At 49.2% G+C, this 71328-nt stretch overlaps 1 protein-coding gene across 1 annotated transcript; it reads left to right on the top strand.

Annotated features, from left to right (window-relative positions):
- Window positions 1-20743: 20743 nt before the first annotated feature.
- TGM3 (transglutaminase 3) lies at window positions 20744-59742 on the top strand. The gene is made up of 13 exons (XM_036093147.2): window positions 20744-20842; window positions 31527-31700; window positions 32087-32329; window positions 32944-33062; window positions 34433-34561; window positions 37295-37472; window positions 37567-37702; window positions 46095-46198; window positions 48599-48844; window positions 52135-52443; window positions 54523-54680; window positions 58635-58768; window positions 59144-59742. Exons 1-13 carry the CDS (start codon window positions 20836-20838, stop codon window positions 59289-59291), a joined length of 2085 nt encoding a protein of 694 aa, XP_035949040.2. The 5' UTR covers window positions 20744-20835; the 3' UTR covers window positions 59292-59742.
- Window positions 59743-71328: the final 11586 nt, after the last annotated feature.

The following is a 71328-nucleotide window of genomic DNA, read 5'->3' as shown; positions in this document are numbered from 1 at the left end:
GGCAGTGAACTGTAGCCAAATTTCTAATCATCTCATCAAGAAACCAAAGTAGAAGGGTTAATTTATGAGCCATCAACCACAAGTGTAAAATAATGTCAGTTTGGCAAAGAAAGTGGAAACACACACACACACATACACACACAGCACAGGGCACTGAAATCCCAGTTTATGGGATAGGTGTCTCAACAGAGAAAAGAATGCTTATTTATTCTCCAAGAATTTCAAGATAAAAGAGAGAAATCTTACAAGTTTAGAACTCCGGGCGTTTACTACCTAGTCTAAAAGGAGGAATGACAGAGTTATTGGTGAGAGAAGATATGGTTTCTACAAATCCAGAAGTATTTGGAGAAATGTACAAATCGTTTTCTTTCAGGAAGGATTCAGGCACTACTGGGCAACCTGTGCCCAGAAGGGCAAATGTCTTCTTATCAGGATTTTTCCAGAAATCACACCTCCAAATTGAAAGGGACCTTAAGTTGACCGTCTAGTGTAATGCCCTTGACCCTGGCTGATCTGCCAACTGTCTCCAAAACATTCCTGTCACGATCATCAAGCCTCCATTCGTCCCTCAGTGATGGACAAATCCACCATCCCTTGACGTACTGTTTCTCTTTACCTGAGTTCTGGAAAGTGTTGTCCTTATGTTGAACTTCAACCTGCCAACCAGGTACTTCTACATCAGAGCCCATTCCAAACAAAGCCAATCCCTCTTTCAATGTGACAGCCCATCTGTTCTGAAGACCATAATCATGATGCTTCTGTCTCACACAGCTTAAAGTCTCTAAGCTAAATATCTCCAGTTAGAGAGTAGTCACTTAAAACATTCCAAGAAGAACTGGGTTCCCAGACCCATTATCACCTTGGCCATCGTCCTGGCAAAATTTCAACATTGACAGCTGGATACTAGAGATAGCCTGAATTCAGAGGATACTTCCTCTAGGATAATTACTTGACCTCTACCTCTGACCTCAGAAAAATGCCCTCTAAGCAGGGAGACAGTACAGGATGGAAAGGATGATCTCTGATTTCAGAGCTGGAAGCTTTAGAGCTAGTGGGGTCCATAGCCCAGGACTGTTCTGGGTTGCCAAGGCAAAGGGCAGCACCATGTCAATAGCTCAGCACTGTATCAAGGCTTGGCCTTGGCTGAAGCCAGTGGCTGTGGGCCCAGCAGAGGGGTGGGACCGCATTCTCCAGAAGATCCCTCAGGGGCAGGTGGACCCTCCCTCCCTGCAGCTCAGGCAGCAGGCTTATCAGGCCACTCTTGCCACCGCAAGTTACTTGTCATTTATATTCTGCCCGCCACACAGCCTGCCTATCTCTGGCCTTGGGTCTCTCATACACAGGTTCTATAATCTCAAGTGAGAAAATGTGCCCAGTAAATGTCCAGAGATTAAAGGGGTGAGACCATAGAGCAGGGACATTGAGAGGCAATCAGGTGTCAGCCATGCTTTGGCCTTTGACATGAAGCTCCTTTCCATGGAACATTCACAGAACTCTAGAGCTAAAAGAAACATCACAAACCCAACTTCCTCCTTCTTGTAGATGAGGGAACAGGTCCAGAGAGGGGAAGTGATACCCACCCAAGGGCAAATAGTGATGCAGAGGCAGAGGCTGGACCCAAAACCCACCTCCTAGAACCTAGAGCAGCCACTCTTGTTTTCTAGGATCGACCATGAAGGCTCCCTTGTAGGAGGGCACTTGATGTGAGTGCTTCCCTTCCTTCACCCATTTTGCACAGATGGAATGCAGGCTCACAAGCACTATGTTCTGATTTCCCACCTCAAAGAGCTTAGGTATCATACTGCACAGAAATCATGGGCTCACAAAGAGAGTGGGCACACCATGTTGGACCCAATGACTGGGAGACCAGTAAAATACAGGTTTCTTGGGTATTTGGTAGGAAAATAAAGAGTCTCCTCAGGTAAGTTGTTGCACATTATAGCTCCCTCTTGGAGATTCATGCACACAGAATATTGAAGACTCTAAAAGTCCTACAGACATTTATTTAATTTTATTTAAACCAACTATCAAATGAGATAACAGACATCAAGTATCTAGTACACTGTTTGAGACATAATAGGCCTGTAAGAAATACCAGTTCCTTTGCTCTGTCATTCTTGACACTCTTCTTCTGCCTCTTTCCCCCATGCCCCCCAAACCAGAGCCAGCCACTGGTAGGGCGGAGAATGTAGCAGAGGGGTATGTCGAGTCCAGATCTTCCTCACATGACCCTGACCATGTTCTCTTAGTTTCATGGAAGAACTACACCCCAAAAGGACCAAGGTGAAGGGGCTAAGGGGGAGGTGGCAGAGAATCTTGCCCTTCTTTGCCAAACAAGGTGTTTGTGCCAGGCAGCTAGATGCTGTCAGTAAAAGGAGAAGATGAAAGAATGCTTTCAAACTGTTCCAGAATGAACACCCACTGTCATAAATGGGCTACCTAAAATAGCAAACTCTTCCCAAGCCCCAACTTGAGGGCAGAGCCTTGGCTTGTTTGCCTGGGCAAGAAACTGAAACAAAAGTCATGATCTGAGTGATGGCAAGCACAAAGAGCAGGGTTCGGGGTGGCTTCTAGGAGCTTTGGCACCAGGACATTCATTGTGGGATCTGCCCTTGGAAAGAAGCCACCACTTGACAAACACAAATCAAGCACCAGGTTTGTGCCAGACACGGGGCTTGATTGTGGAGGAGGAAACCAGGATTCTGCCAGGGAGGCAAGAACGGGTGATGGGGCTTGGCTCTATGGAGACTGAACAAGCTGGTTGTATCAAATGCATTGGAATCTCTTTGGACTGATCTTGTTTCTGTACAGCTCTTTTCTTCCTCCCTGCCCACTGTTGGGCAGTGTTCAGAGAAGGACCACGGGCCTTAGAGACATAAGTAGCTTCCAGTCTTACTTTGTCTTTGCTAGTTTCATGACATTGGGTGTGTGATTTGATCCTTCTGGGTATGAGTTTCCTCATGTGTAGGATAAGCAATCATCCCTGCTTCTTAGGGTAGTTGGGAAGACCAAATGAGCTAATCTAGATGTATCCTGAAGTGGGGCATATGTAACTCTGACATGGAGACAAACATCTTTAAATTCTAAGAGTTATATGTTGGTTTAGATGTACATTAGAAAAGTAACTAACATACCAAACCTTTTTAGAGATGTTATTGATTGGTACAAGGCTAAAGTAGGTATGTAAGGCAAAGAAAAAAAAGAAAAGAGAGTTAATTAAAAAAAATATATTAAGTAAATGATGGTATAGCTGGTGTGTAGATAGAGCAACACCCATGAACATGTTATGTGAATGGCTGAAGCATGGGAAACTCGATACAGGACCAAATATGGCGGTTGGCACGTGGCAAGCACTGAGGGTCATTTCATCCTTTCTTTTTCGGGAGTGGAAGGGAAAGAGACTAGGAAAGGAAGGGGAGAAATGAGGGGGGAAGCAAACCTACTTACTTACCTGCCTACTTGACTTGTAAGCCTACTTCAGCCCTACTCTTCTCTGCTCCAAGTTTCCCTTTACATACCAATTGCTTCCCTTACCTGTGTTTCCTCCCAGACCCAGCTCTCAGCTCTCCCATCAGGACATTCTTTTTGCCTTAAACCTTTGGATATCTTCAGGTATCAGAAGCTCTAACCACCTATGCTCAGTCCTCATCTCTAACACACTCCAAAACGTCTCCCAGAGCTTTTCGGGAGATAAACATTGTAACAGACATGAGAGAAACAGAGACAGAGACAGAGAGACCGAGAGTGCATGAGAGTTACTTATGGAGGAGAGAAGAACAACTTAGGAGGGGCAGGTTGTGGGGAGAGTAGAGTCTGATCATGACTTTTGAGTCTTTGGGACAGTACTGAGTTGTCTTCCTAAATGGGCTTTCTCTCCCTCCGTCTCTCTCTCTCTCTTTCAGGAGTGGAAGCCCAGAAAGGGGAAGTGACTTGCCCAAGAAAACAGTAAGTACCTGACACTAAATATCTTGATTCTTAGTCCTGTTTCCTTGCTTTCTGCCATACTGCGGAATCTGGACTTTACAGTCCTGGAAGAACCAAAGTTTGCCTTTAAAAATGGGTTCTGCTATTAAAGACAAAACAAAACCAAAAGGTGTGGGACTGAATACCTCTAAAATCCAGACTCTCGAAGGTCAAGGGCCCAGTTGTTCCATGACACAAGTGGACTGGCACAGAGGAAGAATCACCTGCCTGGGAGTAGAGCTCTCATCACATGGAGCCAGAGGGGAGAGGGTCGTGGCTCAAACGTCACAGGTTCTACTGTTCCTACTGAGATTTAGTAGAATATTCCTCATCTCTAAGAGCCAGACTTATTTGGACTTTCCAGACCTTTACATTCCAGAGAGGTGAACAAAGGCATTCTCAGAACTTATCCCCACTCTTCTGGTTATCTTGACTCTTTTCCGGGAGAGAGCATTCTAGCATCATTTGTAAGTCACTCTGCCATTGCAAAGTTACTAACTTCCTTGCTATGAAGGCCCATGCTATGCCAGGACAAGCCTTATAGGTTTTTTTATAGGTGCATGAAACCAAGATCTAAATCTGCTGCATGGGTTCTTCCTAATTGTCCTTGAGCATTCAAGAAGTCCCAGTGTTGCATAAGTTTGATGAAGACCAAAAACTGCCAATCAAATCCAGCTCACACTGTGAAATAATTCATTAGTAAGTCGTCTAGTGCTGAACCCATTTTTACTTAGCTGTTCGATGTAACAAGATCAGATCAGAGTGGAAAGTGGACCGTTGGCACTGCTCATTCCTAGCTGCCTCTTTTGAAAAAACACGAGCTAGCTTGATGATGAAGCATGATGCTCAGGTGGGCCTGGCAGGTGGCTCATAAGGAAGAGTTGATCCAGTGTGCCACTCCCCAGCCTTTTCTTGGCTGAGAATGCCTTTCTTCTGATTTTTGTTTCTTCATATCTACCTTTGAAGCCAGGGCCCAAATGTTCTCTCTTCCATAAATCTTTTCTTGAGCCCTTACTCCACTGTGGTTATTCACCTCCTACAGAAGGTGAACTTATGGAACCCTAGCCCCTACTTCAATCGGGTGTATTCTGCTCTCACCTCCTCTGTTAAATTATCAGCTCTTAAAGGCAGGAACTCTATTTTATTAATACTTTCTTCAAAAAATAAAAACTTCTTTTTCTTTCTTGCTACCTAGTTTATGCATATTCATTATAGAAACCAGACAATACAGCAAAGCAAAATCGAGAATACAAACCATTTGCATTTTATTGAATGACATACTAGGTTTTTAAAATTCCTGCATTCGTTATAAAGATGCATCAAAATTGGATCATCTCGTACATAGTTTTTGAATCTACTTTATATTTCTATAAATCATTAACATCTGTGGTTATCTGGTCATTTTTTTAAAGATTGTATTTATATATTTGACAGAGAGACAGCACAAGCAGGGGGAGAGGGAGAAGCAGACTCCTCGCTGAGCAGGGAGCCTGACATGGGGCTCGATCCCAGGACCCCGGGATCATGACCTGAGCTGAAGGCAGACGCTTAACCGACTGAGCCACCCAGGCGCCCCTGATCATTTTTTTAAATGGAAATTTGTTTCTCTGATTTTAAAGATGTGTGATATGATTTATAATATGATTTATAAAAATTGAGAAAATATAGAATTTTATAAAGTATCAGGGTCATTTTTTAATAACACCACAGAGACGACTGTTTATGTTGAAGCACAGTCTTCTGTATCCTAGACATACTAGATTTTTTCTGTGAGAGCAAGGATGTATGTATGTATCCCGTTCGTATACGGTTGTTTATGTTCATTCATGCACATAATTTTGGTTTTTACTGAACATATCATGGACATCCTTCAATGTCAAATACATAAATATCCACATCATCCTTTCTAACATCTGCATGTATGGCTCTGCCACGATTTAATAAGCTTCCTGTTACCGAACACATTTTTTCTAAAATATTTCCTTTTATTAACAAATGTCATCAACTGTTGTTTTATATGTATTTGTATATGTACCCTTTTCCAGGTTTTGGTAGGCATTGCCCTCCATAAAACATGTTCATTTTTTAATCTCCCAAAATGTCAAAAGAGAGCCCCGCGCACAATGGACGTAATAAATGTTGGGGGGGGGAATGAATGAATAGAATCCAGAAGCGATTGTTTGCCCCTCCCTCAGATCTTTTTTCTTTTCTTTTGAGACCTCAGAGGAAGATCTACTGATTCTTCAGTCCCGCTGGGAAGGACCCAGATTAAAGGCAGGGCGTGCATGAACCAGCCACCTCAATTCTCTTACCTCAGTGGTGGTGGCCTCAGAGATGGGTCCTGAGAGGGGGTGCCTGGTTCCCAGTCTGCCTGTAGGGGAGCCTCAGGGCTGGAGCCAGAGCGGGCTCCCTGCACCAGCGGACTCCCAGCTTGGCCTGTGCCTTCCCACTGACCACACTCCCCTGAACAGCCCTGCACCCCCTTCCCAAGCCTTTAGGCTTCTTCATAGATCACATTTACACTCAAGCGGCTTATGCTCTGTCATATGGCAAGCCAGCATGGGTGTGATCCAAAACTACATTTTTCTGAAACCCACTTATTATTAGCCCTAACATGAAGTGGGGAGAGAGTACGGAATTTGGGATCCAGAGTCTCCCATTTGAGTCTGGCTTCTTCTAAGATGCTGTGGTCCCCCCGGGCACTCACTTGCTCCCCTGTAACATGGCTGCTTCCTAGGAGCTGGGTAAGGATCAGGGGAGAGGGTGACCATCAGAGCAAATTTTGTGGCTGTTGTACGAGTGTTTAGAGATGTTAATAATATTTGCCGCTATTGATAACACGAACAAACCCTCCCCACTCTTGCAGGCCACCCCGTAGGCCTTTCTACGGTGGGTCTCTCCGCGGAAAGGAAGGGACGGACTGAGCCTGCGCAGAGGAAAGCAGGTGCAGAGGGCCAGAAAGGCCACGCACTAGTCCCAGGTGATTCGGACTTCGGGGTCCTCATCGGTAAAAGTGGACAAGGTGGACAACTTGACCCTTAAATGCTCTTCTGGCTCTGAGACGCAGGTCAGTCAGTAATTTTGTGACCTTGGGCAGGTCTTTTCTCTGAGGGCCTGTTTCCTCATCTCTAAAATGACCGGTCAGGCTGGATGATCTCTCAGATCGTTTCCTTTTTTGGGATTTTGCACAACCCCGGTGACCTGCTCTCTGACCGCCCTGTCCTCCAGCATGCTCTCCGTGCCTCTGGTCCGATGCAAACCACCACGTGGCCTTCCCGGTCAGGGCCTGCGAGCCCACACAGGATGGGCTGTGGCTTCTCCTCTCCCCGCTGTCTGGCTTCTCTGAGGCTGGCTCGCAGACAAAGCCGAGCCACAGCTGGGCAGAGGAAACCACGCATCCCTCGGGAGGCCCCGACACATGGCAAGCCGGGGCTGCCCACCTCTCTACCTTCCCCACGCCTTCCTTCTGTTTCCCGGTGCAGCGGGGGCCTCTGTGGTCCCCTCCCACTGTCCTTGGGCGCCGAGCGCTCCCGATAAACTCATTTGCAGACTTCCTGGGCAGAGCTGTGTGCTGTCCTCCAAGTCACTTTCCTCCCACCTGGAATGTCTCCCTGTGATCTTGACCTTCAGGGTATGCCCCAAAGGCATCCTCCTCGGCAAATAACTCTTATCTCCACAATGGTATAAATCATTCCTTCTGAACTCTCTCCATCAGCAGTATGCACACCTTTTTACTTCTTATCAGTTTCTCTCTTTTAAAAAACAAGTCCCATTGTTCCCCATCTATCTTCTGGGGGTGGGGGGGCTGGGCGTCCCTTGGCACTGACCCTGCACATCATGCAAGCAGGCATTTGATGAAATGAGCACAACAGGAGTTAGAAGGACTTTTACAGATCTCTTTCCTCAAGGTTTGGTTTGGGCGGGATTGGAAAATTTGGGCATAAACTTATTAAAGTGGAAGCTTTGATATTAGTCCTGGAAATGGGCTTGCCTTCCTGTTCAGCCCTGGGTTATTAATGCCATCATCACCAAGATCAGGGATAGTCTCCTGAATGCAAGACCCCGGTTTCACTGAACTGGAGAATTTGTCAGAGACAGGGTGGTAGAGATGAGGCCTCAGCTGCCAAGCAGACCTGAATTCAGACCCTGGTGCTGCGACTGGTTAACTGTGGAAGCTTGGTAAGTTCTGTAGCTTCTCCCAGCCTCCGGTTTCTGATCTATGCAATGGAATAGGAATATCTCCTTGTTGTCAGGAGGCTTAAACGGAAACTGCTACGAAACTCTTAGCACAGAGCCTGGCATGAGGAAATGGCAGCCAGCCATGTGGGCTGGCCGCCTCCCCTCCCAAGGAAGCATCACGGACACGTCTAGATGGTGTGTTGTTAGTGTCTGATGAATGGCACAGAGCATGTCCGAGAGGCGCCGAGGTAGGGGGGAGTCGATGCGTCTTGTCATTTACAAAGGGCTTTCCGTAGGTCATCTCACGATTCTTCAGACTGCTCTAAAGGGTGAGGGGTGCGGGAATCATTACATTTTTCAAAGGAGAAGCCTTAGGTTCAGAGAGTTTAAGTGATTTGCCCAGGGTCGGTGTGCTTATAAAAATACACGCTCACGCTCGTGATCAGTGAAAATGTGTCTCTGAGACTGACACCTAGATTTGCTTGTTTCATTGCAAACCCTCTTTCCACAATACACTGGCAGGATGGGGAGGGAGGGAGGGACTTGCTTGGGGCCTTGGTAATCAAGGGACCTCAAGCCAGAAGGAACGGGGAAGGTGTTGCCGGCAAGGGCATTTTAGTGTAGAGGCAGGGACAAGCAGGTCGGGTTCTAAGAAAAAGGATTCGATGTGTTTTGCTGAGGAGGAGAAAACAACGGAATTAAGGCTGAATATACACTGAAGGGCCCTGAATGCCAGACTAGGGAATTTGGGCTGCAGGAGCCCGTGAAGAGCCACTGAAGATTTCAGAGGAGGCGAGTAACGTGATCTCACCAAGATGGGGAGCGATCTCTAAATCAGGACTCATCAGGAATGGTTGAAGAAACGGGCGTTGAACCTGGAAAAGAGAAAACTTCTTGCGGGGTGTGGGGGAGGTGTTTGCCAGACTTGCCCCCATGCTGGGGGAGAACATGGTCATGGCTGGGTAAAGGGAGAACGGACTTATTTTTTACGTGGGCTCAATGAGGGGTTGCAGGGGAAGCAATGAGGATCACCGGGTAGATGCTCTAGGAGGACAAATTCTCAGTTCAAATGAGGAAGAACTTTCTGGTCCTTTCAACGCACTTGAACCCCAGTTTACTGAGAGCTCACGGCATGCCGCAGGCACAGGGATGCACTGATGGATGCCAGTGATGGATGCAGACAGTTCCTGCCCTCATACAGTTCCTATGAAATGGGGGGAAGATACTCCTTGAACAGAAGAAGCACCCCAGAAATGACTGGTACAGCCAGACCTGGCTAGTGCGAGGCTGGGCTCTTTGAGAGTGGCAAGTTCTCCACCACTGGAGTTTTCAAGAGAAATTTGTCAGGAAAGGGGATCCTTGGGCTTGGAGAAAGTCTGGGTCGATGACATCTCACAAGATTCTGTGCCTCTCCACAGGTTGCAAATCTCCAGCTGCCCTAAATCCCTTAACTGAAGGGAGGAAAAAGGCAAACGATTAATTAACATTGCCTGTTTTATTTTCATTTTGTTTTTATTTTTTTATTTAAATTCAATTAGCTAAGGTACAGTACATCATTAGTTTTTGATATAATGTTTAATGACTCATTAGTTGAATATAACACCCAGTGCTCATAATATCACATGCCCTCTTTAATTCCCATCACCCAGCGTTGCCTTTTTTAAAAAGCCCATATTTGGGGGCGTCTGAGTGGCACAGTCAGTTGAGCGTCTGACTCTTGGTTTTGGCTCAGGTCATGATCTCAGGGTCGTGGGATCAAGCCCTATGTCTGGCTCCATGCTTAGCAGGTAGTCTGCTTGAGATTCTCTCCCTCACCCTCTGCCCCTCCCCCCTCAAATAAATAAATAAATCTTAAAAAAAAAAATAAAGCCCATATGTGCATGTTCCATCTTAACTGGAGTCCAAGGTGTAGAGTGTGGCCAAGCAGGAATTTCACCCTCTTGTAGCTGGGTGACTCCACCTATGAACTGAAAGTCATTTAGCTAAAATTGTGACATAAGCATGCAAATTACTGGGCCTGTGGCTACAGCCATGGTGCAATCCTCCAGCAGCTAACATTAGGCCAACTCAAGGCAGACTCTGGGGTGGCACAGGCAGGGCCCTGACGCTGGTCAGTCAGCAGGTTGCAAGGGAGCTGGCCAGGGCAGCAGGGAGAGGAGGAAGGAAGCCCAGCCCTGACATCTTTGCAACACCACGTTATCTCCAGAGGAGTGTCATACTCAGGATTTCATGGCATTGAGCCTTGCTACAGCCCTGGGAGGTGTGTAGATAGGCCAGTGAGGGAACTGAGGCTCAGAGAAGTAAAAGAATTCCATCAAGGTCCCACGGTGGGCATGCCACAGAGCCCGGCTTTCCATCGGTCTTCTGAGTCCAACCTGGGCTTCTTTCTACCACACCAGGGTTAAGACTGATCAGCCATAGACCTTTGCAAAGGAAGACCAAGTGGGCAGGCACCACTGTCCACGCTTGTGGGTCCCAGGGCAAAATCTGCACCACTCAGCACCGGAAGGTTCTATAAGGGTAATAAGAAGACTAATAATGCCCACACTAATGGATTGCACTGGGCTATGCCAGGCAGACACTGTGCTAAGCACTTTCCATTGATTGTCTATTTTGATTCTTGCTGCACCTTAACCTCAACTTTACAGATGAGGAAATGGAGGCTCTGAGAAGTGAGATGACTTGGCAGAACCAGAATATGGACCCACATCTATGTGACCTCCATGGCACCGCCTCCCTGTCACCTCTGCAAGTGGCCTCGCCAGGTCATTGAAAGTGTTGGGGAAGAAAAATGTCCTCTGCCCCTCGAGGTTCTTCTGGCTGGTCTATGAATTAAATTGATATGAGACAGATTAAGAGGAGAAAATCAAATTTAATTACATCCATGCAGAAAACCGACATAAATGTGAGAGATTCCAAAGACAGTCAGGCAAAATGAGGTATCTATGTCATTCTGGGCTAAGGACTAAAGGGTCTGGGGCTTCAGAGGGAAGGAAGGCCAGGCACGGGAAGAACAGGAAGGGTAAAGGTTTGGTGAGCAGATCTTGGCTGGGCCATCCAGGAACGACAGGACAAAGGGAGGACTTAGATCAGATGGGCCTTGCCGGCCTCCTCCCTGTCCACCAAACTTGGTTCATGTCATACTGCCATTATCTATGGTGACAGCTCCCTTCCTGGAGCAGGTCCTCTCTAAAAAAATATTGTAGCCAGTTGGGGAAGTGGGGAAGTCGACATTTCTTCCTGAGTCTTGTGGGCCTTGGTTGTTTTCAGTTCAAAATGATTCACATGCCAAAGTAACACATCTTAGGGCAACTCGTTCTGAACCTCCAGGGTTCCCGCCTCTGAAACTTCCCTGGAAGTTTCACATCTTAAAAGCTGAGCCTGTGACTGTGGAGAGAGAAAACGGGCTAGTCACTGAGTGGCGAGGGAGCCGCCACGGGAGGGAAGACAAGGATTATATGAGGACAAACAGGAAAGAACAAGTGGAAACACATGTCCCCGCGGCTCCTTAGAGCAGCTCCCAGTCCCAGGAGCAGGGCCATCCGGCATCACCTGGCCCAGGGGATGTGCGCTCTAAACGCGACCTGTTGAAAAGGAGCGCTTATTAATAAGGGCAAGACACAGATTGAAAAGGCACCCAGAGTGGACACTTAGAGACAGGAAATGGAACAGATGGAGACCCGTGCTCTCCAGCCAACTTTCTGATTCATGAATACAGAAAAGTCTTAATAAGAAAAGGAGTGTTTGGTTTTGTCGTTGTTGTTGGGTTGTAGTGTGAATGTAGGGTGCTTTTGTTTGTTCACTTGCTTGTTCGTTTTAAAGGAGGGATAGGTGAAAGCAAAGTCGCCTGCTCCGTGATCTTAGGAAAAGCTGTCTACTTTGTGATGCTGACCGTTTCTGGTGCCTGGGAACTGGCCCTGGAAAGCCTCACGTTAAGGTTACCTGTAAGGCTTGTCTCCAGTGGTCTTGAGAGCAGTGATCCGGGTCTGCTTTGGCGTGGTTCGCGTGAACCCAGGAGGATTTTTCTTTTATTTTGATAGCAGCATGGGTGGTTAGCTGTACCTCATAAGGTCTGTCCCAGTGAGGCAACAGCACATGTTTGCTTCTAAAGACCTTGATGCATGCCTAGTCTCCCGGTCGGAAGGGATGGCAAGGCTCGTCTATCAGTGTGTGCCATGCTTCTTTTACCTGTTGGTGATATGCTTCTAGTATACTAGTTAGTTCCCCCAGATAGCTAGTCATGGCATTAAATTGTTCACTTCAGTCCCTGTAATGTTCACTTAACCCACAGAAGTTTGAGAGATGCCCATTCGGTAGGCATTGGGTACCCAAATGCTACTTCAAAAGGAGTTGATCCATGTCCCCTCTTTGGAGTATTCTGGATCTTTATAAGAGCCAAGGACAATGCTTCTGGACATTTAAGTCTGGTTTCTTGATAGATGTTTCCTGAAGTCCTTTCTCTGTCTAGATTGTCATGTTCCACTTACCCTGATGATCGAGGATGATACAGGGTATGAAATCTTAATGAGTACCCCAGAGTCTTTGCAAGCAAGTGGTTTATCTCTGCTGTAAAATGAGTTCCTTGATCTGATTCAGTCCCTAAAGGGATGCCAAAATGAGAAACAATCTCAATTATTAATTTCTTTACCACTGTTGTGGCACGAGCTGGTCTAGTCAGATGGCATCAGTCCATCTGCTAAATGTGAAGAGAATAACCGAACAGTGAGAATAGCCCAAGGCTGGGGGCAAATGTACAAAATCCATCAGAAGTACCGCAAAGGGCAGCACGGGCCTAGGAGGACTTCCTGGGGCATATCGATTTCTTCCAGAAATTTGGTGAGATTCACAAGTAGTACACAGGAAAATCATTTGGTCAGGAATTTTGTGGATGCCAAGGCAAAACCAATTGGATTTTAGTTCCTTAACTATCCCCTACCAGCCCATATGTCCCATTTGGTGGAAGAAAAGTACAAGCCAAAGGGTTAAACAAAAAGCGGGGGGAGGGCTATAGGAAGTCCATTTGGCCTGATAAATATATAATCCATCTAATGATTGTTTGGCACCCATTTGTATGCTACTGTCTTTTTCAGATTGTGGGGCATCTGCCTGCAAGTTAATCATATCTGTCAAGGACAAAGGCAGGTTTGCAAATTGGGTGGAGAGAAGATAAGGGGGTCCATTTGGGGCTGCATATTTAGCAGCTCTGTTAGTCCTATCCCTTCCTAAAGATGTAGCATCCGTTTCCTTAATTTGGGAACAATGAACAAATGAACCACAGTGACTTTAGAAGGGAGGTGAATAGCTTGTAATAGGCCAACAGTTATATGCCCATTAGCAACTGGAGTACCAGCAAAGGTGTGCCAATAGCATGGCAGCCTCCAAAAGCATGTTTGCAGGCTGCGTGAATAGTGACAGTTTTCCCTCCTGCCAACGTGCAAGCTCTAGTAAGAGCTAGGCGTTCAGCCGCGTGGGCTGATTTTAATGGGCAAAGAATATGCCTCCACTGTTCACGTGGGGAAACTATCGCATACCCAGTTATTATGTTTCTCCAGAAATACCATTTCTAGGAGCCATCACAAAATAGAAGTCAGTCTGGGTGTTTCAGGGGATGTCTGAGAGATCCTCTTGTGGCTTTGAGGCCATTTCTATACTCGTAAGGCAATCATGGGGAATAGAGTGGGCTCTCCATCATCGGGGGGCAGTAAGGTAGCTGGATTTCAAGTGTGACAACCATCTAAGATGATGGAAGGGTTAGTCAAGGGCTTGTTCACAAGGGGTCTGTCACTGTGTAGAGAGGTGCTGGGTTTTATGAACTTTTAAGAGAGCAGACACCGCATGGGGATCACAGAGATGGATGTGGAAACCTAATGTAAGTGCATTGGATTTGTCAATCACATTGGCAGAAGCCACTACTGCATGCAAGCGTGGGACCGTCCCTGATGCCGCAAGGTCTAACTGGCACGAGAAATATGCCATAAGATATATCTGAGAGGCACAGGATTGTCCTAAAATGCCAGTAGGAATCCCACGATTTTTATGGCAGTATAAGTGAAAAGATTTGTTAAAAGTTGGCAAGCCAAGAGCTGGGGGTGCTGACAGGTTGGTTCCAAGGCTTTGAAAGACGTCCATGTCTCCGAGGGCCAGGGTATATGGTATCTAGGAGAAGGGCATACAGACGTTTAGCAAGGGTTGCAAAATTAGGGATCCACGGGCAGCAATAGCCAGCTGCCCCTAAAAATTTATGTAACTGCTTTCTCGTTTTGGGAAAAGAGATGGACAAAATTGACTCAAGGCATTTTAGGGTGAGCTTTCAAATGCCCCAAGATTATCTCATGTCCTAAGTAGGTAATAGTTGTTTGCACCCATTGAAGTTGGGACCGGACACCCTCTGGCCTGGTTCAGCTAGTGCCTTTAGCAGAATGAGGGTCTGTAAGAGCTTAGTTTGATCACAAAGTGATCAAACAGAATGAACAAGCATGGAGCCTTGGGTAAAGGCTATAGAATCCAAGTCTGCTTTAAGTACTTGGAAAATACTGAAGGAGACTCACAATATTCCTGAAGTATGCGAGTCCGTGTTAATTGTTTCCCTCTGAATGTAGATGCAAAAAGAAATTTGTGAGTCAGGGTGCAATGGGATAGAAAAGGAAGCTGAGCAGAGATCAATTACTATAAACCAGGCTGCCTCAGCAGGAATCGAACTAAGAATAATAGCCAGATCTGGGACTACAGGATGCAGAGGAAGAACAAAGGTTTATGGCCCTTAGGTCTTGCACAAATCGATCTGATTCCAGTCTCAGTCAAATTTACCTTCTTTCTTTACTGGCAAGATTGGAGTGTTCCAGGGTGAAGAAGTAAGGAAAAGTACACCCTGTTACAAGAGAAAGTCTATTATGGATTCAACTCCTCACTCGGCCGGGCTGGACAGGGGATCCAAGCGGCCCCCGCTTTTCAAAAGTCTGCGTTACACCACTTGGCGTTTATGAAAGACCTACATTGCTCCCTGCTTTCGCTAACTGAAAGAAATCCCAAGAGGATGTTCGTTTTTACAGAAAAAAGGCGAGAAGCAAAAATAGCATTCAGCGTTTGTTGCGCAGTGAGCCCTTGTAGAGGCCGCACGCGCCCCCAGCGCTGAGAGCGGCCCCGCCCAGCTCCTTCCCAGGGACCTGCACAAAGCATCTCAGCATCAAGACACCATAGCTTCGAAGTGTGTCTGTGAGCATCCGTGCTTTGTCTTGATTTATTCTGTGCATCTGTTAGCAAGATGTGTCCTAAGGTATCATCAAAGCTAAAGAGAGGTTAACTTGGGGTCTGGGAACACTCAAAAATATTTTTCCACATAAACTGATAGCGATTGCTTTCTTCGTTTTCTGCCCCTTTGGCTTGCAAAAGATTTCATAGGGACGCTCTACTTATCTATGGTGGTAGAAACCCACATTGAGCTACTGATGGAATCCGTTTTTTCCTTCTCCAAGTTAATGCAATGCACACAGGCTTGGCACTCAATCCAACTCCATTTGCGTGTGTAGCCCAGGGACTAATTAGAACGTCTTTTAAACACATCCTCTTGAGGGGCGCCTGGGTGGCTCAGTCAGTTAAGTGTCTGACTTCAGCTCAGGTCATGATCTCAGGGTCCTGGGATTGAGACCCACGTTGGGCTCTGCACTCAGCGGGAAGCCTGCTTCTCCTCCTGCCCCCTCTCCCCCTGCTCATGCTCTTTCTCCCTCTCAAATAAATAAATAAAATTTAAAAAAAAAAAGACATTTTCAGAGGAATTAAAATCAGAATTAGTTTCTAGCAAAGGAAGTAGGAGATTTGGGGCTTGGTCTGAGGGAAGGGAGCTAAAAATGCCCTTTTCACTACATTTTAAAGTGGCATTAAATTTACATAACACATCTCTACCAAAAAGGCTTGCTGGTGAGCAGTTTGAAACTAGCAAGGCAAGGGGCGCCTGGGTGGCTCAGTTGGCTCAGGTCATGATCTCAGGGTCCTGGGTTCGAGCCCCACGTCGGGCTCCCTGCTCAGCAGGGAGTCTGCTTCTCCCTCCCCCTCTGCCGCTCCCCCTGCTTGGGCTTTCTCTCTCTGTGTCAAATAAATAAAATTAAAAAAAAAAAAAAGAAACTAGAAAGGCACGAATGGTGTTAAGAGAGCCTAAGATATTGGGGCAGTCTGGGATGTGGGCAATGAAACGTGCTGCCCGGAGACTCGGACAACCTGGATGGAATCGGAGGGGACGGCTGGAGGGAAATCTTCTGAGCAGATGACGGAGAAAATCACACCAGTGTCTATTAAGAAATCTTGTTCCCGGGGCGCCTGGGTGGCTCAGTTGGTTAAGCAACTGCCTTCGGCTCAGGTCATGATCCTGGAGTCCCCGGATCGAGTCCTGCATCGGGCTCCCTGCTCGGCAGGGAGTCTGCTTCTCCCTCTGACCCTCCCCTCTCTCATGCTTTCTCTCTCTCAAATAAATAAATAAAATCTTAAAAAAAAAAAAAAATCTTGTTCCCCATCCTCTATTTTAGGCTTAATGGTGGGCTCTGGGGTGTGGCTGAAGTTCAGCTGACCTGTCATTTGAGGGGAAATTGAGGAGGAGAAGAAATGAACTTTCTGAGGGTGATGCAGTTTAGGGAAATTGCTTCTTAAACTCTCCTTTTTTCTTTTTTCTTTTCTTTTTTTTTTTTTAAAGATTTTATTTATTTGACAGAGAAAGAGACAGCGAGAGAGGGAACACAAGCAGGGGGAGTGGGAGAGGGAGAAGCAGGCTTCCCGCTGAGCAGGGAGCCCGAAGCAGGACTCGATCCCAGGACCCTGGGACCACGACCTGAGCTGAAGGCAGACGCTTAATGACTGAGCCACCCAGGTGCCCCAAACTCTCCTTTTTTCTTAAGTCCAGCACAATTTTTCTTTTAATGTTCTAGGTTCTTGCAACATCTGCAATTGTCTGGAGACAGATAGGGAATGGGCTTTGCATTCTCTCAGAGTCACGCTTTTGCCTTTCCAAAGATTCAGGTTTCAAAAGCAAGAATTGTGGCTTTAAAGTCTTTTTTTTTTTTTAAGCTTTTATTTTTAAGTCATCTCTACACCCAACGTGGGGCTCGAACTCATAATGCCGAGATCAGGAGTCTTATGCTCTATCGACGGAACCAGCCGGGCGCCCCTAAAGTCTTTTTTTCCCCCCTGAGAGCTGGCACAGCTGGGCAAAGAGGAGATCTTGGAGCACCAGCCTCTTCCACTTTTAGGAAGTGCTCCTCTTGATGATGGAGACCAGAGAGAGTATCCTTGCTGGTCATAAAGTGAAGCTCTCAGAACCCAGAACAAGATGAAAGGAAAAACCTCACCCAGTTTTTTTTAATATGCACATTAACAGCTTTAGCTAAGCCTTCAGTCCCTCGGAGGCATGCGCTGTGGGGTGGGGGACTGTGTGTTGTCTTACAGAGCACCTGGACCCACGGAAGTGTCCTTGAGGTTGTCAGGTGACCTAGTGTCCCCGTAACGCATTCTGTGGCCCACTTATCCGAACAAGGGAGTCTCGGGGCTAGGTGGCAAGTGCTCTAACAGCTCATAAGTGCTCCATCTGTGCCCACCAATTTTGTGACTTTGGCTTCCAAGATGTCCCTTAGCAACAGCCTTTACCTCATGTGCATGTTGACCCACGGCACGTCTGTCTAAACAGACGCTGGTCTGGTGAGAACCATGAGCTCCCCGAGTCTGTAAGGCCGCTCCAGCTGCAGACTTAGAGGACCTACACCTGCGTTCATACCCTATAGTTCTTCCTTCTTACGACAAATGACACGAAAGACACAGACAGAGAAAAGCAGTGACTCTTTCTGAGAGGAAATGGATCCATAAAACCCAAATTTACGAGAGTCACTAAACCCAAGGAACTACTTCCACAAACATTTATTTCCTGCTCATCTCAATTTAGAGAGAGAAAAAGGACTCTCTCCACTTTGGCTCCACCAAACCCCGCAGAAAGAGAGTCCGGGCTGCTGACAGGGTAGGAATTCTTACCTCTGCTGGCGGTTCGTCCTAGGATCTCTCCTCTGCAGCATCTCTGGCCGGGGAAGTCTATTCTGCCAGTTAGGCCAACTACTGAGGAAGAAAAGTCTTCCCCTGCCCCTCAAGGTTCTTCTGGCTGGTGTGCGAATTAATTGATACGAGACAGATTAACAGGAGAAAATCAAATTTAATTACATCCATGCAGAAAACTCACATAAATGTGAGAGATTCCAAAGACAGTCAGGCAAAATGAGGTATCTATGTCATTCTGGGCTAAGGACTAAAGGGTCTGGGGCTTCAGAGGGAAGGAAGGCCAGGCACGGGAAGAACAGGAAGGGTAAAGGTTTGGTGAGCAGATCTTGGCTGGGCCATCCAGGAACGACGGGACAAAGGGAGGACTTGGATCAGACGGGCCTTGCTGGCCTCCTCCCTGTCCACCGAACCTGGTTCATGTCATACTGCCATTATCTATGGTGACAGCTCCCTTCCTGGAGCAGGTCCTCTCTAAAAAAACATTTTAGGCAGTTGGGGAAGGGGGGAGGTCAACGTTTCTTCCTGAGTCTTGTGGGCCTTGATTGTTTTCAGTTCAAAACGATCCACATGCCAAAATAGCACATCTTAGGGCAACTTGTTCTGAAAGGAATGCCCAGGGTCCAATTCTTCTCAGCTCCTAGCCAACAACAACAACAGAAGTAATAATAAACAAACCCCTCTTGGTGCCACACTCAAGAGTGTATAGCGCACTTTCAGACCCTCAGCCAAAACAATGCACACAGTTCTACGGGTTTCCACAGGACTGACCCAGCATAGGAGGGCTTTGCTCAGAGTCACGGCCAGTGCCATGGCAAGGGCCAAGACCCACAATTGGGGCCCAACACTCCGTGCCATACACCCCTCTGCCCTCCGCTCTCTTCTCGGTCATCCGCCAGAGCCAAGAGGGGGTTGCATTCTGCCTGGCATGGGCACAGTGCCACCTTACTTGGACCCTCCAGAGAACTCAGTCTTTCCCACCTCACTTGGCCAGCCGACTTTAAATAGGCTCTGGAGTCGCTCAGAAATGGGTGTGAATCTCCAAGCTGCAGAGACTCAAGTTCACCCGTTTCTCCCCACTGCAAGATAGCAATAATAGTACCTATGTCATGGGATTGCTCTCAAGATGAAAAAAGGTAATAGATGTGAAGTATTTGACCTGCCCACGGGGAGCACTAAATTGATGGTAGTTAATATTTCCATGTTTATGGTGATGGATTGATTCACTTATTCAAAAATATGTGGCTCCTGCTGTGCGCCAAGCCCTCCACTCTGCTCAGAGAAGACGCGAATAGTACACAGCCTATATATTCAAGAGCTCAGTCTAGGGATGGGGGCAGACCTAAGCAGAGGAACCAGCCCAGTGAGACACATATGGTCATCGGGGGCCCAAAGTGCACCAGGTACGAAATGCTGTGGGAGCCGAGAGAACAGACGGAGGATGCTGATTCCTCTTTTCCATCCCGCCTGTCTGTCCGGTCTCACCTTCTTCGAGGCCCAGTCTTCCCACCTTCTCCCTAGAGACCCGATCTTGTCATCATGATGCTCGGTCTTCATTCTTACTCTACCCCTGGGGGACGCCGTGAGCAATCTCTGCTCTCTCCTAACTCCTTGAAGCATTATGATGTTTTTAAACTCCTTTGTCGATCACGGGAAACCTTGGTACTTGTAAATATCCACACTAGGATTTTTTGAAAAATGTGTAAATGACAAACCAGCGAATGCAAAATGCAGACGGTCAGAGTCATCCCCCTCCCCCGATCCTTTTTAAACCCTTGCAGAACGTGGGCTCAGAGAGCGACCATGACCTACCCTCCCTCCTGCAGAGACCGTGGGGCAGAACCGGGATGAAACCGTGTCACCACAACTAGCTCTGTGGCTGTCCCGGCTGCCTCTTTAGAAAGAACAGTCTCCCCTCGGTCTGGATTTACTCCGTTACAGTCCACATCCGTGCACTTCACACTTGTACCACCTCATTTGATTGTTCCCAGCACTTAGGGAGCGGAGAAGGGTGGACACAATGACCCCCCCCCCGGTTCACTGGGGGTCTTCCAAGGCTTTGAGGTTCAGTGATGGCCCAGGGCCCTGCTTGCGTCAGAACCCACTGCTTCAAGCTCCCACCCAAGCGCTCTTTCCGCAGCACCGCAACCTCAACGAGCCGGCCGTGTAGAGCGTCTCTTAGCTCCTGTGCAAGCAGAAAACACCAACACTGTGTACGTGGAGAAAGGACCGCGCCGTTTTCTGCTCCTGGATTCTGTAGAAACATCCATTTGACCCTCCCCCCCCCCCCCCCAGAGGACTTCTTAGCCCAAGCTCTGGGCAAGGTCCTTTGAGAAAAGCATGACATCATTTCCTCATCTCTGCAATCCAGGAAGTTCATCTTCGAAAAAAAATCACAAAAGCGAACCCCTGGCATTTCTTATCTCCCTTCTTCTGCCCAAGCTGGTCTTGCACAAGCAGGATGACCTTCCATTGGGTGACAAATATGTCGTAAGGGAAACGTTTACAGGCACTACAGGAATGACCTGGTGCCTCGCCCACCTCATTAGAATTCTAATTAGGTGTGTAGGAGAGGCTGCTATAAATGGTAAGGACATCCCCAGCCATCTCCCCACACCTTCTGTCCATCTGTCCGTGCCATTCCCACAGAAGAGGCAGAGGAAGGCGAACATGACGGGTGAGTGCATGGCATCTTCCCTCCAGGTCCCTGCTGGAAGCCCAAGCTTCTCCCGGGCCAGCCTGAGAGGCCCGTGTTTGGCTTGGGACATCTGCCCCGGGGGGCTCTGAAGGCCAGATCTTAGTACTGAAGGATGGTGTATTCACGGGCGCCTCTTTCTCAGGGGCTGCCTCATCCCTCCAGCGCGATTCCGGGGGTAGGACATGTTTGGAATGTAGTCCTGAGTAATGGCCAGGTATTCCACCCAGCTGGATGTCACGTCCCTTAGACAGATGGACACGTCTGGCCTTTTCAAGCCGGCTGAGCCCTGCTTCCCCTATTTCTCAGTGCAATTGTTCCAGCTGTCAGGAACGTAGGCAAAGGAAAGCACATCTCAGCGCTACAAGGGAGAGCGAGAGTGACAGCATGTAAGTTGATTTAAAAAAAAAATCATTAGCACAGCTGGAATGCTCCTAAGTAAACCACACATCCGGAAGCACCGCAGGCTCTTTGAAAGTGACTTGATGAGCTGAAACCTCCCGTGGCAGAAGGAGCAGGTGTGCCGTGAGGCCGTCCCTTCGAGCAGCACCGGGGAAGGGGGTGAAAAAGAGCTACGGGGAGTACAGGTTCTTTGGCCCTGTGGTCACTGCTGAGGATCTGGGCTCTCGTTAGTCGGTGCCCCTGCCGGGCAGCGTGCTAATTATTGCCTGTCAGGGGTGCTCAGCCTCGTGGGTTGACTGGGACGCCAAACCCAAACAGGGCATGAGTCAAACCTGTAAAATATCGTGAATGGTCGTTAGGACCTCGGGAAGGTTTGCCAAAGAAACCCTTCAGCATGATGCAAAAGGCAAATGCTGGTTACATGGGTAATCCCAAAGCCCAGGGCAGGGTGGCTGCAAACACGAGCCCCTCCCCTGTCCCCCGTTTGCTCCTGTGAACATGCATTCGCGCCGGCTTGCTGACAAGAGCTCTGGACCCTACACACTGTAGCACGAGGGGATGTCAGCGTGACCTAGGCCATCTCCATTCCTCCAGGTGGGCAGGCTTGCCGGGGTCACATAGGAAGTTGGGAGCAGAGTCCAGATGAGGTCCCAACAGTGCCCTTTCCACTCTGTCCTGTTACCAGAGCTGAGCTCAGAGATGAGCACGTGTGACATCTGGGACGCGGGAAAACAGTACTGACCTTGGTTTCTCCTTTGAGCTCTCTTCCCAACTGCCTTTGTGTTTCTTGACATCACCATGCCCCAGGTTCCCGTTTGCAAGATGCAAGGCCTGAGTAGACAGACTCCGGGCTCCTTCTGGTATTGACCGCTCTCGCCATGAGAGGAAACCGGGGGCAGGGAGCCTGGGCCCCAGCATGTGCTCACCCCAGGGGGCGAGCGCACGGCCATCACTCCGCAGGCCCTGCAGGGACCCCCCAATAGCCCGCCCGCTGTGAGACCACCCCACAGCCGCACGCAGCGTGTCAATGCCCGTGACTCATGGAGACTCTGAGCTCTAAGAGCTCAACATCTAAATCAACCAGAGATGTCCTCAGGTCACGACAGAATGTAGACACTAGCCAGTTAGGAAAAAAATTCAATTTTTCAAAAGGCAGGGGAGAGACAGGTGGATACCTTCATTCCCTTGGATTTGTCACGTTGTCACGCATGCAGTTCCTAGCTCAGCACCAAGTCACTCAGCCAGGCAGTGCTCAGAAGAAGTTTCTTGAATAAATGAATTTTACGCATAGGACAGCCAGGGAAAGGAGGCACGGCAGGTGCAGTGGGGGACCCAGCCACCGGAGCTGGAGTCTCTGCCCTCAGTGAGCTCACAGCCTGACCGTGCTTGGAAACACCAGTTCACCGGCAAGTGACCCGCAAGGCGGACTGTCATTAGGCTGCATTGCAAATCCAAACCCAGCACTGTGGGGGCCGGCGGGAGGAGGACATTAAGCTCAGCCAGGGTTTGGGCTGGGGGAGGCCCTGGGAAGCGGATGGCATTTGGTCACGGATGGTGAGTTAGGCGTGGTCAGGAGCCTCGTGCGGTGAGGAGTGTTTCAGGCACAGGGAACAGGAAAATGAATGTGGGTGGGTTGGCAGGTGTGAGCCAGGGTCCCAGGTGCACGCCCGGCTCCTAACTTAAGGTTCTAGTTGGAATCAGCAGGGGCTCAGGTATTCCACTCCCGCTGGAGGGAGGAGCCTGGACGGTGGTGGGGACGGTGGTGGGGACGACGGTGGCAGAGGAAGGCCTGGCTGGCCATGCTCTGCACGAAGTGGTGCAGCGTCCTGGAGCCCACCCTGGAGGGGGAGCCTTGTTCCCCACCCCCAAAGGACTTGGGGGCCCTGGGTCAGAGGCAGAGTCCTCAGGGTCCACACCTGCGGGCGGCCAGGACCTCTGTTCTGGGGACTAACCCTCGGTCCCCCTGGGGCGGTGAGCTTTTCTTGCCAGCTACTTTCCCGCGCAGAGCACAGAGCTTCCCTGGGCTCGTGCCCCATCGGCCGAGGACCCGTGCCATTCTGGGCTGTGGGTCGGCCCCAACACATTTTTCCTTGGAGCTGGGACACTGGCGGCTCTTTCTGCTATAGAAGCAGCCAGGAATTCCTCCTGGGGTCCTGCCCCCCTTCTGTAAACCCAGGAGTGTGCAGGGCTCGCCTCACGAGAAGGGGGACCCTGGCTTCCTGTCTCAGCCCCCTGGACCAGAGTGACACCTAGGCTCCCTCTGCAGGCACATCGCCCCTGTGGGCTCAGGGGCTCAGGGGCTCAGGGGCTCAGCGGGTAAATGAGAATAAGCTGCCCCTTCTCTGGCTCAGCCCCCCCGCCCAGCTTCCTGTCGCCTGGGGCAGCCCCTGGTCCCTGTTCCCTGGACCCAGACCGGCCAGCAGCTGCATCCCCCTGCGGTGAGGGCTGCCCAGGGTTCCACTTTTGCTGCCTAGGATTCCCTGCGGAGGTAGAACAGCCCCAGGGTTACACGTGCGCATCCACAGATGTGCCCCTACCAGCTGAGTGACCGTGGGCAGGCTACTTAACCCCGTGTCTCAGGTTCCGCATCTCTAAAATGGGGCTGCTTTAGGGGCACCTGGGTGGCTCCGGCAGTTAAGTGTCCGACTCTTGATTTCGGCTCAGGTCATGATCTCAGGATCGTGGGATCGAGCCCTGTGTCGGGCTCCGCCCTTAGTGGGGCGTCTGCTTCAGGATCCTCTCTCTCCCTCTGCCTGTCCCCCTACTCGTGCTATCTCTCGATCTCTCCAAAATAAATAAATAAGTCTAAAATAAAATAAAATAAAATGGGGCTCTTTTGGTATCCGCTTCATAGGTGCTCAAGCCACATATTTTATTATTACTTGGAAACTTCTTTCGTGAACCTCTTCTCTCATTGCCTTGGGGTCTGAAGAAAACCCCATGAGATGAAGTCCATTTTTTAATCAAGGAGGACTTCCCAGGACCCTCTCCCCCTCTGGCCCCCTCACCAGCCCCTCTCAAGTCCCCAGTTCTTGTCTGTGTGCTGTTTCTCTTCACCTCCCATAATCTCTCCATCTGTCTCCACCTTGCTGGGCTGCACTCCACACATGGGGCAATCGTGCTCCCCAGGGCCCGCATGCCGGCCTGGGGTGTGAGGCGAAGTAGGAAATTCTTTTCCTTATCGCTTAGGAGTGGAGGGAACAAGGCCCCAGGGTTTCTCGTAGTGGCTGAGGGATGGGTTCAGAAGGCGTCTGCCTTCCCTGCTCTTAGCTTAGTTTCCTCCTCCGTGAACAGGAGCCTGTGATTCCCCCCACCTCCCTCCCAGAGCAGCCGTGTGGCTCAGGCGAGACAGTTGGCAGGAGAGGGTGCTGATGTGTGCTAAATGGTGAATAAGCCTAAGGGAGGGATTCTCAGTCCCGCCTGCCTATTAGAATCACCGGGCAAGTTTAAAACAACAGAAAAAAAAAAAAAAAAAAAAAACTCACCAATGCTGACCTATGCCTGAGACGCTAATTGAGTCAGTCTAGGAAGGGGCTCAGGCCAATAGAACACTCTGCAGGCGATTCTTATGTGCAGCCAGGGTGGAGAACCCCTGGGTCAGGAGCTTCTGACCTCTCTTTGGAAGTGAAGGGGCCACGGAGTCCTTCTTCTTTCCCCTCCCCCTGACCATGTAACATCAAGGCAGGGAGTAGGCTACGGGTGGCCCCTTCTCCATGACAGCTTCCTGGAACTGTGCCCAAGTCATTGACTCCACAGTCCCCTTGATTGGCTACCGGGTAGCAGCTAGGAGTCATGTGTGGTCAAGCAAAACTGGCTTCCAGCCTGGGCTTGGGTCCAGGCTCTGCCTGAGCATGTTATTTGGCAAGTGACGTCACCTGACTGGACTTTCAAATCTCTCATCCGAGACATGGGGATAATGACATCGTAGGGTTTTTGTCACTATTGAGGGACATAATGCAGGTAAGATGCACCGTGCCTAGTGCGTCTGAGGTTCTCAATAGCAGCCAGGAAAGAAGCTCAAACCCTCCTCTATCCTTTGCTGCTATTGGCATTATGTGTGCGATAATAATAAGGGATTTGTCCTCCCCGCCCTCACCTCTGGGGGCCCAGGCTCTAGTGATGGGATCCCGATAATAACCCTACCAGGGAGGACGTTCCGGTCTCACTGTGCCCTTCTACAGATGGAGAGAGCACCGCTCAGAGATGTGGAGAGCTCGCCTGAGGCCCCTCACCCCTTCAGAACAACAGTCCAGGGTTCATTCCTCATGACCCCAGGGGACCTTGCTAGGCTCTCACTCAGCTGCCAATGGAACCCCATCTTCCCCACCACCTGGGTGCCAAGAAACTCTACCACCACCCCTCCCCCGGCCATGCTGCACAGGGATCAAACATGTCTGAACGTGGGGGAAGGACAAAGGGAAACTCCCCAGGCTCAAGAGAGCTGAGATCTGAGAGGAAAGCCCTGTGTGCCTGGGGCCAATGCAGGGCTGGCCAGGAGCTAGGGGTCCCAGGTGCCCGGAGGGGAGCGGCGGGGAGAAGAGGGGGAATTGGGAATGGCTCACAGCCCCTCAGTGACCAGAATTCCAGACCTGGTTTCTGGGCCACGCTCTGCTTCCAAACTACTCTGTAACCTTTTGGAGGTTCAGTGTTCTTCCTATAGTATGGGAATATTGGATTACATCGCTGTTTTTCAAGCTGCCAGTTGTCACTCGTTAGATTGTAAAATCAGTTTAGTGGATTGTGACCAGCGATCAAAAAAAAAAGAAGAAGAAGAGGAAGAAGTAGAAGAGAAAATATCAGTGAAATTCTGTTATAGACCCATGTATTTAAACACTCTAATTTTTTAATGTGGTTTCTAACAAAACGCTTGAAGACACTTGGCTAGATGATTTTTAGTATACCTATCAGCCCCAAATAGCTCTAGAAACCTGTAAGATAAAAATCTGTCTAGGGAGGGGAGATGGGGACTAGGGTCTGGGCAGGTGGGGAAGACCCAGCCATTGGAGTATCAGTTATCATGCCGGCCCACCTGCCGGCACCGGATGGTGCGGTCCTCCTGGAAATAGGACACGTGCAAACCCCAGACACAAGGGGGGCAACCCCTGTCTGTGGCCGGTGATTCAGTTACAGAGCCAGGCTGATGAAGATTGAGAGACCGGGAATCTGTTCTGTGCTTCTCATGTTATCTCTGCCAAACGTGGACCACAGAATGAGTGGGTGGGAGTTACATTTCAGAAATACGGGATTGGGCTTGGTTATGAATGACAGTGAACTCGCAAATAACAATGGCTTAGAGAAACAAGACAGAAGCTTGCTTCTGTCTTAAACAATAGGTCTAGATGTGGGCCCTTCTGGGTGGGTAAGGCAGCAGCCTGACTCTGTCCAGGCTCCTGTTCTGCCATCCCCAGGGGATGGCCCTGCATGGTCTCAGATGGCCTCTGTCCACATCACACCCACACTCCAGGCAGCAGGATGGAAGAAAGAGGGAGGTAAGCAGATTCTTAATGGTTTGCCAACCATTTTTAAAAAGAGGTTTCCTCAAAAGAATTAAAAACAGGTATTCAAACGAATACTGGCATAAGCACATTCCTAGCGACACTCTTCACAAGAGCCAAAAGGTAGAAACAACCCAGATGTCTCTCAGTGGATGAATGGGTAAACAAAATAGGCTACAGCCATATAACAGAATATTATGCAGCCATAAGCAGGAATGAACTCCTGATAAATGCTGTCACATGGATGAACCTTGAAAACATTATGCTAAGTGAAAGAAACCAATCTTGAAGGCCACAGAGCTGTGTGACTCCTTCCATATGAAATGTCCAGAATAGGCAAACCCATGGGAACAGAAAGCAGGTTCGTGGTTGCCAAGGGGGAATGGGGAATGACTGCTAACGGGCATGATGAGCAGATCTGAAACCAGACCATGGTGATAGTTTCCCAACATGGTGAACGTACTACACACCACTGAATTGTACACTTTAAAATGGCTAAAATGGTAAATTGTATGTTCTGTGAATTTTAGCTCAATTAAGGGGGGAAAAAAAGAGGTTTCTGGCAGCTGTATAACTTCTGCCTACAGGCCATTGGCCGGAACTCATTCACGTGACCAGCACCCGCCCCCCCCGCGCCCCCCCCCCCGCCAGCTGCAGGGGAGCCTGGAAAATGCAGTGCCCAGTTATATAGGGCCTTTTATTACTAAGAAAGAAGGGGCGAGGGACTATCGAGATAGACGCTTAGTAGTCTCTACCACGTTGGGACTGCTGGTGGCACTGATATTCTCAGAATAGAAGAATTGGGGAAATTGCCCCAGGCCTGACCCTGGAGTTAAGCAGTAACTCAAGGAGGTGGCATGGAAACATGAGAACACTGGGATGAGAGTCCCAGAGATGTCCCACTGTGGGCAAGCCACCCTCCGGGCCTCCATGTGCTCACATCCAGAATCAGGGTGTGAGTATATCATCTGTCTCCATGGTTTCTTTCCCTCTGATGTTTTTTAAGAGTGTATGTTCGTAAGTCAATTGTAGGAGTCATGCAACTCTCCCTTCCTCCCTTCCTTCCTTCCAGACTGGAGCAGAATATAGCTCTGAGCCTCATAAATGTCCATGAGGTTGTAAACTCGAGAAGAACCTTACTTCTCCTGTCCTCCCCCTCTCCCTGCCCTTCCCTACTCTTCCCTTCCCTTATACTCAGGCAGAGGGGGCTGTAATTAATGTTCTGTCAAGGGGTGGGGGGGGGCAAAGGAAACTAGGAAATCCACGGACAGGATCATCAGATCCTTGATTTGGGGGCTGGCAAAGCCAATCCTAGGGTTCAGAGACAGGACAGTGACTGAAGGGGACAGCTGTGGAAGGGGAAAGTTCTCCGAAACCACACCAGAGGCTTTATGAGCTTGCATTCAACCTACCGGTCCACTCAGGGATGCAGGGATAGGCTGCTCCCCTTTTATCCACCTCCCACGTAGAATGAATGCCCTTTTGGAAGACGCTTCTCTTCCAGATGCTCCCTCTCTCCTCTTTGTCAGAATACAAACGGCAGCAGGGAGGATAATGTATAGTGAGGTCCCCTCACCACCTGGGTAACTTCTAGACTGAAGGTCCTACATGGGTCTCCCTTCCAGGCAGAGAACTGGGGACCACGGCAACAGGAGAGTGCCAGTAAGACCTGGGTTCAGAACCTGGCTCTGCCGGTTACTAGGTAGACCTCAAATAAGACATTTATCTCCTTGAGCATCAGTTTCCAATTTGTATAAGGATTCCAGCCGTGATGTATGCAAAGTGCTCTGTATATTGTTAACAGCAGTTGACATGCAGTAGACTGATGTCAAATGTGAGGCCTGCTTCCCCTCACCTTCCAGCTCAGAGAAGCCTTGTGTATCCCACAAGCCCTCATGGGGAGCTTGGCTCCTTTGTGCCATGGCTCATGCTTGGGGTCAGGAAATGCAGAGATGACCATCACAGTCACTCTGAGCGAGGCCTCACCTCCTGGGGCATGCACAGTGCTCCTCATCTCCTTCCGGGATCTCTGCAGCCAAGTACCTGCAGCTCAGCCTTTTCTTTGTCATGTTCCCTACAAACAAGCCATTGGTTTCTGAGATGAAAGGGAGAACCCTACTAGGGACTCAGCAAATAGTGCATAACCCCCGGTGGCGCAAAGAAGGAGGGGAGGCAGATGCAAGCTACAGACATGGAACCCCTCTTTCCTTACCCCTGTGCTTGGTAGAGGGCTATCTGGGGACATACGTTCTGCTCTCAAAAAGTTCATGGTCTAAAGTAGCGAGCTGCACCTGGAGGAGAAAAGCATGCTTCCTTTTGGGTTTGGGAGGGGGGTGAGGAATCTCTGGAGACTCATATGATCTGAAGCTACATGTTCCTCAAGGCTCTTCTTTTTTCTAAAACAAGACAGAGAGTAAAGCTCTACCAGATCGCAGCTGGCGGGGATGCGCGGTAGGTAGTAAGCAAGTTGGTAGGAAACGGGTTTAAAACGATGGGACCATTGCCCTAGAAAGACCAAGCAACTAACAAGCTAGCTCTATACAAGCCATATAGAGCTCAGTGTTTGCCCAGTTATACGGGGGTGTATAGAGTGTCTCAGATCTGGGCTGTCATTCAGTATTTATGTACAGGAACGTTCATCTTCTTTCTGCTCTCCCTTTATTCAATAGATACTTGTTGATTGCATGAATGCTTTCATTTCCCTGAGTTTGTGCAAAAGCTTATCACTTTATTCTTTCAATACTTCTCTGTTGAATGAATGAATGAATGAATGAGTGAATGGCAGATGTGAGTGAATGAATCTTTCGTACCCTGAGCGGGTGGCAAGAACACTTCCTGAACCCCCTCTCCAGCAGCAGTCTTTGGCTCACCACCCCAAACAGTCTGCATTTCTCCTGAGAGAGAATCTATGAGGAGCCTTTGCCCATCTCCCCCACTGCTTGGGTGGGAGCCCCCAGCCCCGGGCCTGCCCTAGAGCCCCACTCTCTGCCACCTCACCTTTCTCTTGCGTGCAGAGCCACTGGGCTAGCCAAACAACACACCTGCTTGCCCTGCCTCAGGAATCTTCTGGGATGCAGGCTGCTGCCTCTGCATCTAACAAAATTCTCTTCAAGACCCGACATTTTCTTTTTTTTTTTTTTAAAGATTTTATTTATTTATTTGAAAGAGAAGGAGAGAGAGAGCACACAAGCAGAGGCAGAGGGAGAGGGAGAAGCAGACTCCCCACCGAGCAGGGAGCCCGATGTGGGACTCGATCCCAGGACCCTGGGATCATGACCTGAGCCGAAGGCAGACGCTTAACGACTGAGCCACCCAGGTGCCCCGAAGACCCGACATTTTCAATGAAACTTTTTCTGATCCCTACAACTGAGAGGGATTCTTTTCTGCCTGCATCTCCTAGGCACCTTTTACTCTGGACAGTGGACTTACCCCATTACATCATTCATTCCCACTTGTCTTACCCATGGCTGAAGCTCTTTGAGGGTTAAAACCACTTTTCATACAGTTTTACACCTCCAACATTACACCTGATGTAGTGTCCTACAAATAAAAAATGCTCTGTATATGTTTATTGAATGAATGCCCCATACTCACCTTTCCTTATGGACTAAATTTTGAGCTGTAGTCATGATGGTCATTGCATGATGAGTCTCTATTTGTTCATTTATTCCTTCATCCATTTGTCTATCTGTTTGTCCTAACACAATCAAGCAATGTGCTACGCATCAAAATATGAAGATCAAGAAGGCACATTCTGATGGAGAGAGGCAGACACATATAAAAAAAAAATTGTGCCCGGCATTGGGACGTGTCACCACACTCCCATCATAAAGCCAGAAACCGGTTGGGTCTGCAGGAGAAGGATGATAGAACATCTCAAATGCAACTTGAAGGAATAACGTTTCTCAGAAGGTTGAGCTAGGCTACCCTCCTTATACATCACAGCATCCATCATAAACCCTTCTCGGTTTAGCTCCACAATCACATAAGAAGAATCTGGGACCGGGGAGGGGGAGGTTCGAGGTATTTGTCCCCAGGGTCTTATCCAAAGGTCTCATGGGGCTTTGACTGGTCCCTATATACCACTCTTGCCAGTGAGCCTCTGAAAGTCCCCTCCAGGTCAGTGACTGCCCCATCTCTTGGCCTAGAAATGCTTCTCAGTGTCATGCCACGCCCCCACCAGCCAGCAGAAGAGGCCCATCCCACACCCAGGGGGTGCACAGCTAGAGAAAGTAAAGAATATACGAATAAGCACTTGCTGGATCCTGGAGTGGGTAAAAAGCACCTGGTGTCTGGGAAGGTGCAAAGGGAAAAAGCAAGCAAGTTTTCCCTTGGTGGGTGGTGGATTTGAGAGACACAGCCTCCTCCCGGGTCAGTCTGATCCCCCCGCCCCCACCAAAGTAATGATGCTGAAGCGACAGAATGTGCTTACACAGAACTGGTTGCATGGTTCTCCTGGCTGGTTGGGTGAAGCTACGCTGAGCACGTGGCCTTGGGGCCTTAAAGCTGAGTGACAGGTGACCAAGTGGAGGGGAAGAAAGTCTCAGGGATAGTGTGCGCAGAGGTTCAGCTGCCTGGACGGGCAGCATGGGGAACAGGTTATGAAGTGCTTGTTATGCTCAGTCAAGGTCTCTGCATTTTAATGTGCTTCTTCCTAGAAGTCTGGCTCTTCCCCAACCAGCCCCACCCAAAAGCTGTCCTTTTGGTAATTGCCCCCACGCCACCATCCCTTGCCTTCCAGGACCTCAGGTCCCCCCTCTGTCTTACAGCTTTAGAACCGCAGACCATTAACTGGCAGGCGACCTCCAACCGGCAGGCACATCACACAGACAGGTTCTCCAGCCAGGAACTCATCTTGCGGAGAGGCCAATCCTTCAATTTCTCATTGGGCTTGAACCGAAGTCCTGACAGTGGAGAAAGACTGGGCTTTATCGTCTCCACAGGTATCTGCTCACCACTCCCCCCCACAAACACACACACCTGAGCAGCCCTTGGGGCTGTCCACCCAAGGGGTGGTGGTGTGACATTGGGGTCACTAGGCGCTGGGCTCCAACCCAGCCCTGCCGTTGACTTGGTGTGACCTTGGGCTAGTTCCTGCCTGTCTATAAGCCCGAGAGTCCTACTATTCAAGTCCAGAGAGATTTGGCCTACCTGGTCTCTCTGGTTGCTTCCCGTGTCATCATGTGGTACTTCTGTGGATGATGTCCCCCCAAAGCGCCCCTGCGGTTGTACCAGGATTGGATCTTTCCCCGCAGTCTGGCTGGCACTCCTTGGTTCCCATTGTCCTCTGTCTTCTTTTATTTTTTTTTTTCTCTGTCTTCTTTTACAGGGCCGTACCCCTCAGAGTCGGCCGGGACAAAGGCTGTGTTTCCACTCTCCAGTGGGACAAGTCGTGGGGGCTGGAGTGCCCAGCTCGTGTCTGAACAGGACAATATTCTGACCATCTCCATCTCTAGTCCTGCCAGTGCACCTGTAGGATGGTACACACTGAGCAGTGAGATCTCCTCCCAGGGCAGAGACTTCAGTCTGAAACTTGGGATGTTCATATTGCTCTTTAACCCCTGGTTGCCAGGTAGGCACCTAACCAACCACACTCGCGGCCATCAGCTAAGCAGTACCGATGGAAAGGAGATGATTTTTACAGGCTCAAGTTTGATTAGGGGAAGTGTGTGGGCTATGGAAAGAGCATAGAGGCTAGGAGTCAGAAGCCATAGATCTGAGTCCAGCTCTGCCACCTAACCAGCTCTGTAAGTCTGGGCAGTCTATCCTTCTGAGCTTCAAATTCCTTACCATTAAATGGAAACCCTGCTATTTCCTCTGGAGCTATTGTGGGGATCTCATGAGCTTTTACAAAGTGCATAATATGGTATAACTATAAGGGACAGTGACCACAGTACAATTCCATAGCATGGAGACAGCTTCCCACCTGAAGGAGCAAGTATTTCATTCCTAGGGTCTCACTTTCAGACCCTCAGGTCATCCCGGCTTCTTCAAGTTCATAGTTGCCACAATATGAGTTGGAAGCATTAGAGTTCAAGGCTTCATTCCTTAGTGGAGGTTGAGGGAAGGGCTGCAGGTATGGTTTGCTCCAGCCACTAAGCCGGTCCTCAGGAATGGGAGGAAGACCGGTTTCTATAGTCCTCTGTAAGATTCTAGTTCATGACATCTGATTTTTGTATCAAACAGAGGATGATGTCTTTATGAGTAACCATGCTGAGAGAGAGGAGTACGTTCAGGAGGATGCCGGCATCATCTATGTGGGGAACACGAATCGAATCGGCATGGTTGGCTGGAACTTCGGACAGGTAAAAGGGTCATAAGGAGGTTGGGGATACTGTTCCTATTACCCAAGAAGCTCTGTGGCTGGCCCTGCAGAGAGGTGGAAGTTCCCAACTCTATTTGCCTGCCCTTCTATTCATTCACTTACTCATTCAGAAGACATTTACTGACCACCTACTATGTGCCAGGCCCCAGCTGCACACTTCTGCACCCAGAAGACAGATAAGACACATTTTCCTCTTTGAGGGACTCACCCTCTAGTGGACAAAACAAATATATAACTAAATCAATACAATGGGGTTTTTATTGGTACCATGATACACAGTTGAGGATAAGGCCTAGAAGAGCCACTTGGGATAATAGTGTACTTTCTGTTATTCATTCCATGTAAGAATGCGACAGAACTTCCCTGGTAGGAGCATTTGGCCTCTCAAAGCCATAGCCTCCTGGTCCTTCGTTACTGTGACCCCCCCATCTGAATCCACAGAGCTCCTAGAAAACATTCAGGGATTCCCTCCACCTCTCCTTCTTTCCAGCATATAAATGAAGATATTAGGGTGGGTGGGGTGCCTTGGATATCCAGGAGGGGATGGGCAGAGCATGGGCCTCCAGATCCCGATCTGTAGTCAACCAGAGCAAGTCAGCTATATATTTTATATGTTGGAATTTTTGGGCCAAGTTTCATTGGAAAGAAGAAAAAAGAAAAAAAAAATGTGTAAGGGCATGCAGTGCACCTCAGGGTGAAAGGGAGGCTAATTTTGATGGCGTGGTCTGCAAAAGCCTCTCTTTCAATCAGAACTTTTCATCAGAAACCTGAAGGAGGGCAGGGGAATTAAATAGATGTCTTGGGGAAAAGCATCAAAGGCAGAAGGAACAGCACATGCAAAGACCCTAAGGCAGGAGAAAGCGGAGCCTTCTCCATTTGAGAAGCAGTGACTAAAAATAAGTCTTATTTTGGGAAAATGGCTTCAAAATCTTCTTTCAGTGGGATATTTTATCTTTATGATTAGTTTCCCAGAAGTCTAAATAATATGCTCAAGACCATGGAGTCAGATGGAAACTTTGAGATGAGCTTGGCCTGATCCCCTATTTATACAGATGGAGAAATCGAGGACCAGGCAGGCTAAGAGATTTGCTCCCAAGGCCACGAGAGTGAGGGAGTCTCCTTCAGTTTAGGGACCTCGACAGAGGGCCTGGTGGATAGCCAGGGCTCTGGCTGAATTTGCGGCTTAGAGGCTGGGCGGCTACTCCTCGGGAGCTCTCTGTCCCGGGGGGCCACAGAGTGGAAGACCCCGGGTCGTTCCTGTGGTTCTCGGCCGCTTAGCTCCTATACCCTTAATTAGCCAACACTCCATGTCATTTCTTTCACCATCACCTATGGTCCCATTTCGAACAGTTCGAACAAGGCATTCTGGACATTTGCCTCTCGATCCTGGATCACAGCCTGAATTTCCGCCGTGACCCTGCTACTGATGTGGCCCGCAGAAATGACCCCAAATACGTCGGCCGAGTGCTCAGTGCAATGGTGAGTTATAGGAAAACCATAATAACCAGTTGTTACCGTAGATTGAACTCAACTACGGGTTAGGTACATGTGTTCCTTACGTACGTCATCTCATGGAAGCCGCACAAAATGTAGTTGGTGGTTATGACCATCCCACTTCGCACACACAGAGCATGAGACTCCTCTACATTAAAGCACTTGCCTCCGACCCCCTGGTGAGTGAACAGCAGAGGCCGAGCTGGACCCGGGCCTGCCAGGCTTCAGGGCCCTGTCCACTCTATCTTGAGGCCTTTCTCAGAAGATAAGGGAACTTGCCCTTTTGGTGTCTCCCAGGCTAGGAGGATACAAAGCTGAAACTCTGCTCCATCACTGGGCCTCCTGGGGAAAAGGGTAAGTTCCCAAGTGAGCCTGAGGTATTAACCTCCTTTGCTTTGATCCCTGCCCTCCACAGCCGAGTGTTCAGATGCCAGTCTGGGCCGCAGCAGGCTGGCCCCCTCAGCACCTAGATGGGGAACCCCGAGCCGCTGAAGGGACTGGCTCACAGCACAGCGCCTCTGAGTCAAACCAGAACAAGTCCTCCAAATGCCTGCCCAGGGCCTCTTGCAGTCACTCAGTCCTTCCACATGAGACCTGCCCCCTCCCCGAACACACACGCACACACACACACGCGCGCACACGCGCACGCACGCACACGCGCGCACACACACGCACGCACACAGGCGCGTGCACGCACACACACGCACACGCACGCACACACACGCACACGCACACACAGTCACACACACACGCACACGCACGCACGCTGGGTCCGGGAGGAGTCTATCTCTCACTACTCAGTGTGTTGACAAGGCCCCCCTCAGAAAGTGTCCAAACATGGTCACCACCTGCTCAAAAGTTCTAAATTAAAAAGCGGAAAGCTGAAGCGTTCTTGAACTTTAAGCCTCTGAAACTCATGGCCCAGAAGCGTCGAACTTTTTTGTTATTGTTAATGGCCTAGGCCTTTCTCCGTCTCCTTCCTTTTAACATATCTGAGTTAACGAGCTCGCTAGGTTGCTAGACTTCAGAGCAATCTTCTGACTGCTGAATAACCAGAGGGCTTCCTGAAGAAGGGAGGCTGACACCGGCCTGGCAGGAAAGGAGTGAGGGGGAGGCCCAGAGGATGTGGGGCCACGGAGGCAGCGGGCAAGAACCAGGGAAGTGGGGCCTGGGCTGACCCTTGGAAATTGAGTGGCCTGGGAGAGGTGGGATGGAGCCGAGGCCGAGGCTGAGGAAGACTGAGCCTCATACGCCCAGGAGAGGGTGGGGGAGGCCAGCCGGCTCCAGCAGCTGCTGACTCACTCTGACCCTGGAGACAAACCAGGTTATCTCAGTGCCAAGCTGCTCAGCTGCACCTCCCTGCGCTCTCTGCCTTGAGCTAATTACGGCCTGTATGGATGGGGCTTTGAAATGCTCAGCTTTCAGCCAGAGATGACCCTGCTGATTACCACTTTGGTGGCTGGAGCACCTCTGACTCAGGAGATGGGATGGGCTACGTAATCTTCCATTGTGGAGAAGGCCCGTCTTGCCTGATTCTGTGATTATAGCCCAGGCCTTGCTGGAAGTGGGGGGAGGAGTGCACCCTTCCCGCAGAGGGGCTGGGGAAGGCTGGCCCGGCCTGTGCTGGGCAAGGATCCTTCTGTGTCCAGACTCTGTTCTCATTGGCCTCGCCACATGTGGAGCCCCACAAAGACAGGGAGCGGGGCTCAGGGCCTCTCACTGGGCGGTTGGGGTCAATCAATGCTGGTCCAAGTTTCATAAACTCTGAACACTCGGTTCCTGGAAGCCCATTTGTTTCTAACTTTCCCTATTTGGGAAGGAAGGTGAAGAACAAAGGCCCAGAGAGGTGAACTGACCTGCCCACTGTCACCCAGCTGACAAGTGGCAAAGTTGGGCTTAAAACCTGGTTTCTCCTTTCTTTCTCTTCTAACTTTTAATTGTGGCAAAGCTCAGACCTTCACAAAAATAGAGGAAACAGTAAAACGATCTCCCAGGTACCCACCACCAGCTTTTGTGGTCCCCTTCTCAAGGCCAGTCTGGTTTCAGTGCTGACCCCCTCCTTTACAGAGTATTCGATAAATCACAGACATTATATCATTTCATCTGTAAATATTACAATATGTGTCTCTAAAAGACAACGGAACTCAGGCCTCCTGATTCCTAATCTGGAGCTCTGCTCACACTGCATCCTGCCTGTGCTGCTTATACAAGAATTAGGCCTTCAGTTGAACAAATGAGTGAGTGAGTGAATGAATGAATGAATGAAAAGCAATATTCCATCTTCATGCGTTCCAAAAGGTTAGCTGCTAAAGTTCTAAAGGCACCTTTTCAGAAGACCAGTATCCCCAAATTGAGTTTCAAAACATGGACTCCCAAGTCAGACATCAAAGACAGCCCATGAGTCGTGGCAAGAAATCACCAGCAGGCTGGCCTACGGACCCTGCCTTGCCCCTGACAAGCCGCGGAGCCTCAGGTTAGCCTGTGAGCTTGCTCACGGGATTGATAGATGGGTTAGGGGCAATCGATCGTGGCCCATTAAGCAAAACCCTTTTAAATTAATAAACTCTTCAAGACCCCTAGAGGATCATTATTACAATTATCATCCCCAAATCACCCAGGCAGACACAGAAAATCTACTTGACATCTCCCTGGCTTCCCTCCTCATCTCCCCACCTTGTCCCCTGAACTCTCCGCTGATCTGGGGCTCCCTCTGCTCAGGTCAATGGCAATGATGACAATGGCTTGATCTCTGGGAATTGGAGTGGCAACTACAGGGGTGGCGTGGACCCACGGAACTGGAATGGCAGCGTGGAGATCCTCAAGCAATGGAAAAACTGGGGCTTCCGGCCAGTCCGATATGGCCAGTGCTGGGTCTTTGCTGGGACCCTCAACACAGGTACTCGGGCACGGTGGGCAACCGTGGGGGGCGGGGGGCCTAAGGTGCCATTTCCGCTGCAGCCCGGGTCCTCATACTGCTCCTTGACTTGCAGTGCTGAGGTGTTTCGGGATTCCCTCCCGGGTGGTCACCAACTTCAACTCAGCTCATGACACAGACCGCAACCTCAGTGTGGACGTGTACTATGACCGCTACGGGAGGCCCATAGACAAAGGCAGTGATAGCGTGTGGTGAGTAGCTGACCCTTTCTGAGCACCGAACCTGAGCGGCTTCTTACTCCCCCCCTCCCCCCGTCCCCCAGGTCCTGGGACCCTGGTCCAAACAGGAGCTGGGAGGCAAGTAACACGTGAGCGCAAGCTTTAGAATGGGAATGTTGGCAGTGCTGATGAGACCTCTCGTAAGACCCAAAAAACAATGCTTCCCAGGGCTCTGCGAGGTCTGGGAGTCCACTGTCTCGCCTTTGGATGAAGGGTCCAATACCAGTGGCTCATGGGCTCTAGGCAACTGCTCTGAGTTTAGAGGGTCCACTAGACCCTAAGCTACTTTAGAAACTCTTGATTTTCTAGTACCGAATATAAATTTATCTTGTTTCAGGCAACCCATATGACTTATAGGCTCGCTTAAAGGAAAGCGGTGCATTTTCTCTTATGCATGTGGACTTTTTATGCGCCTTGATTGATAGAATAAAAAGTCAGTTTATTCTGGATTTCAACTGAAAAGGAGAAGCCTTGTGTGTAATTGAACGTATATATGTCTAACCATAAATATGCCACGTGCACATGTATCTTTATGCACATATGTACATGTAATGTCTAATGGGTGGTACGTGGAAGTCAGTTGTATAAAATTTATAGACATGTATCTATAACTTCATATAGTAGTATATATACATAAAATAAATATTATTTTTTGAAGATTTTATTTATTTATTTGAGAGAGAGAGAGCAGGGTGAAGGGCAGAGGGAGAAGCAGACTTCCCCCTGAGCAGGGAGCCCGATGCGGGACTCGATCCTGGGACTCCAGGATCATGACCTGAGCTGAAGGCAGTCGCTTAACCGACTGAACCACCCAGGTGCCCTAAAATAAATATTATTATAGCTATTTGAGATCATACTATATGCCAAGTTATTACCAAGTGGTAACTGAAAATGATTCTGTCTATATCTGCATGTACATATAGATTCTATGTGCCTATATATGCAAAGAAGTATGTGCATATATGCTAACAATCTATTGTTTTTAATCCATTTCCAAGGATACCCCCTCTCTCACACACACACACAAACACACAATCACTCACACGCATATAGGGCCAAATAACCTGATAGCGGTTGCCATCTTATTTCCAGATGTTCAATTCTGAGACAGTCTGTATAAAAGAGTTCCTATTACTTCATATCCCCAGAATAAGGAGGTCCAACTTTTCTGAAATGTGCTTAGTGTAACCAATTGAATAAAGTCAAAGGAAAAGAAATATGAACGGAGAAGTTGTTAAAACAAGTCAACAACAACCCCACACTAACATGGGAACTCAGTAAGATAAATATCCCCTCACCTCCGAAGGAGAGTAAGGCTTACGTAATTCACCCGAGGTCACGTGGCTTCTAGGGTGTAATGAGGAAGAGAAGGCTTGTTTCAGGCTGTTCTTTCCTGATCTGCACACATACAACTTTCTGTCTAATGACATTGCTGCGTTAGCAAGATGTTGTTTCCCAACTACTCATAAATGAGTCTTTTTTTTTTTCCTCCTCCCTGGTTTTTTCTTTTGTTGTTGTGTCCCAAATCACTGCAACCTGTTTTTCACCGCTGGGGTAATGCCATTCCTGGCCTTGGTTTCCTTCGCAAGAGGTGATGATTTGTCCAACATCATTTGGGAAGGGAGATCCCTTTGGGCGTACCCCTTCTGGGATTATCCTCTGTGCTAGGATCCACAGAGGGACCAGAAAGCTGGAGAGTCAGTCCTCTACTGAAAGCATTCTGGTGCTGTTGGAAGACAGGATGGGGAAGCCATTAGTCGAGGATGTTTAGTGACCAGGGAGGTGCGTCAGACAGTAAGCCCCATGGGAGCACAGGGAAGGAGTCACCAAGGAAGGCTTCTTGGGAGCAGAAATGTAGGGCTTTTAAGCTGAATTTGGAATTAGGACTCAGATCTCTTGGTTACTGGTTCACACTACCACCCCACATTAGCTTTATAATTCATTCCAAATATAATTATCTTGGGACGAGTATGGGCCCACGGTGTGCCCACTGTCATTTTTTTGGCTTCATTGGAGGATGTCAGGCCCCAAAGCCCTGATTTTTGCTGGGGGTCTCCTCCTCTCTTACCCTCTCACCCCCCCCACCCCCACCAGGCTTTCTGGTGAAATCAGTGGCAACCAGAGGTCCCTCCCAAAGCTGCTGCCTTCCAGCACTGGATGGAATGAGGACAGGGAGTCCTGAGTCCTGGTTCCAGCCCCACTACCATCTTGCTCCAGGGCTTGTGTAAGCCACCTCATCTTTCTGGTTCCAAGTTTCTCCATCAGGGAAATATAAGGGTTGGCCCAGAACTAGGTGTTCACTTCAGTCTCTTACTGGCTTTAATTTTTTTGATCCCCACCCTCCTCTTTGTATGAGAGCTACCCTTCCCAGGGGACCTAGACAGACCCTTCTCATAGATCCCACCCAGGGGGAGATAAACCACGAGTCACCCTCTGCCTGGAGTGACTTCCCCAGCCTGTTATTTAAGGGCAGTTAGGGTCTGGACAGAAACACTTCGATCGGAATCTCTGTGTGTTGCACGTGTTGGAAGCTTTTAGAAGCTTGCCCAGATTTGCCTAAAGTAATAGAAAGTAGGGATCAAGTGAGAGTAAGCATCTGAAAGTTCTTGATAATAACAGCAGGAGCAAATAGTTTGCTGAGCAATTGCTGTGTACCAGGCACTTACTCTTCAGAAACAATGAGGTAGGCACTATTATCATCATCCCATTTTACAATTGAGGAAATTGAGGCCCAGAGTCACTCACCCAAGGGCACACAGCCAGCAAATGGTGGAGACGGGAGTTGAACCCAGGCAGTTTTGTAAACTGTAAAGCACCAGAGAGATGCCAGAGAACGTTGTTATTACTCCTGATTAATGTTACCTTGAGCAACCGAACATTGCTTACCTTGAGATTTTCCTGGTTGGCTGGGCACCAAGCAGAGCTGTGGTGAGGTTGGGTGCCGTCCAGCCCGTGCAGATGGAGAAGCTGGGCTCTTTGGTTCACACCTCGGCAGCAGATGTCACTTCTCTGTAAAACTAAATGCTACCTCACAGGCTCAGTGAGGAGAAATGACTTACCAAAGTCAAACTGTGAATTCGTGTCCAAGCTAGGGCTAGGACGCAGAGTCTTGCCAACAGGACTCTCCCAAGTCAGACAACCGCAGGACTTGGGGGAGGGACCTGCTGATCTCATGAATGAGAAAACAAAGCCCCGGAGAGAAATTAGAGAGATATTTAGGCTCTCTAATAAGTGTATGACTTTATATAAGTTTCTTAACTTTTTTGTGCCTCAGTTTCCCATCTGTAAAATGAAGGGCTAGATCAGGGGACCTCAGCAATTTCTTCTAGATCTTCTTTCCTTAAATCACATTCACTGCATCCACGGGAGTGCATTTTCTTCTTAACCATTCTGCTCACGCCAGTGGTTTGGCTTAAGAGGCACAAGCCTCTGGAGTGTCCGCTTCTTGAGAATCAGGCTGCTTTGGGGTGGGGGCGGCGACCTTAGTTCGGGATGCTGCTTCTCCACGGTGCCCAACTTCTGAGCCACTGTAAAGGAGGACTCTGGGGCCTTGATCAGTCACTAAGCAAGGCAAACGATTTGGAACAGTAGGACCAAGGTTATCTTTACCTTGACATTTCTGGCTTGTTTTTTTCTTAATTCATTTGACTTGATTCCCCAATTTCTAGAGTCACAGAGCTGACTCTACTTGTAGACTTTCTATAGCTCATAGCAGGCACGTGGAGATTGCCCTGCCCTGTCACAGGGAGGTGGAGTTGGCTAGTTCTGGGGAAAAGCTGTTGGCAACCACACCCCAGCGGACGCTCCTGGCTCCTGATGCAATCTCTCCATGGCAACCAGCCTCCACTAATACTTAGCCGCCCCAGTGTACCTCGCTCAGACCTGCAGCAAGGAAGCCAGCTCCAAGAGTGGTTCAGGCTCCAGAAAACATGATTAAGTATGTACCGTGTGCTAGACCCTGCCCCGGGCACTGGGCACCAAGGGGGGGGGGGGGAGATGAAGGAACTGGGCCAGAGGAGCTCACAGCTGCATAAGAAGACAGGCAGTTATGGAGTAGAAAAAGTGAAATAACTGAGTTATGCGCAGGACTCAGAGATAGCACAGACATATGGTTGGCACTCTTCCAGCAGGAAAAGACTTTTTGGAGGAGGCAGTATCTGGGCTGCATTTGGAAGGACAAATAGTTTGCCAGTGGAAGGGGTAGGAGTTTGGAGGTCACTTTCTAGACAGGGCCTCTTGACCCCATGAATTCAAAGGTAAGTATAACTCAGATGCTGTCTCTAGGGCAGTGGCTTATAAACTTCCAAAATTACATTAGAATTGACTTAGGTGGAGGGAGATAGGGGAATCCACATCTTTTAGGAAATGCCTCAGGTAGTTCCGATACCTATAGTGCATTCTTTTCTTGAGCTCCTCCTCCTGAAACCCCTCAAGACAGAAACAGAGCCCAAGGTTGGGAGGTGGGAGAGAGCATGCATACCATCAGAAACAACCAGAATTTCCATGGTGGCGCCCTTGGACATTTGAAAAGCACATGCATCTCAAATAACTGTGAGTAAAGCTGGCTTCCAAGTGAGGGAGGGACCAAGAGTATCTGTTATCTGCTCCATCTTAAATTCCCGCCTCGAAAGTAAGTATGAAAACACAGCTACTTACCAGTTTTGTTACCAACCCACCCTTCCCCTAGGGTTCTCTGCCAGGAACTAGATGAACATGAAACTGCTCTCTCATCCCTGTCTTGTCTCTTGATCATGTTCTCACACTCCATGCTTTCTCCTGGGCGAATTCTCACTGATCATGAAGACCCATTCAAAAAGACATTTTGTGGGTCTTCCTAGGGATAGGTTTAAAGAGAGCGTGCACAAGGGGGGTTTGTGGCGGAGGGGCAGAAGGCGAGGGAGAGAGAGCCCTACACCAGCCTCCATCTCACGACCCCGAAATCTGAGCCAAAATCAGGAGTCCGATGCTTAACCAACTGAGCCACCTAGGCAGCCCCGCTAGCGATAATTTTTTATGATGACCTCCCCCCTCACAATTATAGGGAATAAAGTCATCTGTAATCTTATTGTTCACATACTTTTAATATTTGATAGTTTTCCAGCCAATATTTTCTCTATCAGTTGCTGTCGTTTATGGAATTGGGATTACACATTTTACAAGGCATGGGTACAAGACAAAGTATATAATAGGTGCATCCTACTTCTTCCCACACCTGGAAACCAACTTTGCAGTTTTAAATCATGTGTTTTTGCCGAAACACTATATTTTGAGCATTTTCCCTATGTCATTAAATAATCATCAAAAATCAGATTTTAAGTGCATCGTATTCCCTCGTATGGTTGAACCATTATTTCTTTTCCTACTGTTACTATTACCATTCCCTATTCCCCTTCTTTTCCCCGTTATATATAACACAGTCATGGGCATTCGTATATGCAAATCTTGAACACATCCACGATTAGTCCTGTAAGAAAGATTCCTAGAAATGGTATGTCCTGGGTTAAAGGGAATGAGCATTTTAAAGGTTTATGACAGCTATCACTGTTGCCTTCCAGAAAGATTGTGATCACCTGTGTTTCATTTTAGTAGTAAATAAGAGTATTCTTTTTCTCCATTCATATCGTTGGTTGGTATTATTCTTAATCATCTCTTCACCTCTTAGGGCCTAATCCCCTTCTGCCTTGTTTCGGAGCTGACTTTTTATATCTCCCCTTGCTCCCTGAAGGACTAGCCGGGTCAGGTTGCACCCCATAAGTACTTATGGGGCACTTCCAACTCCTCCAATAGCTGAAGAGTTTACAACTCCCCCATGTACATAGATCCCATCTGGCCCCACATGAAGCTTCTTCCAAACATGCAAAATGAAAATACATTTTTCCTGATTATAAAATAACAAAAAGTAGGGGCGCCTGGGTGGCGCAGTCGGTTAAGCATCCAACTCTTGGTTTCAGCTTGGGTCGTGATCTCGGAGTCCTGGGATCAAGACCCACAGCGGGCTCCACACTCAGCGGGGAGTCTGCTTGAAGAGTCTCTTCCTCAGCCCCTCCCCCTCCCCACTCGCGCGCGACCCACCCAGGCAGCCCGGGGAATGTAGATTTTTAAAGGTTTTTCATACCCATTACCAAATGGCCCTCCCTAAATACCACACCAATTTCAACTCCCACCAGTGGGCTCTGACTGCTTGTTTTCCCACACCTGGAAATGAGTATCACACAGTCCTGTGTATCATCCTGGGCTTTCATCTTTATCATCTTATGAGTGTAACAGTATCTCTTTGTCACTTTAATTTCCTTATCATGGTAGTGAGATCAAAACTATTTTCATATGTTCAGTGATCACTTGTGTTTCTTATAAAAATTGCCTGCCCATCGTCCTTTATTGGTGTGTTTCACTTGTTCTTTTGTGTGTTGTTCTTATTGATATGTAAGTACTTTATAATATTAATTACAGTAAATCTCTGCTTATATATATGTTATATATATCTTCTCTATTTTATTTTTTTTTTCAATCATTTTTCTCTTTCTTCTTCAGCTTGGGCAATTTCTGCTGGTCTATCTTCAAGTTGACAGAACTTTTCCTCCGTCCTCTCGTTCTAAGCCCAACCACTGAATTATTTCATTTAAGATAGGGGTCTTTTTTTCCAGTTGAAAATTTCCATTTGGTTCTTCTTTCATCTTTTCTCTTGCTCTGCTAAGAGTTCCTCTCTTTTCACTTGTTGCCGTTTTCCTTTATTTCATTGAGCTTAGTTATAATAGCTTCTTTAAAGTCCTTGTCCAATCACTCCAGCATTTGTACTATTCTAAGGTTACTCTGTTGGTTGTCTTTTCCCTTGAAGGATAGATCCCGTTTTTCTGGTTCTTCGTATGTTGAGTCAGCTGGGTCTGTATCCTGGGCATTGGGTATGTCGGGATTCTGTTAGTTTATTTCAACAGCCTGCCTGGGGTGGACCCAGACTGCGAGCCGGCAACGACTCAAATCTCAGCTCAGCTTCTTTTATCGTCAGCCAGACTGCTTGTCTGTATACATGCATGGGTCAGAATCGCTCAGAGACTCGGGCGGAGTTTATGAACTAATCTGGGATCTTCTTTCTCTGACTCCTTCCTTTCCAGAGCCTCCCCCTCATGCTCTAGATGCCCCGGTTGACCTGGGCTGTTTCTTGGCTCCTCAGGTCAGAAAAATATGGATTGTCTGTTACAGATTTTACTGCCCTGCACTTCACCCCAACTGTGGCCTGTCCTTAGGGCCAAGTCACCAAAAGTGCAATTTGCCCCATGCTGGCTCCTTCCTCCAAGTTTTGACTCCTTTCCAAAATCCTTCTGTTTTGTTCACTCTCAAGTAGTTGTCTTGGTTTTTTTTTGGTTTTTTGTTTTTTTTTTTTTGTTTCGGAGCTTATTGTTGTTATCTGCGGAAGGGACCATCTGTTATGAGCTCACTCTTCCACAGAGGAAACAGAATTACAGTTTGGTTGGTTGGTTGGTATATGCAAGTTTAATATTTTCACCTAGCCAAATTTATCAGTCATTTTCTTTATGGTTTCTGAGTTGGTACTCTGCGTTAAACTATCTTCCCCACTTCTTGAGTATAAAAAAAATTTGTTTTCACGTTGGATGGAACTTGGGTTCATGTCGGACTCACAGCTTCTGGTTGGATCAAAGCTGCCAGAACCAGGGCTAATGCAGTTGCACGGGGTGTGCAAAGGAGGACCAGATCGAGAGGGCAGAACCACAGGATGGAATGCCTAAGACCGGCTAATTGGCTATCCCCAGAGATGTGACTGAGACATGCAGATTGGGAGACGAGGGGACGCCTTTGATGAAGAACATTTTAGGACTGGTGAATGTCATTCTTCGATCCACACCTCAGCCCGGAAGCCTGTGGCTCTTAGCCAGAGCTGTCCTCCTCGCTGGAGCCCCATGCACTCTCAGTCGACGGGAGACACAGAGGTGTTCCCCAGCAGGACGCACACGAGAAAGCCGTGTGGGTTTGTTGGGCTGCTTGGTTGCCAGCTCTCACCTGGAGCCGTTCTTCTCCTCAGAAAGGCAGTAGAATATCATGGTCAAGGACCCAGGTTTGGGGGTTAGGCCTACCTGGGTCCAAGCTTTGACTCTGCCATCACAAGCTGCTTAACTTCTCTGAGCCTCAGTTTCCCCTTTTATGAGATCGGCAGAAAAATGGTACCTGTTTCACAGTGCTGTGAGGACTTGCGAGAGACAGAGCTCGGCAAGGTTTAGCAATGTAGCTGGGGCAGGGTAGACTCACTCGATGATGAGTAGGGGGTGCTGCACTGTTCAGCGAGAGATGTGGTATTTTGTCACCTCCAGCTGTGGGGCCCTGGGCAAGCTCTGCAGTCTGGTTCTGTCTGCAGGAATTTCCACGTCTGGAATGAAGGCTGGTTTGTGCGGACTGACCTGGGCCCCTCGTACAACGGATGGCAGGTTCTGGACGCCACGCCCCAGGAGAGGAGCCAAGGTAACCCTCTACTGGCCCCGCTGACCACCCCCTTCTCTGGGTTTCGCTCTCTGTCCTGGCCTCTCGATTCTTTACAGTAGCGGACAGCGGCTCTCCATCTCTGGAAGGCACGATGGAATTAAACCACAAATATTTTCAGAGTAGAATTCTCATCCTAATTTTGCCTGGCTCAGGCTGCTATTTAAATGAGTGGCTTCCCTGCGCCCACACAACTGTTATCCCCACTGTGGAGGCCCTGGCACGTGCCAGGCAGCAAGGGAAAGAAACCGCGATCCGCCAACAGTGATTTCCCCACACCGCCTCTGGTAGCCTGTGTCTCCCAGCACAGACACCATGTGGTCCCCGTCGCCCGGGGATTTAGCCCAAATTCCCCCGCTCGGCTGGAGGTCTCCGTGATCACGACTCCCGGCACCTCCGTCCCATCCATGGTGTCCCTCTGCCAAACCAAACTCTCCTTCGTGCTGTCTGGCCCTGTCCCTGTCCCTGTGCCCAGGACTTCTGTTCCCACTTCTGGCCACTCCCTTCCGAGCTTGGGTCCCAGACGCTCCAGGAAGTTTTCTTTCCCTTCTTATGACCTCCAGGGCGTATCTTGTTCGCTACCTTCATTTTGAATTGTTTCTCTCAAACTTAAAAAAAAAAAAATTATGGGGCACCTAGGTGGCTCAGTCAGTGAAGCATCTGACTTTTGATTTCAGCTCAGGTCTTGATCTCAGGACTGTGAGTTCGAGCCCCGCGTTGGGCTCCACAGTGGGTGAGGGGCCTACTTTAAAAAAAAAAAAATTAATTATAAAAATAATATGTGCACATGGTTAAAAAAATTTCAAACCATTCTAAAAGGATTAACAATAAAAGCTAAGTCATACCTCCCTACCCTAACCCAACCCCTCTACCAGAAGCAATAAGCATTACTGGATTTGGGGTGGGAGGTAACCTTCCAGATATTTTCCAGGCCTCTGTATTTCACACTTTTCACTGCAACCCATTAATGGTTATAAAATCAAGTTAGTGAGTTGTGACTATCATTTTAAGAAATGAAGTAGAGGGATGCCTGGGTGGTTCAGTCGTTAAGTGTCTGCCTTCGGCTCAGGTCATGATCCCAGGGTCCTGGGATCGAGCCCCGCATCGGGCTCCCTGCTCAGCGAGGAGTCTGCTTCTCCCTCTCCCACTCCCCCTGCTTGTGTTCCCTCTCTTGCTGTGTCTCTCTCTGTCAGATAAATAAAATCTTAAAAAAAAAAAAAAAGAAGTAGAATAGGGGTGCCTGGCTGGCTCAGTCGATAGAGCGTGTGACTCTTGATCTCGGGATTGTGAGTTTGAGCCCCACAGTGGGTGTGCAAATTACTTAAAAATAAATCTTTTAGAAACAAAAAAAAGAAATGAAGTGAAATGGCATGGAAAGTGGGGTTAGAGGAAAAGAAAAAATCTCAGGGTGCACTGGACATAATAAGAACAAGTATTGTCCTGTACAACTTTTGTCTTAGGACCATCTATGTGCTGTAATATAGAGATCATGGCAAAAAAAAAAAAAATTTAAAAAAAAAAAGTTTGAAAATCACTCTTCCAGGCATATAAAAGTACATGTATGTGGTTTTTTGGGTTTGGGGGGGTTTTGTTTTGTTTTTAGAGAGAGGGAGGGGAAAGGGAGAATCTTAAGCAGGCTCAACGCTCAGTGCGGAGCCTGACATGAGGCTTGATCTCACGACCCCAAGATCATGACCTAAACCAAAATCAAGAGTCGGACACTTAACTGACTGAGCCACCCGGGCGCCCCATATGTGTCTTTTTGGTCTATTTGTCTTGTAAACACGAACAGAATAATCCCCTTCTTTCTATTCTGCTGCACCTTACTTTTTTCAGCTGGGCACTTCGTGAATGAAACTCTATCTTCTGTATCTATTTCTACATCTACATATCTATCTACGTGTCTATCCATCTATCTGACCTCTCTGTGCCAAGTGCTAGAAGAGGAAGGTGATAGACAGGGCTTGGGAGCTCAGAGGAGCAAGACTCCTATGGGCTGGGTTTAGGGAATACTTCCAGGAATAGGGAATGAGGAATTGGGAAGGATGATTTGTAGGGATAGAAAAGAGGCAGCCATGAGCACAAGAGGTAAGAAAGGAGACAGCCCAAGGGTGGCAGGTCAGCATCCACCGCGCGCCCGCGGAGGGCAGGATGGGGCCAGTCTTCTGCAGAAGGACACTCTGTGTGGGGTGCCATGCAGAAGATAACAGGAGGGTCCATGCTGAGTGCCACATAAGGCGGGCAGGCAGTGGGGGCTGAAGGGGTATTGGGGGGAGAGGCAGGGGAGTGGTGTTGCTAGGGGTGGCTCCTAGGGGACAGGTGCTGGGGTGGGCTGTGGCACCTGGCTTTGGCATGCACGCAGTCTCTGCACCTCACTATCAGGGGTGTTCCAGTGCGGCCCCACTTCCGTTGCTGCCGTCCGAGAGGGCGATGTGAACCTGGACTTCGACACGCCCTTCGTCTTCGCGGAGGTAAACGCCGACCGCATCACCTGGATCTATGACTTCTACTACAACACTCAGAAGCGGACTACCTCGGACACTCACAGCGTTGGCAGATACATCAGCACCAAGGCGGTGGGCAGCTACTCCCGCATGGACATCACAGAGAAGTACAAATATCCAGAAGGTAGGCAGGGCACTGGTGGGGCTGTGCGACCCGGGGCTTGACGGTAGGAAGACAGCTTTGCGGGTGGAGAAGGGAAAATCCCTCCTACTCCTCCTGTGTTCTCTCCGCATTCTGCCTGAATGGTAGGACGGCTCCCTGGCACCTAACATCCAGCTCCGCAGACTATCTCCAGTGGGGACAGGATTGTCACAAGCAGATGCGGTGCCAGTGGAATTCTGCCACGGGACCCAGCAGCTGTCAGCCCAGCTCTTCTCCAGCTGTGTCCCTTTCCCACAACTGGGGTGACAGCCCTGTGATTGGACATCACAGGAAGAAACATGCCTCTCCCCCCCCAACCCCCGAGACTGCCCAGGGCTCTAGGAGAAATTTCTCGGTCAGTCTGCTCTCTGAGCCTCCAAGAAAGACAGGCAGGAAACACTATCTGAACAAAGAAATGGACAAAGACCCTGAAGAGGTGGGCCCATGTCATGCATGCATCAGAGTCTCCCCAAGAAGCCTGAAGCACCCACATGAGTCACCGGGAAGGCTCGTTTTTCTACAAAGCTGCCTCTCCGCAAATTACATTAGCTACTCTAGTTTGGAAGCTGCTCTCAGAGTCAGCAGCCTGTTTCGCTGGGGACTCTCCAGAGTGACAAAGTTCCACATGTGAAGGTGACGTTCATTTGTAGAAACAGCCAAAAGTAAATGAACGCTGGCTCTAGCAAGCCAGTCACTCCGTAACGCGTCCCATGTCTCTTTCTAGTGTGTTTGGAAATAGACACTTTGGTTGATCCTCACACAACACAGGTTCTGAGGGGCCAAGCAAAGTGCTCTCCTAAAGGCACCCAGAACACACCCTAAAGTGAACCCCAAAGCTCTCACTACTGCTGGCTGTTGGTGTCAGCTGCAGTTCATGAAAGAGAAAAGCTGGAGAAAGAGCTCAGGAGATGAGGTCTGACTCCAGGTCCAGGTAGGTAACCCCTCCGGGTAGTGGTACATGTGGACATTTGGAGGCATGGGCCTAGGGTCATGAGATTGGTGGCCTCAGGGTGGTCCCCAATCTGCCTGTGCAGGCCCTCCCATGGCTAGGGTCAGACAGCCCTTCTCTCGGTCAATACCCACGTACTGAGACCCACCCAAGTGCCCACTCCATGCTCGGCTCTGGGGAGGCAATGAGGGACGTGGCAGATGGGGCCCCTGCCCGACCCCTGCCCCCCCCCACCCGAGCTCACAGATGTAGGAGAAGTATTTTCAACACTGTCACGATAGAGAAACAAGTGTAGGGGCCAGGAAACAAATAACCAGGGGCTGGAGGTCAACTCCAGTCCTACACTGATCACCAGGAGACCCCAAGGAGGAGTCTTAGGATCTCGGACCCCTTGCTTCTTCACCTGTAAAATGACAATAGCGATGCCTGTCTTCAGTAGGATTTAAATGAGCTGGTGTACAGAGAGTGCCAAGTGCAGGGCCCGGCACCGGGAGAGGACTTCTGAAATAGTGGTGATGCTTATCAACTCGGACATCTGCGGCGTCGCTGGAATAATGACCTCCCGAGGTGCCTTTTGAAGTGCACTGCTTACTGGGATAGATGTCCTGTGGGGGTCCTTCCTTTACTGATATACCTTGATTGTGCTTATTGGGGGGCTCTGTCTGTCCCAGGCAAATCTCCTAAGCCACGGAGCGGGGCCAGGCCATGGCCAGGTTGGGGGTGGTTCCGGCAAGACTCTTGGCGATGCCCCAGCCTCTCTCTGCGTGACAGCAGAGCTGGTCACCCTGCCTGTTGTTGCCCGTTCTCCTTACCGAGTGATGCCAGCTTGTCTGCAAGGGCCCCAGGGAGGAAAAGCTCATAAAGTGGGTTGCTAAGCATTTTCGCAATGGCAGCACCAAAGGAGAAAACAGCAGCAGGAAGCTTAGTCTTGAGTCAACCCATCAGGTGACCTATATAGGTATCTGGGCTCTGAGCCTCATTGTGCAAACACGCCTGCTTTGAGGTCTCCCGGGCACAGAAGCCTCAGCTCCCTGCACAGACATCAGCCCTGGGTGTGGACTTACAACTCTGCTACAGGATGGAAAGGCACCAGAAAGAACCCAGCCCACCAGGAGCTATCAGCTTGGGTAATCTGGCTGCCTGCCTCCTTTTCAGGAGGATGTTGGGGGGCAGGGAACCTTGGACTATGGGTGTAGACACCTGGGGGCTGCCCCCTCTCTGCCTCTAACTCCAAGATTAGACCAGTTGATTGGACCAGTTGCTTCTTGTCTGTAGGACCTTACTTTTAACATGAGGGGCTTGGATGAGTTGGCCTCTGAGGTCTCAGCCAGTTGTTACATGGAACTTACGGAAAGGCCTCGCTAAATTGTAAAGTGCTTATAATAAGTCATCTGGTGTCTTCAAAATTTCACGGTAGTTGGGGAAGATGGGGGCCCTAAGTATGGTTTGCAGATATAAACATGGTAATTCTTCTCTGTGTATGTCTGCCCATGTTCCCGGAAGGTCAACACACCTTCTCCTTAATAGTAGATCTGTCTTTGGGTCAAGGCAGGGAGCCTTATGTGAACCGTGTGGCCTCCACGGGCCCAGAGGCTTGCAACTGGTTACTCACCTTAGTGCCCAAGAGCCATGACTTTGAGGGTATCCCATGGCCATGCTCACATTCCACAGCCCTCACAGTCTGAGTCAGAGTCAGAAAATCCGTCCTTTGTGTTTTTAAAACCTGAAGTCTCTCGACAACTTAAACCAGTCATAACATGGGACCAAACGAACCGTGCGGAGTTCTTTTTTGACAAGGGCAGAAGCTCCACTCTTTGACCTCGAAGAACCTTTAGAAACAAAGCAGAATAACATGGAAAAGTGGTTTGAAAAAAAATTTTTTTTTAATGAAGCCAATTCTAAACCATAACCTTTTGTTTTTGTTTTTGTTTTTTTGCTTATAATCTCATTATAACCTTTTTTCCATTCAGTTTTTGTTACTTATGTTTAAAGGAGCTGTTTGTTCTCACAAGAGATCTTTTCTCCAAAAATAAAACGAAGAAAAGGAAGACGAAATCTAACCTAGTTAGCCTAAGCCAAATATCAGGCCATATGGTAACTTCGTGCAGGTGCTGATAAAGCTTTCCCTACAGCTCGTTCGGACATGCAGAGCTGACTGCGAGAGCGCACAGACCGGCTGGTCAGTGAGCCTCGTGCTAAGGAGGATGAAACGGAGAGACCCGGAGAGCAGGGACACTTGCTTGGATCAGAATCCTTGCAGAGCCAACGAGTCCCAGGCTGCCACCCTGTCCCTGAGAAGCTTCCCTCTTTTCCCACCATGCAGGTTCCAGCCAGGAGAGACAAGTGTTTGAAAAGGCCTTGGGGAAACTTAAACCCAACGCGTCCTTTAGCGCCACATCTGCGAGACATTTGGCAAGAGAGGAAAGGGAGCCCAGCATCTCGGGGAGGTTCAAGGTCACTGGCCTATTGGAGGTGGGCAAAGAAGTCAGCTTGGCCTTGTTGCTCAAAAACCTGACGAGTGACATGAAGACGGTGACCGTGAACATGACGGCCTGGACCATTGTCTACAACGGCAAGCTGGTACACGAGGTGTGGAAGGACTCTGTCACAATGTCCCTGGGACCCAAAGAAGGTAACTCGTCCTGTGGTTTGTGGGGGACGCCACTCATCCAAGATGGCTGATGTTCTTTTGGGGTTGGAGAGTTCCTGCTGGAACGGATTCAGCTAAGAGAGGAGGAGCGCACCATCACTGTGGTTAAGCCGTGGGTTTTGAAGGCTTGAAAGTTGTCATGGGGAAGAGAGCTAATCAGGGTGGCGCCAACCAGAATCTTTCCACACCAGGGGGGAGGAAGGAGGGAGGCTTTGGCAGTTAATAGCCCCACTGCGATATCCCTTAGAGGTATACACCACTTCACTCAGCGCACAGGGTGCTTCCTTAGATCCTCTCTCGTTTGACCTACTGAAAAGGGCAGATTTCAGTATCACCTTTTACAGAGGCAGAAACTGAGGCTTGGAGAGATGGTGACTTGCTTAAGAGATTAAGTGTCATAGCTAGTAAGTGGCGAAAGCAGGGTCTTGGTCCTGGGTTTCCTAATGCTAAATCCAGGCCCACCCTCCATCTTCTAGATTCTATTTCTGCCACCCCCGCCCCAGGGACTCTCCACCCCCACCCCACAATGAATCACTTTTCAGGTTTGACCCCGGAAGGGCTGCAACATACAGCAGGGTCTTACACCCTTGTCCAGTGTTCCTCCCCGCATAGCTGCCAGCTGGGGAGTCTCCTGATTCCCCAGGGCAGTGATGCCTGAGAGTTTGGGAGGAACAGAGACTCGCGGCTGCTGGGAAAGGAGCGAGGTGGAGCAGCAAGAGCCTGGCGCTCTGGGAGGATTAGCAGGCAGGTGTGCTCACAGTGGCAAAATCCTCCACGCTGTTATGAAAAATTGAGCCTTACAAAGCAGATTAACAAGGGTGGGGTGGCTCTTTGCTTCACATAAATAAAAACTGATTAATTATACAGCCCATCTTGAAAGAGCTCTGTCTGTAGGGAAACTGAGATGTTTTACACCTGTCAGAAGGCAGCGTCCTTAGCAACCTGGCTTCTGGCGGAGTTGTAGCAGAAATCTTCCCCACACCAGGAGCAACCGCCAGGCTGCTAGCTACCTTCAAAGCCCAAGGGGAGAGCTATTTTTTGCAGGCCAAAAATAGTTCACATGAGGGAAATGGTTAAAAAAATTTTTTTAAAAATCCATTCTGCACATTCATCTGCCCACTCAGGGCAGGCCAGGCTAATTTCTCGAGTGGGAACGGCAGAGGCTACTTCCTCCTCAAAAAGCAGATGACTCTGTGGGTGCCGGGGCACCCCAGGCCACCCAGCATGACCATCGAGAGAGAGAGGTGGGAGTGACCTGGACCACAGAGGAGGGAGAGGGGCCCTGAGGCTTGGGGGGAGCCAGGTAAAGCGACAGAAGCCGGGGAAGGCATTTCCACGTGAGGGAACCATGCATGTCCAAGCACGGAGGTGACCATATACCTGTGTTGGCAAAGGACCGTTGGGAAACACCGAGGACTCCTTCAAGGGAGAGGGGAGTTAGGTTGCAGTGACGCAGGGCCGGATCGAGGGGTCTGAACTTTATTTCTGAGGCAGCGAGGAGTCGTGGAAAATTTCAAGTGACAAGGAAGAGGAGGAGCATGATGTTGGGGGGGGAGGCTTCTGAAGCCGCGTCTGCCAGGTGTGTGGGGGTGACTGGGAAGCGGGAGAGACCAGAGGTGGGGAGACAGATCGAGGTGTTGTCACAACAGCATCCCAGACTATTAGTTGGCCCGGGAGGATCCTAAGTGCATATGGAGCCAATCCCTGGCTTCCCTTCCTAGTTATTATTTGTTGTCATCATGAGGCAATCCGTAAGCCTCTGTATTCTTTCCTGCCCTCTGACATTTTCCAGGATGGGAGGAAGCTTTGGTCCCTACCATCCCATTCTCCTGGGAAGCTGCCCAGCCAGTCAGAGGCCCAGGGCCTCCCCGGCCTCTGCTCTGGAGGCTGCACAGAACGGGGGCACGTTTCCCACAGAACAGGCAGGGAGGGCTCAGTCAGGCCCGGGGCTGCAGACCTTCCCGGCCAGCTCCCCACCGCCTTGGCTTGGCCTCAGCTCTGAAGGTTCCAGAAGTCAGCCCTCCTCCCTCTCACTCTGCCCTCCCCGGCTTCTCCTTCCAGAAATACGGCATCCCTTGAAGATTACATATGCTCAGTATGAGAAGTACCTGAAGACAGATAACATGATCCGGACCACAGCTGTGTGCCAGGTGTCTGATGAGGCTGAGGTGTTGGTAGAAAGGGACATCATCCTGGACAACCCCAGCCTGACCCTGGAGGTAAACGGGGGTGAAGGGGTGCACGCCCAAGCCACCAGGAATCTCCTTCCCTGCTGAGAGGGGCAGGGAACGGGGCCTGGCTCGGGTCCAGCCTCTGCCACATGAATTGGCCAGAGTTCCTGCTCAGACCGGCGTCCTTGTTCCTTGTGATAAATAGGCACATTTGCCCATGGGCTTCTTTGGTTCTGGTCCCAGATGCACTGGGGGCATCTGCCAAGAAACAGCTAGAGGGACTCCTCGGCTCCCTCACGCACTCAGCTCTGAGCACCTGCTGTGTTCTGGGCTCTGCCAGGCTCAGGAATCACAAAGAGTCACAAGGGGAGGGTCCTGCCCGCAGGGAGCCCACGGCCCAGCCCCTGGCCTTGTTGGTGGAGAATGGGGCACCACTCGCTTGCCTCTCTCCACACTCAAGACGCCAGAGTTACAGAATCATGGACTCTTAGGAGCCCACTCTCATGCTCCCAAACCCTGCCACTTCACACATGAGTAAACTGAGGCCCAGAGAAGAAAAGAGAACTGCCATCCCTGCCCAGAGCCAGGGCTGGACCTCAGGCCCTGGGACTCCCAGCCCAGGGCCCTTTCCAGGTGTCTGGGTGTGTCCACAGCCAGCAACAGCATCTTCACTGTGGTTGAGGATGAGGATGTTTCTGTCTCTGCTTTTAGGGTTTGCTTTTGGCTGTGACTTGGCTCCCAAGGTCCTTCCCAGGAGCCCAGGTGTGTGTAGGGGGTGGGGCAGGTGTACTGAGGCACCTGGGACCACTCTGTCCCTTCCTGAGCACCAGGCCAGTACTTGTGCTGACTCCAAGCCCGTCCCTTCCTGTCCAGCCTGCCTAGGACCTACTCACCCTTTCCTCCCGCCAGCCTAGGGCAGAGGCCACCAGAGGCAGAAGGCACGGATCTGAGGGGTGAGGTGCTGGCGGGCAAGGACAGGAGGATGGATGCGCAGAGGAGGTGGATCTTCCTGCGAGGCCCCACGGAGAGCCTCACGGTCGGGCCCACCCACATCTGCCGTATCTACCATCTGCCCCAGCTGCCAAGACAATGCTTGCCTTTTCTGTCCCATCACAATGCCACCAGCATTCCAAGCCCCAGATTTCTAGAGAAGCCAGCTAATTGTGGCCGCCCTAGTCCCACCCCTCCCTAAGCTGCACCCTAGCTGCAGGGATTCTTGACCTCGGAGGGCAGAGACCAAGGGCGCACGCTCCCATTGCAGCTAGCCTGGGACTGAGCTCTTTTGCTGTTCCAGTTGGTCCGGTCTGTGCTTCAGAATGGGGACCGGTCCCCTACCTCAGAGGGAGAACCAGTGACCGGACAGGCAGTTTGAGGGGGAAGCAGAGAAGGGCACGAGTTCAGCCCTTGAATCACCACGATGAATCAACAGCCACATGAGTAGCCCTTGATCTCTGTGTCTCAGGTGCCCCAACGCTGTTACGGGGATAATAAAATACTTCCGTGCAGGTGTCCTGTCCTCAGAGAAGCCTTTCCCTTACCTGTCCCCTCCCAGCTCCTCCCAATCAGGCATGGTCTCCAGTTACACGCCCTTGAGAGCCTCTGTCCTCTCACTTTGTTCTAGTTGAAGTCATACCTTTATTCGTGTACTTGTTTGGTCTTGGTCTCCTAGCAGACGGTCAGCTCCAACAGGGGAGGCACTGCCCCATTCTGCGCCCATCACTGTCATCCCTGGTACGGTATCTTGGAAACTAATCTGATTTTGTAAAATAACCAGGACTGAAGCCGAGCCCTCGTGCATTCTGCCCCACCCACAAGAGTTGTCATTGTCAGTCCGTGCTTGTCCTCTGCATGCTGAAGCCTCTCCTGCTTCCTAAGACAGCTCCAAGAACTGTGCCTCGTCCCTGCAGACGTGATGGACAGCCAAGGGCTGATGCCCCCCTCAGGCTGGGAGGTGACCCTGGGTAGCAACCAGTTCAGTTAGGAAAACGTTCCGTGCTAAAATGATGAGTGTTTAAGGGAAGGTAGTTTTTTCCCCATTATACTCCTTTATCCTCAAACATTCTTATAGCTTTATCTTTTATTCAACACTTTTGCTCTACATCTTTCGGATTTCCATATCAAGTCAGCTCTGTCTTTAAAGAGACTATAATATCTTTAGAAAGGAGATCAGAATATAAACAGGCTGAAAAGGTGCCACCAAGAACTTTCTTACTTAATCTTTTTTAAAAAAAGGCATCTGAGGGCGCCTAGATGGCTCAGTCGGTTAAGCATCTGACTCTTGATTTCAGCTCAGGTCATGATCTCAGGGTTGTGAGACTGGGCTCCATGCTGTGCATGGAACTTGCCTAAGATGCTCTCTCTCCCTCACCCTTTGCCCCTCTCCCCGCCTCTAAAAAAAAAAAAAAAAAAAAAGGCATCTGATCATTCTTCTTTTGGACATCTTTGTGTGAATTTCCTCCTAACACAACCTCACCATTACTTCAGCCTTCAGAGCATCAACACATTCTTGTCTTGATGAAAGAATCAGCGCATAGCTCACTCGGAGCAAGGCACAGATTTTTAAACTCATGAGGGTAATCTCTATGAAAAGATAATAATTTGGGTGAAATCCCATGATCTTATCTGGCACTGATTGACAGCAGACATTGAGGATGTTCTATTGGAATCAGACCATGAAATCTGAACTTTGTTCCAAAGGGTGATGTCCTTCATGTTGGCCCATGAACCACTGATGATCAGACACAGATTTCTGGTGGCTCTTATCCTCTCTTTTGGGTGCATTTACAGATATGGGTCAATGGGCCACGGTGGTAAGCAACCGTGAAGAACAAATACATGAAAATCTCAAAGTGAATATAAATGTGAAAAATATGGCACTGTTTATGTAGCCATGTTATATCCCAATGGCATAAAATTATGCTTCACACTGAGCATCACGTCCCAGCCGTGAGTGAGTTCCATGGGAAGAATTACGGTAGAGATCATGGTATGCACAAAGTATTGGTAGATATCCCAGGGCCTGGTAAGAAGGGCAAAGGCTCTGGAACCAGAGAGGCCTTGGTTGTTGAATTTATCTGAACTCAAGCTTTATTGCTACCAAATGGTAGCTGTGCGGATGAGGGGCAAGAAAAGGAAAACCACACTAACAACAGATGATCCCTCAAAGAAGGAGAAAAGAAATCCAGCAGCCACACCGATCCAGGTTCTATTTCCCAGACGTTTTCTTCTGCATCCATGATCTCACTCGGTTCCTTCCATGCAGGGCAGGGAAGGATGATTAGCCCTCTTTATCAGATGAGGGAGTTGAGGCCCAGAGAGATGACGTGTCTGCTCAGTCACGGCTGTTTCTTGGCAGAAGCACAGCTTTCTCTTCAACGGCAAACATATAGTCCAGGTGGCTTTTCTGACGGGAAACCAAGCCTTCTCCGGCCTCTGACCAAGACAGTGGGGTGCAGGAGGCCTGTCCAGACCCCACAGGGCACACAGGGAAGCTTTGGGCTCCAGAAGTTTCGAAGGACAGCGATAGACTGGGGTGTCATTGGAGGAGAGTGGCCTGAGTTGAGGTGGGGGCCCAATGCCACGGCCTGTGGAGAAGAGCATGAGGCTCTGAGGAGAGGGGGTGTCTGAGCAGGCTCAGGCCTCCTGGGGAGGGCACTTCCAGGCCAGAAGGGGAGAAACAGGACCCATGAGTAGGAGCCTCAAGGAAAGTACTGTCACTAAGTTCAGAATGAAATAGTCCCCAGCCCTCTGAGCAGCCCACATGGAGCTCGGCTCTCCTGGGAAGCAGGGCTGCCCTCCCCAGGACGACCGTGAACCCGGCGGGGAAGCTAAAGTGCTTTCAGCCACACAATGTGCCGCCTCTCCCTCTGAGCCTGCGGGTCCCGTCCGAAGCGTGGGGATGATAGCAGTTTCCCAGGACCCCCTGCACGATGTCTGCCCATCCCCATGTCGCCCGCGCAGCCGGGTGGGCTCTCACCGACGCGGTCACCCCTCTCCCCACAGGTGCTGGAGCAGGCCCGGGTGCAGAAGCCCGTGAACGTCCAGATGCTCTTCTCCAACCCGCTGGACGAGCCCGTGAGAAACTGCGTGCTGATGGTGGAGGGCAGTGGCCTGCTGCTGGGCAGCCTCCGGATCGAGTGAGTCCCGGGCCTGAGGGGCCAGTGGGGGATGGCGGGAGGGCGTCCCAGGGGGCCTCCCCACAGCCCCAGGGAGAACCTGCATGTGGGGTTGCACATTTGCCTCTGGTTTGGGGGTTTGCCAGACTCGAACTCCCGGGAAGTCGAGATCAGCAGAGCTTGGAGCTGGTGCTCAGGGCTCAGCGTCTGTGGGAGATCACGGAACTCCCTCCCTCCCCTGCTGAGGGGCCCCAGGGCTCGCGGGGTCCATGACCCAGGGAGGCGGCCAGAGGGTGCCACCTCACCAGCACAGCACTTGAGGGCCACAGAGGGCCCACCTTGCCTGAGGTCCCGTGAGCCTCCCCATCAACACTGACCCATGCCCTCCCCCACCAGCGTGCCAGCCCTGCGCCCCAAGGAGCGGTCCCGGGTGCGTTTTGAGATCCTGCCCACCCGGAGCGGCACCAAGCAGCTGCTCGCTGACTTCTCCTGCAACAAGTTCCCCGCGATCAAGGCCATGCTGTCCGTCGACGTGGCCGAGTGAAGGGCCCGAGGGGCCCCCATACAAACTTGGGTAACACGGAGCAGGCAGGGCTCACCTGTGGAGTGAGCCCCCTGCCCACGCTGCCCAGCCTGGGAAACCCACAATACTCCCCAAGATGGCCTGGACTGGACCCCCAGCCTCGGGCACACGCCCTCTCCCTCACTCCCAGGCTGGGCTGGCCCCACCCCCCCGGCCTGGGACTTGCTCACTTTTGCACATCCCCAGGAGCCCCACGGCCCTGCTCGGCCCTCCAGCCCATCAGCGCTGCAGGACAGAGTGGCCCCTGACCCAGCGACTCTCTGAATGGATACAGGGGAGAAGACAGACTCTTTGCTGGTCCCAAGCCTGCAGCTGGGACATTCCTACGCCTCCCTCGGGCCACCGTGGGGGGAGGGGATGGTCGGCGCTCACGTCTTTACACTCAAAATAAAGGTTAAAAAGAACGAAATCAGCACGGGCTCTCCAAGACTGCTGCTTTGCCTAAGGAAGTGGAGGAGAAAGAGGGGTGGGGGCCATGTTCTTCGGGAGAAGGGGGGACCCCAAAGGGGCCTTGTTCCCCACATGCCAACGTCCAAAGGGAACGGGCTTGCTCTGTGTGGCTCCAGGGGCAGAACTAGAGAGACAGTTCAAGTGAATTTAGGAAACCTGTCTCATAGGATGTCCAAACATAGATGAGGAGGGTGCCTGGAGAGGGAGCATCTTGTCCCAAGCAGGCTTCGAGCACTCTCTGTGTGGCTGCCGGCCAAACTCTGCAGGTAGCAGAGCGAGAAAGGACATCAGAATCTTTTCTGGAACCCATTTGCAGAGCAGGGCCCCATGGTGGCCCCACCTCTGCTCCCACGGGGCTCTTCCCTCCTGGAGCCACACTGCCCCTCCTGCAGCCAGGAGGCCACAGCCCTGCTAACTCAGCTAGAACTTTCTCTGCCTTCCCACACGCTCTGATGGCTCCTCAGTCTTCGCCCCTTGAAATGACCCCAAGCAGAGTCCATAGCTTTCCTGTCACTTGTGCTGACGAATCCCATTTTGGCAATCGTGCCTTGCTTTCTGAATCTAAGGGACCAGTCCAGGCTACACGGAAGCTTCCACCTCACACCCAGCTTGAAGCATCTGCCCTGTGCTCAGCTCAGGCCTCACGCACTCCTGTCTTCCATCCCCTGCCCCTCCTATTGCTGCATCCACCGGAGTTGGAGGAACACAACAGCTTGGCCACTGAGGTCCTCTTTGTGGCTGGGGTGTAAAGGCAGGCTTTCTGCCCTACATGGTCCGTGATGGGGCAACACGGCCCTCAGTTTCAACCCCAGGAGACTCACCCCACTACGGCTAACTGCACTGGAAGTGCTCTCATGATGGCTTGAGCCCACTTTCCTTTCGTGGGGCCCACTGGCGCTTGATCCACCAAACAGGGGGTGAGCTGGCTGGTCCCAGCTGCCCCTCTCCTCCTCCTGCATCTCAAGCTGCTCCAGGCTCAGCTTCCCACCTCCACAATTCCCTGGGGGCGGTCAGCACTGGAACCAGCACCCACCTGTGCTCCCAAGGTCAAGGCACCCTCACCAGGCCCCAGCTCCGGTGTTCCGGATGCAGCAGGCTTCCCCTGTGGAGCAAGGGGCTTGTCTCTCTTCTTGCAAGCTCTGCCACTCTCTCCAAGGTCTGGGAGCCTTGGAGATGGGGTGTTCCATTCCTCCTCATGAGATTCTGCACCAGTCCCCATTGAGGAGGGAGAGGGTGAAATGGACAGACACCTACTCCAGTTTCTGATAGAAAGAAGGAAATCCAGAGGATTCCCTCTCTTCCCGTCCCAGTGAGGCCTGCCCCAGACCTTAATTCCCTTAAGCATCATCTCATCAGCAAGCATTTCCTCAGTGCCTACTTTGGGCCAGGCTCTCTGTTGGGCATGGGATCAAGAGAGATGGAAAATCAACCACAGCGTGAGCCCTGCCCTTGGGTTTCCACCCTCAAAAGGGGTCTCTTAAGGTGTGGCATTAAAAAATCCGTGTGGAGTTTCTAACCAACCCCAGGCACACGTGTCCTGTAAGAATTGTGTCTAATAGAAGCCCTCCACCCCATTTGGGTTCTGAAGAATTTTAGCAACGGAACAAAAGAAAGCAGGCAGAAGCCAAGGCACTACGTTGATTTCTGGGAGAACTGAAGTTGGAGGTTGCAGTGTATTTTGACACTCTGTCTTTCGGCCCATACACATCAAGGATTGCCATGTCTTCTTGGAGAACTGACCTCCTTATCATTATGGAATGCCCTTCTTTATCTCCCAGAACATTCCTTGCTCTGAAATCTGTGCTGTCTGAAAATAATATAGCTACTCCCACTTTCTTTTGATTAGCATGGTATATCTTTCTCCATTCACTTAATCTAAGGGGTCTTGATACTTAAAGTGGGTTTCTTCTAAACAAAATATAGTTGAGTCTTTTTTTGATCCATTCTGACTATCTCTGTCTTTTAATGGGTGTATCTAGACAATTAACATCAAAAGTAATTAGACACAGTTGGATTCGTATCGACCATATTTGTTACTCGTTTCCATTTCTTCCTCTTGTCCTTTGTTCCTATTTTTGTCTCGCACTATCTTTCTGCCTTTTTGTGGTTTTCCTTGATCATTGCTGTTCTTCATTTCACTTATTCATAAACATACACACATATACTATATATATATGTATGTATATATAAGCTCAGATATATTATTATTATTTTGAATAAACTGTTATCTTTTAGATCAATGAACAATAAGAAAATAGAAGTTTTTATTTTACCTTCACTTACGCCCCTTCCGATGCTTTTCCTTTCTTTATGTAGAGCTGAGTTTCTGAACTATATCATTTTTCCTCTCTCAAATGAGCTTCTTTTAACCTTTTTTTGCAAGGCGGATTTGCAGGCAACAAATTCCCTCAGTTTCAGTTTGCCTGAGAAAGTCGCTGTTTCTCCTCATTTTTGAAGGATAATTTCACAGGGTACGAGGCTGATGGGTTTTTTTGTCTCAACGCTTTAAATACTCTGCTCCACTCTCTCCTTGTTTGCATGCTTTCTGAGAAGTCAGATGTGATTTTTTATGTTTGCTCCTGGATAGAGAAGGTGGGGTTTGTCTCCCTCTCTGGTTTCATCTTTCAGGATTTTTTCTCTATCTTTGATTTCCCGCAGTTTGAGAATGATGTGTCTAGGTGTAGGGGTTTTTTGGCATTTATCCTGCCTGGTGTTCTCTGTACTTCCTGAATCTGTGACTTGGGGTCTGACATTAACTTGGGGAAATTCTTAGTCATTATTGTTTCAGATATTTCTTCTATTCCTTTCTCTCTTTCTTCTCCTTCTGATGTTCCCATTACATCTATGTTACATCATATGGAGTTGTCCCACAGTTCTTGCATACTCTGTTCTGCTTTTTTTTTCCCCCAGTCTTTTTTTTTTTTTTTTATCTTTGCTTTTCAGTTTTGGAGGTTTCTATTGAGCTATTTCAAGCTCAGAGGTTGTCTCTTCAGCCATGTCCAGTCTACTAATAAGCCCATCAAAGACATTCTTAACTTCTGTTACAGTGTTTCTGATCTCTTGCATTTCTTTTTTTGTTTTTTCTTAGGCTTTCCATCTCTCTGCTTACATTGCCCACCTGTTCTTGCATGCTGTCTACTTTATCCATTAGAGCTCTTAGCATATTAATCATAGTTATTTTAAATTCTTGGTCTGATAATGCCAACATCCTTGCTGTATCTGGGTCTGGTTTCAATGCTTGCTCTGTCTCTTTAAGCTGTGTTTTTGCCTTGTAGTAAGCCTTGTAATTTTTTCTCGAGAGCCAGACATGATGCACTGGGTAAAATGAGCTGCTGAACATAACCTTTAGTAATGTGGTGATCAGGTGTGGGAAGAAGGGAAGCATCCTATAGGCCTATGATTAGGTCTGTTTTTTCATGAGTCTGTACCCCTGAACTGTGAACTTTACACACGCTTCTCAGTTCCTGCCCCTCCTCCACAGGGGGGACTATATGGCCAGAGCGTACTGGAGATGTGTATTTCCCTTCGCCCACATGGAAGGTGAGAGGGGGCTGAGGTTGGGTATTTCCCTTCCTCTGGGTCAGTTAGATGCTGACAAAACCCCAACAGATCAGGTTCTGGTTAAACAATTTCTCCTGAGGGCAGACCTTGTTAAGAAGAACAGAATATTCTGGCATATTTCAAAGTATTTCAAAACCCTTCTTCATGTTCCCTTCCTCCTCCTGAAGCATGAGGGGACTTTTCTCTGATCTTCACTGCGAGAATCTAGTAGGGCTCCTGGGGGTAAAAGTCACAAAGGTGTGGAGTGCCCTTGGAGGACCCTTTGGAGTTTTTAACGCTCAGACTTGTCAACACTGAGCCTCCAGCAATTCATCAACCACAGTTCAGGTTTCCCTACCCCAGCACTGGTGTCCATAGAAGATGCTGCTCAGGGGGTTTCTGCTCCTGTATATATAGAGTTATGACTCTATATTCACCCACCAGTGTCTCCAATTTTGGGGTTTGCACTGTGACCTCACTTCTTTCATGGTTCTAAAAAGAGTTGGTTTGTTCAGCTTTGTACCTGTTAGGATGGAGTGACGATGTTCAAGCTTTGTACTTGCCAGACCAGAAACCAGAAACCTGTTCTAAGCATTTTTTGGTATTTGTGGATTTACTCCTTCCAACAATCTTTTGAGGAAAAGACTAATATTGCCTTCATTTTACAGACGAGACAACTAAGACTCAGACAGTTAATTAGGTCACGGGAGAGTTAGTAAAGGCAGTACCCAGGCAGGCTGGCTCCAGGGCCCAGCCCGGGTGTTATGCAGTGTTACCTACACAAATTCTCGAAAGGTATCCAGCGATAAATTCTATCACAGGTTTACAAAGAGACAGGGAGGTAAATGATACAGAAACTCAAGGAAGCATGTCTCTGCCGTGGCACCCAGCCCTGGAGAGGCATTCTTGGATGCCTCCTCCCAACCTACTTTCCCACAACTGCTTATTTACCAGCTCTGGCATTCCCATACCAAGGAGGTGCCATCAGCAGGGGCCCTGAGAGCCCCTTTCCCAGAAGCAGCCTCTTCATCTGCCCTGCTTCTGGCTCTCAGCCATTCCTCCTCCCGACCTTGATCATATGTGCCTCAGAAGTCAGCCTTAGACCAATGGATTCAGCCAGCATCTCCTGGAGCCTGCCCAGTAGGAGGGGTTCCCCCGTTATGTTGTTTCTCCTCCTGGCAACCTTCAAAAAGGGACATTATTTACCCACCCTTGTGTACCAACAGAGACCAGAGCAAGTTCTCTCCATTCTTTGCTCTCATTCTAGCCTTCATATGCTTTTATGATCACCTACAATATTTTATTGCAATCATTTATCTGTCAATGGTTGCCCATCTACAGGGTGGAAACATAGGCAAATGTGCATAAAAATGATGTATTGATATCACATTAGAATATATGATATGTTCAATGACATTACCTGATAAATCCAAGGTGTTTGAATTATTGCACAGCATAATTTGCTGTTGGAGTGTTAACACAGTGATTCTATTAATCCTGCATGCCGCCTTGGATGATCTATGTCTCTGATTTTCACGGGATAAACCCACACTTAGCATGCTTCAGAAGATATAATCAAGGGGGTTCAATCTGGAACAAAATAAAATAATATTACTTATGTCTTCTGAGTTTATGGCCACTGTGTAGTAAGTTAGCTTTCTCTCTTATAAAATAAAAAAATTTAAAATATATACAGACACATTTATTAAAATATTTTTATACAAATATAGTCACCAAAAAATTGCTTAAATGCAAAAGCACAGAAGAATGAAAAAACAGTTTCCTTTCCCCACTCCTCGTCCACTTTTTCCCCCAGAGGACAAACAAGTTTTGAGATTGGAGTGCACCCTTCCAGATTTTTCTGAGCCCTTGAGGGATGAGAGTGGGGTGCCTCCTACTGTCCCACTGTGTAATTGCAGGCTTTTGTAAAAACATCTGATGGCCCATGTTTCAGACTGAAGGCCTAGCCTTCTGTTTAAATTTGAAATGCCTGTGGGGACTGGGGGCATCACTCTACAGAGAGATTTTGATATTTTTGTGTATGACATTGGCAATCTGACTCACCTGATCCCGGAAGATGTGACCTCTCAGGGTCACCAAGCCATTAAAAATTCCATGGCCAAGATCTCACTGAATCACAGATGATTAATGAGCCCCTCCTGTGACCAGGTTCTAGGGATTCGGCACAGATGATCTGTACTTTCTGGAAGTTTGTCATCATGGGGAGGCAGAGGTACAGGGGTGAATGTGGGGAGATAGGTATTCAAAGGAATAATCAAATAAACACAGAAGTGTAATGGATGAATAAAATCCAGGATGTGGGTATGTGTTGGGGAGGGTGGGGGTAGGGGAGGCCCTCTGACAGGTGATATTTGGGTAGAAACCCAGCGTGGACTATGAGGGAGAGCTGTGTGAAGATCTAAAGGAGTGAGTTCCAGGAACAGTGGGGCAAAACCCCGAGGGGGGAGTATCCCTGGAGCACAGAAGAAACAATGTTCCTGCAGTGAGCAGTGGAGGCTGGGAGGAATCAGGACAGAGACTGAGCAGTGCAGGAGCGGGAAGAGATAACACCATAAGGCCACTGTAAGGATTTAGGCTTCTACACTGAATGAGGAGCCCAGGATGGTTTTGAGCAGAGAAATGACAGCATCTGACTTGTGTTTTTAAAGAAACCCTCTGGCTCTGGGGTGAGAAGTGGTGAAGAAGGCAGAGCCCACCAGATGTCCCCAGGGATTGGATGTGGGCTATGAAGAAAGGAGGCATGAACACCATTCTCTGGTAACCCGAACCTTTCAATGATTCCAACCCTCCTGGAGCACAGCTGTTTTGCTCTTCCTCCACCATGTGAGCCCTGGAAACTGAAGTGGGAGGTTCTTTACCTCCCCCTCCAGGCTCACTCCTGCCCCCCATCGGCCACCTTTCTGCGTCCAACCCCCTAACCACTGTGCTGGGACCCCTTCCTACGCTCAGGAAGCATCTTTTTCAGTCGAGGTCCCAGGTGCTGAGAGCTCCATGCCAGTCCTGGAAGGAGGAGCAGGGTTGGGGGCAGGGTGGGTAGGGGAAGAAGGCTTGAGGTCCAGCTGGGAGGCTGGGGCAATCAGGGAGGACTTCTCAGAGGAGAGCTCACCTGGAAGGATGTTAGGACTCCCTCTTGTTCAGACAGGGGGCCTGGGATCCCAGCAGGGGGAGACAAGAGAAGGAGAATGTGTTGCTAAATGTGAGAATGACAAGGACTGGGGAGAAACTGACCCTGACTGGCCAGAGTCAATTTCAGTTTGGTGGGGACCGAGAAGGGGGAGGAGCCCTGTGGCAGATTAAATTTTCCATTTTCCAAAAAGGGCCACATACTATTTAGAATTCCATATGCTCTTCCAGACTCAATCAAAACGTGGAGTCTAATTTCCTCCCTTTCAAAGGGTTGTCCTTTGAGACTGTCTTGATGAACAGATTGCAGTAGAAGTGATGCTATTTGACTTCTAATAAATCATACAAGACAGCATGGCTTTTGCCTGGCTTTCTCGCTCAGGGCACTCACCTTTGGAACCCAGCCTCTCTGGTGTGAGGCGGGGCCACATGGAGGCCCCCCGGAGGCGGGCCAGCCCAAAGGCCAGCTAAGCTTTCTACCACCAGCTGGTGTCAACTACCTACCATATGAGGCAAGGAACCTTCGGTGGCTTCAGCCCCAGACATTGAGTTACCCCTCTCTCTTGACTTCCAGTTGAGGCCCCAGACATTATGGAGCAGAGGCGAGCCATCCCCGTGATGCCCTGTCCGAAATCCTCGCTCATAAGAACGATTAATGGATGTTTTACACCACTGAGTTTGGGGGTAGTTTGTTGTTTATCAGTAGCAACCGGAACAAGCTCCAACACATGTCAGCCCGGTGAATAATTTCCTAGGGTCATTTATGTCTCCCTATCATTTCCAGGGTTATCCATGTCTAAGTAGGCATTAGGCACAGGCATTAGGGCTAATTATAGCCTTTTATCTAAATACTAGTTTATTTTTGTTCCCCATTGTGCTTGACCAGTACCTGTTTGTCGGGGATGCAGGCACCCTTCCCACCCAGGGCAAGGACAGCCCTTGTGATTCTGTTGAAGAGCAGGGATTTCTCTTCATGATGCTCTCTCATAGTCGACGAGGTGCCTGCTCCTCACGAAGGGGGAGATGTGGGGGGCTGAAGGATGAGATCCGAGGTAAGGGGCTACTCTGCCCATCAGGTTCCTCCCACGTCAGCCTCATCCCAAATATACCATCCACCTGTTATATCTGCATCTGCTCAGCCCATCACAACCCCCTTGAACACCTGCTTTGTGTCTGGCACTGTGCCACAAACACAGAACACAATGGTCCATGACCTCGTGGAGTTTACATCCTCATGCGCAGCCAGACAGAACAAGCGAACAAATAAAATACAGTTTGTGATGAGTGTGATGAAGGAAAGACATGGTGTTGCCCTGGGGAATAACAGGCTGCCTTCTCCCCGAGCCAGAGAAGCTCTCTCTGAGGAGTTGTCTTGCAGCTAAGACCGGAAGGAGCCAAGCTTGGTAGCCCCATCTGCACGCAATGGAAACCTGCTCTGGCTGGATCAAGGAGAGGAGGAAATCTTGAAAGGACGTCAGGGACCTCACAGACCTGGGTGGAGAAGACGGAGGACCAGGCTTACAAAGCAGGGGGAACATCACAGACAAAATTGCATCACACAACCCGTGGAGTGAGCACACGATTGGTGACCTGAGAATAAGGTAGCACTAGAATCTATTTTGACCACCAGAACCATCACCATCGTCCCCCAGAATGGAGTCCTCATTGTCCCCACTTCTCGTCACCAGCTCCCAGTTAAAAATTCCAGGTGAGAACATGTGCTTGGCTGAGCCTAAGTCATGTGACTGTGCTCATGCTGCATCAAAGTCTGGGGACTTTGGACAAGATACCTGGATCTTCAGCAGCCATCTTGTTCTATGAAACAACAAGCGTGAAGAAGAAGAAAAGCCAACAGCCAAAGATAATGTAGGAGAAAGCTTTGGCTGAACTGCTACACCAGCCTTGAGAATGTCTAATTCTGGACATTTTATTAAACAGACAATAAAGGTCTTTAGAACTTGAGCCACTGTTATCAGAGATTCTATTACTTGCAGCAAACACACTTTTAACTGTTGTCGAGGGAAAGAGACGCATGCTCAAGTCACTTGCATCTAAGATGACCGGTCGGATGTGCTCTAGTGGGTGGAAGAGGCAGGGCAGTAAGGTTTCTCACATTTCATACTAAATCAGGATCAACTAGGAGTGCTTGTTAAACGCAGATTCTCACAGCTCAACCTCCAAACTCGCTGGCTCACAATCGTGAGGCATACACATTTTGTGCCATCCAGATGGATCTGATTTAGGCCCTGCACTGAGCATCCTTGATGAATTCTGCCCACACAGACACCCGGCTCAGAGGAGCTTCAGGGCAGGCAATGCAAGTCCGTTCCATTCTCTGGCTCCCGCTCTGAGTTCTGACTTTTCATCTGCAAAACTAAATGTGGTCATGAATATCAAGCAATTCACAGTGCCCGGAACACTGAAACAACAAAATAAATGATTAATAATAAATTAATCATTAAGCTGATTATTTAAATTATTAAATGAATAAAATTATTTAAAATAATACATACTATTATTTATTGCACCAGACTGCCTAGGGAATCCCAGTTCTGCCTCTTCACTGACTATATGACTTTGGCAAATTACTTAGACTCTCTGTGCCTCAGTTTCTTCATTTGTACAATGAAGATGATATTGGTGCCCCGCCTCATAGAGCTGAGTTAATCATGCTGAGCTCTTAGAACGGTTGGTGCCTGGCAGAGTAAATGTTCAGGAAAGGGCAGCTTTATTATTGCCAGAGCCAAGCATTGGTCCAAGCATCGTCCTAGCCTAAGCTTCCCCACCCGAATCCGAGCACTAGGGTTTGAGAGTACTAGGGAGGACACAATCATTCTGCCTAGAGGTAAGCGGAAGGGCTTTTGAAGCGGAGGAGATTTGACCTCCCCTCCAGTCAGGGTGGTCTAATCAGGGCTGAGTGGCCAGGCTGAGGCTCAGCTCAGAGCCTGAGGGTTTGCCTAGAATAAAGCAGAGACCCCGTTTCTCTGGGGGATCACAGGGATAGACACTGAGAGCTGTGCCCTGAACAGTAAGGCAAGACCCAAGGGTGATGAGGGCTGGGGATGGCCTGCTGCAATCTTAAGGATAACCAACAGAGGGAGCCCTAGACTGGAACTGGCCTCCAAAATTCGGCACCTCGGAAAGGAGGGACCCAGGAAACCAGGTGATTTCAATGGGCAGTAAGACAGAATCAGCACCACAGAGAGTGAGTGCATCAAAAGCACGGGGGGGGGGGGGGGGCTCCTGGGTGGCTCAGTTGGTTAAGTGGCTGCCTTCAACTTGGGTCATGATCCCGGGGTCCTGGGATCGAGTCCCACATCGGGCTCCCTGCTCAGCGGGGAGTCTGCTTCTCCCTCTCCCTCTGCCTGCCTCTGCCCCTGCTTGTGCTTGTGCTCTCTGTCTCTGTGTCAAATAAAAATAAATAAAATCTTTAAAAAAAAAAAAAAGGACCAGGGGAGCTTGTTATAGCTGCATGTATTAATCCAGTATGGATTTTTAAAAAAGACAACAGCATAAAACAATACCAGGCTGCCTAGAATAAAGGACAGAATAAAAAGAGCAAAAATAGATGAAACAGAAAATGCTCAGTAGAAAGACTGAACAAAGCAAAATATTGGTTTATTGAAAAAAATTAATAAAACTGACAAACCTTTAGCAAATTGATGAAGAAAGAATTATAAAACTACGTTGATGTGTTCGTATTGTATAAAAATAATGACACAAAGGACTGAGGAAGAAAGAAAGCTATTTATCCTAGAATAAAGTTTCCATAGGCCATTCACAGTAAGTCAGTATTAATCCAAACAGGATTGTTTTAAGACACTAATTGTAACCCCCAGGCAATCATGAAGAAAATAAGTTAAAAATTACAGTGAAAGAAACAACAAGGGAATGGAAATGGTATACTAGAAAACACCTATTCAACACAGAAGAAATCAATAATACAGGAAGGAAGACACAAAACAGAAAACAAATAGCCAAATGGCAGATGTGAATCTTATCTTAATGGTAATTGCATTAAATGCTCTCAGTGTCCATCCCTGAGATTCCCCCCGCCCCCCACAGAAAGGCAGAGGTTGGCAGAATGGATAAAAAATAAGTAAGTAAATGACCAAACTCTATGCTGTCTACAAGAGACCACTTCAGCTTCAAAGACACAAAAATGTTGAAGGTAAAAGGATGCTCAAATATGTACCATGCAAACAACCACCAAAGGAGAGCTGGAGGGGCTATACTTATATTAGACAAAATAGACCTTTTTTTTAAGATTTTATTTTATTTTATTTACTTATTTGACAGAGAGAGACACAGCGAGAGAGGGAACACAAGCAGGGGGAGAGGGAGAGGGAGAAGCAGGCTTCCTGATGAGCAGGGAGCCCGATGTGGGACTCGATCCCAGGACCCTGGGATCATGACCTGAGCCCAAGGCAGACGCTTAACAACTGAGCCACCCAGGCGCCCCCTAGACAAAATAGACTTTAAGACAAACATTCTTACTGGAGACAGAGTAATGCCTACTTCGGTGCAGGATCTTTGTAGGCAAAGCCTAGAAATAGACATACTTACTTACCTTCAATCTAGAAGGTTCTCTTGAACACTTATGTTTAAGAACCACCGGTGTCTGTAGTAGGCCTATAAAGGATGTAATTTGGCCCATACTTTGGGATCAGCCCTACCATCTTCTGGAGGGACAGTCCTCAGGTGTATTCCATACGGTTCTCCAGAAAGTGCCCAGCAGGATTAAGCCCCAGTTGCCCCTAGTAATTTTCTTAGTTCATTCAGGCCGCTCTAGCAAAGTACCAGAGACCAGGTGACTTATAAACAGCAGAAATTCATTTCTGGGTACCAGATCAGGGTACCAGTA

Source organism: Halichoerus grypus, chromosome 10 (assembly GCF_964656455.1).
Source record: "Halichoerus grypus chromosome 10, mHalGry1.hap1.1, whole genome shotgun sequence".
Classification (NCBI taxonomy): domain Eukaryota; kingdom Metazoa; phylum Chordata; class Mammalia; order Carnivora; family Phocidae; genus Halichoerus; species Halichoerus grypus.
This window is presented reverse-complemented; position numbering and strand designations above follow the sequence as displayed.

Excerpts from the sequence above, each read along its gene's own strand:
- TGM3 (XM_036093147.2), top strand. Across the intron at positions 46,199-48,598 it reads GCCCCAGGAGAGGAGCCAAG|GGGTGTTCCAGTGCGGCCCC; the intron begins GTAACCCTCTAC and ends CCTCACTATCAG. Across the intron at positions 52,444-54,522 it reads GTCCCTGGGACCCAAAGAAG|AAATACGGCATCCCTTGAAG; the intron begins GTAACTCGTCCT and ends TTCTCCTTCCAG.